Here is a 72,089-nt window from a genome sequence, read left to right as displayed (position 1 = left end):
AGGAGTATCATATTTTGTAATACTTAATTCAGCTAGCTGTTGTGCAGGGGAGGAATACACAGACTTAACATCGATTTTCTGCTCCAACTCTCCTCCCAACCCCTGCTCTCTCCTGTTCTGCTCCATTCTCCACTCTTTCAAGGTCTCATAAAGCAGCCTCCAGGGAGCAGTGAGCTCAACAGCCATTCTATCACCCTTAGAAATCACATCCCACAGCCTCTCCCCAACCTTTTTCCACACTCTCACATTGAAAGCCACACTTAAATCAGTTTCAAAATCTTGTGACTTCTCCCACAATAGCATACTATGGAGAGCATAGTCAGTAGTCTCAATATCTTTTCTCTTCAACAAAGCCTTCCAGGTAAACAAAACAGTCTGTTCTTCACTGGATAGGTCCTTCCTCATAATGTCCCCAGCGGCTCACCTGCATTCCAGGTGTCAAAATCAATCTTGTCCAGACTGGCAGCATCTCACTGCTGCTCTCAAGCTACACTGGGCCCTGTCTCTGGCTGCACCTCAGCCCACAGCCCACTTGCATTCACGGTCAGTGTCACCAGATGTTGCTGTCAAGACGGTCACAACAAACAGAAGAACACATTGTATTTGAGAAGGCTTCTCTATATTTATTTTACAGCATGCTGTCTTTTTATACTCTTTCCCAAAGTTTATAATTATTAATTGATCAGAATAAATCAACATGGTATTCATTGCAACAAGGCAGCCTCCACCACTGTTTTCCACCCAAAACCTAACTACAGGCCCCTTGTTTATCTCTCTCTCCTTTATTTCCATGCTGACAGCCTTGGTAAAGCTCCTTTCAGGAGTAAAGGTGACTCTTATCATCTCCCCTCTTTCACTAACTCTTTCTGACTCACAGACCATCTGTGAGCCCCTTCCACAGCTATGAACCTCTCCCAGGAGGCCCACCAAGGAGCCCCTAGCACAAATCTTGTTATGTGCAAAGAAAAGTCCAGTCATGTGAGCTAGGCTGAGAGGTCCTTGCATCTGGCAGGGAAAGTGTGAGAGACTGGAATGTTAATGGCTAATGACTCAAATGACCGTTTGCAAAAGCAGCAGGGTGCTTTGCTAATGATTTTCAAAGTAACTGCCCAGGCCCAGAGTGGGTACACATCCACCACTGGAGGCTACAAGCTGGGTGTTGAACAAGATAAGAGACCCAGGACTGGAAAGGATGCTAAGCAAGTTTGCAGAAGATACAAAATGGGGAAGACCTGTTGGCTCCCTCAAAGGAAGGGAGGCCCTGCAGAGACACCTCAACCAATTAGAGGGCTGGGCAATCACCAGCCATATGAAGTTCAACAAAGGCAAGTGCTGGATTCTGCACCTGGGACCGGGCAACCCTGGATGTACAGACACACTGGGGAGTGAGATGCTGGGAAGCAGCACCACGGAAAAAGACCTGGGGGTCCTGGTCAAAAGGAAGTTGAATATGAGTCAGCAGTGCCCTGGCAGCCAGGAGGACCAGCCGTGTTTTGGGGTGCATCAGGCAAAGCGTTGCCAGCCAGTCAAGGGAGGTGATTGTCCCATTCTACTCTGCCCTGGTGCTGCCAAACCTTAAATATTTTGTGTGGTTTTGGTCACTGCAATATAAGAAAGATATTAAGCTATTAGGAAGTGTCCAAAGGAGGGCAACGAAGATGGTGAAGGGCCTTGAGGGGAAACTGTATGAGGAGTGGCTGAGGTCACTTGATCTGTTCAGCCTGGAGAAGAGGAGACTGAGGGAAGGCCTCATCACAGTCTACAGCTTCCTTGTGAGGGGAAGAGAAGGGGCAGGCACTGATCTCTTCTCTGTGGTGACCAGTGACAGGACCTGAGGGAATGGCCTGAAGTTGTGTAAGTGGAGGTTAAGGTTGGATATTCAGAAATTATTCTTTATCCAGAGTGTGTTTGGGCACTGGAACAGGCTCCCCAGGGCAGCGGTCACAGTACCAAGCTTGACAGAGTTCAAGAAGCATTTGGACAATACTCTCAGGCACATGGGGTGACTCTTGGGGATGGTGCTGTCCAGGGCCAGGAATTGGACTCGATGATCCTTGTGGATCCCTTCCAACTCAGCAAATTCTGTGATTCTGTGAAATCCTGTGAGGTGGGATAATGTTTTTTTATCGTGCCAAAGTCCCTACACAAATGGCTCAGCTGTGAAAACCCACCTCTGGAGAAGTACCAGGACATTCTCACATAAGTCTGAAGGTGTTCATCCCTTCTGATGGGCCATAATTGACTCAACTGTGCTGAAGTAAGAGGCAGCTGTAATGTCTTAGAAGGTGTCAAAGACTCCCAATGTGTCCTACAATCCACAATATTACATCATCTTGTGTAAAACTCCTTGCCCCAGGTGAGGCCCCTGGGTGTTCCCACCTAGCTGAGCATATATTAACCCACTGGACTTGGAGTTGCATGGATAGTTTATAGGGACTTCAAGGGATAAAAGGATGTCTAAAGAGATGAAACACATAGTTCTCACATTTATACAGGGGACTCACATGTATCTAATAATTTTATTGTTTTGACCTTGTTTTTTATCAATCACGAGGCAAAATCAAGTTATTTGGAGGAAAAGCAGATTAAAGAATGCTGCAATGCTGCTGAATAGGTGTCAGAAGTGGGAAGGTAAAGTAAAACAGATATAAAAACATTTTTCCAAATTACTAAAATGCACATTTTATCTTCACCACAGTAATGTGTTAGAAATGCAAAGGTTTATTTTTTAGTATAAAGTGGTAGAGGTAGACTTACTGAGGTCAACCCTGTCTAACAGTATGGCCCCTCAGCCCACAGAGCAGGCTTTGCCCCCGAGCAAGGCAGCACTGACCAGATAGCTCAGTCCCTCCTGGGGACAGAGTGTCTGAATACCCAGGCCAGCTGGTAGCTGTGGCTACCTTAAGCAAGCTTAGTGGATATCAGCTCTTTAGTGATTATCAGCTCTTTTAGGATTCTAGCTCTTTGCTTGTTTGCTAAGGTGCCTGTGGGCTAAAGGGAGAAGCAGATGAGAGAGGAGAAGGAGAGGTCCTGGTCATTCCACAGTGATGACTTTATTGAGGGGTCTGTGAAGGGTTCCAGCGACGGCTCTTCTTCTGCCAAATGGGCTAAAACAGCCCCTTTTTATAGGGTACAGAGGGATCCAAACTTGTCCAATAGTAGGGGTTAGGGGAAAGTGACCTATGGGGTTACAGAGATAAGCTAGGGTCTGAGAGGCAGAAGACAGGAGCTTATTTTGCTATCTCATCATGACTCAGCAATTCCTACTGTTAAGTCTCAGCCCTCCACGGAGCCTTAGCCAATTCCATGGGGTCTGCTACATAACAGGATTAGTCTGAAGAGTTGAAAGCAGACGATACATCTTAACTTCAGTTTGGCGCACGTCTAGCAAATTTGGTGACATTTCAGTTGAACTAGGCTGAGAATGTAGTGTGTTTCTGGTTGTATGCATCAGGTTGCTTAGAATCACAGGATGCTCTGGGTTCTATCCACTTCCTGTTCTCCCTCATGTAGAGTGGTTTGTCCTTAGAAGATCATCCCAGACACTGACAGATTGCATTTGCTATTTTCATGTCTTAGCTTGGATACCACCAAGCTTCTCATAAAAGGAGCAATATATCTTAGGACTCTGTTACTACCTCTGACCTTGTTGTAGGCCTACTTCAGAATCTTGCCCTTCTTGGCTCATGCATGTCCCCCATGACAGGCTTCCTGGTTATCGTACTTAAGAAAGACAAGGCTCACTAAAGTGCTGTTAAAGGTATTTTGTCACATCAGCACTTTTACTTGAGGTGTGATGGCAGGAGAGGCAGTTAAACTGTGATTAAGAACTATGAAAGACACAGTGGAATTATGCCTTTTCGGCATCAGGATGCATAAGGAATCACTTTGGCCCAAAGACCCGAAATGTGCTTCTGCCTCTGTGAGCAGAGCATAAATATTGCCCTGGTTCATGACCCTGAATAGGTGTAAATGATTCCTCTTGAAGAATTTTTAGAAAGTCACACAAAGGTACGTGGGTGCCATCTTGTGTGAGTCATGATATATCCACATTGATTCCTTTGTACAGGGGTAGTAGGGTAGCAGGGAGAGCAGCTCTCATGGATTAGATCAATAAAGAGTTACTTCTTTCAATGAGTAAATCATCTCCAATCCTTCACCTCCTTTGCTAGTTCAAAGCACATTTTCACAGCAGAAAGTTAGTAATAGATCACGACCATAACAATACAACATTTAACAATAAAATAAGGATAGGAATGTTTTAGCTATCATGCAAAAATGTGATAAACTTTGAAGCAAAGATAATATAGTACCAGGAAAAAATGTATGCAAAGTGGTGTCGCGGGAAGAATGGAAGCTTCAGACAATGTTTATCAAGGAGATCCTCCTGTTGAGTCACGAGGTGCAGAAAGGACCCCCTTGATTTCTAAACTCCTTCTCAGAGAAGAGTCTGTGTGTGGCTGGATACAATCTTAGTCCAAGACTTAATCAGCAGTTTATGTCTAAGGGATTGTATAGGTGTAATTGAATATTTGTGGTTTAAGAATAGCAAACTAAATAGATTCAATGAATTAAATAAATTATTTATTTCAATTGATGATTATAATTATAATTATAATGATTAGACTAAAATACTTTAATCAGAATTATTTACTTCACAGTAATAGATCACAGAATCAGAGAATCAAAGAATAGTCAGGGTTGGAAGTGACCTCTGGAGAACATCTAGTCCAACCCCCCTGCTGTTAAGATCCGATTAGTGAGAGATGCCTCTGCCCAAATTAAGCTGCGAACAAGACCACATGCCAAAGTCAACAATATGGATTTTATTTAACAGTAAATATGAGGTACAGAGATAGAAAGACATAGAAAATATGGGGGGTGAGGTGTCAGACACTGGAAAAGGTGATTGTTTAGAGATATCTTGGGAGCTTGGAATGTGTGGTAGGGGGTGGGTCAGAGCTTGCTCTGATGAGGTGGTGCCCTGGTCCCATACCCTCCAGCTCCACAGTGTCTGTCAGTCATGGCACACTGGAGGCAGCCCCCCACTGTTGCCTAGCCATTCCCTGAGTGGCCGAGAGACCGGAAGTCCCACCTGGGAAGAAGGCCCAGGATGGGCCAAGGCTTTAAGAAGCCTGGCCACGAGGTAAGCAGGTTGTCATTTAACTCTACCTTCATCTTGGAGTTTTACATCGCTGGAACCCAAGAGTTGGTAGCTATGTCTGTTTATCTAAATCTTTCCTGTCTTTCTGTTCTTCTCCCTTTCTTCTTGTAACTCTTCTCTCATGGAATGCAACATCAAATGGGTTATAAGGTTTTCTATGTTCAATGGGCTAAGTCTATGCTGGAATAAGTGATGCTATGTTGTATTTACTCTTTTGCCAATGTTCCCTAATTTTCTATAGTTTGCCAGTAAACTTTCGTGTGTTTTTACCTCTTGAAAATATTTGGTTGGAAGAACAAAAGAACCTTGGTTTAGCCCTAGGTTTGAGTGACCAGTGTGTAATAGGGGGGAAGACAGAGGGAGAGAGAGAGAGAGAGAGAGAGAGAGAGAGAAAGAGATCAAGCAGAAGATAGTCACCACCCGTGGATCCAGAAGCGTCACTTTGGTCCTTCTTCACCCTGGACTTCTCAGTGGTAGGGGTTCCGGAGTCATTCTTCTGGGGGTACCAGCTTTATGAAGTCCGAGTTCCGGGTATCCACGGGGTGGTTGCAGATGATGTTCCCATAATTTGGGGTGATATGTGCATGAGCAGTTGCTTCCTTTCCCACAGTTTGCCACTGAGGGAATTTTTGTCCACATGCATTAACCAGGATGTGCTGACCAGATTTTGATTCTTCCAGGCCTGGAATTAGCACCTTCCTGTCGCAAATTCCTCCCTTATGCTTATCTCCAGTTCCCACTGCAGTGGCTTATCTTATGGCAAATTCCATCAGTGGCCCAGACAGGCAACTGTGCTCTTTAAGTCCTTACATTTGCCAAGGTAGGGACACCTAGAGCAGGTTACACAGGAATGGATCCAGGTGGGCTTTGAATGTCTCCAGAGAGGGAGACTCCACACCCTTCCTGGGCAGCCATTCCAGTTCTCTGCCATCCTCAATGGAAAGAAGTTCTTCCTCATGTTGAGGTGGAACACATTGTGTTTTAGCTTATGACCATTGCTCCTCAGCCTGTCTCTGGGCATCACTGAACAGTCTGGCACTGTCCTCTTGGCATCTGCCTTTGAGATACTTAGATGTATTGATGAGACTCTCTCTCAGTCTTCTCTAGACTAAACAGGCCAAGCTCCTGCAGTTTCTCTTCATAAGAGAGATTGTCCAGACCCCTCATCATGTTTGTGGCCTCCACTGGACCCCTCCAGGTGCTCCTTGTCTTGCACTGAGTAGCCTAGAACTGGACACAGTACTCCAGGTGTGACCTCACTATGGATGAGAAGAGGGAGACAATCACCTACCTGACCTCCTGGCCATACTCTTCCTGATTGTCTTGGGGTAATTTATGATGATAGTCTATTTTCTGAGCCTTTGCTTTATGCCCAAAAAGGGTTGCTGTATCCTTAAGGTGGGTCTGGGGGAGGAGGGAGCCTTGGTCTGGCTGGTGGGCTTTTTCAAAGCCTCACTTCCCAGGCACTTGGGAGTGCAGTGCAGCCTGGGTTTTGCTTGGCTAGCTTGGTTTTGTTAGCCCAGGAAAGAAGTTTTTTCCCTTCCCTGGCCTTGGAGAAGCTGCAGCAGCAATCCTTCAGCAACTTTTCTGGGTGAACTGGATGGCTTGTTTGGTCTGAGACCAGAGAAGACAGGACCTGCAAGAGAGGAGTCACTTGGGATTGGCAGGAGAGAAGGACCGCTCTGTCTCAGCCCCAAGCCTCAGTAAGGCTGACCCAGGGAGAGAGGGCCCTCTGTGAGGGTCTGGACCACCTGTTTCATCTGCTGTGGAAAGATCGATGCCAAAGAGTGGCCATGTTTTCATTCTTTTACCTGAGCTGCTGAGTGAATCTCCCGGGTTTTTTTTTCTGTGAGATAGAAGCTAGTGCCATCTTCCAACCAAGTGGTGTGAGCCGGTAGGTTTTTTTTTCCCATCATTTTGGGGTTTTGTTCCAGTGTGTGTGTGTGGGTAAGGTCTGACAGTTTAATATCTAGCATTTATTTACCTTTATCCCATGCCTTTTCGACATTCTGTTTGTCAATAAACTGTTGATTTTTTTTTCACTTTCATCCACTTTATTCATTTCCTATTGGTGAAAAGGGATTTTTGGAACTCTTTTTAGAGGAGACAACTCATTCCAGAATGTCTTCTCCTAAATTTGTCTCTAAACTGAGACACTGATGCACCCCAGGATCCCATTGGCCCTGTTGGCCACAAGGGCACAGTGCTGGCTCATGGTCAACTTTTCATCCACCAAGACTTCCAGGTCCTTCTCTGCAGAGCTGCTTTCTAGTACATCAGCCTCCAGCCTGTACTGGTACTTGGGGTTGCTCCTCCCCAAGCGCACAACCCTCCCTACCCCTGCCTTTGTTGAACCTCATTAGGTTTCTCTTTGCCCAACTCTCTAGCTTGTCCAGATCCTGCTGAATGGCAGCACAGCCTTCAGGTGCATCAGCCACTCCCCCCACTTTCATATAATCAGCAATCTACTAAGGGTGCATTTTATCCTTTCCTCCAGGTCGTTGATAAACAAGTTGAATAAGACTGGACCCAGTATTGATCCATGGGGAACACCACTGACTATAGGCCTCCAAGTAGATTCTACTCCACTGATCAGACCCTCTGAGCTCTGCCGTTCATCTGAGACATGAGGGTCAGAAATGAATTTAAGTTAGAAATGAATTTAGGGTTTAGGATAGCTGTTTTAGACGATATATGTTGCTTAACTTGCTTAACTTGCTGTGCTTGCAAAGACCTGCAAAGATGGACAAAAGGAATGCAAGGATTTCCTGATAAGGAGAGTTTCTTACCCCAAACAAGGTAGAAGGAATGTGCGAACCTGCAAGCTGTTGGAGATGAGAGGCTCCTCGGACTCTAAACCAGCTTAGACTAGTGCTATAGTTTGGGCTACAGTCAAGACACTAAAGACCATGCACTGGGAAGAAAAGGTGAAAAGTTCACATTGATGAAGACTCATTTTTCTTCCTCCTGCGACCACAGAATGACCACCAGAGAGCACTGCGCAAGTGCAGAAGGACTGACAAGCTAATTATAATAGGAAGCAGGCCTAGGCAGGGCTTGGAAATTAATATGCATGGATCTATTGCAAAACTTGATGCATATGTAACATTTTAGAGGATAAAAAGAGGATTAGGTTTCTCGGGAGGTACACATGTCTTTGGAGGAGTTATCCCCCACACGCCTTAGTGCTGAATAAATACATACCTACTTTACAACTTTACGAATTGTGGAGTCTTTCGGTGAATCACAGCCAGTTCTTGATCCACCTCACTGTTCATTCATCAAACCCACATTTGCTGAGCTTACCTATGAGGATGCTGTGGGAGACTGTTATGGGAGTCTTGCTGAAGTTGAGAGAGACTGAAAAGTAAAAGGTTAATGACTCAAACAATCAGCTATTTGCAAAAGCAGCAGGTACTTTGCTGAGGCCAGGTTTGTAACCCCCAACAGAAGGGGAGGAGAAGAGTTTTTGGGTGTGTGGTGGCGAAACCTCTGATCTGCCTAAGAACAGCCCAGGTGCAGAGTGGATGCACACCAACCATGGGAGGATGACCAGAGCAAATCAACCTTTGTTTACCAACAAGCTGGGGTTTGAGCCAGATGGGGAAGAAGACTAAAAAGAAGCAGACCCTGTGAGGTGGGATAATGCTTTTTATCATGCCAATGATCTCCCTTACACAACTGGCTCAGGTGTAAAACTCTCTCCTCAGGGGAGGTACCTGGGTGTTCCCACCTAAACCTGAACATATATTAACCCATTGAACTTTATATTGTGTGGGCTTCCCCCACCTCCAATGGATCAAGACAGCGGCCATCACTTCAACCAATGGATATTGAAATTGCAGCAATCAAGTCTTTTCACTGGATCCATGAGTGGTAATATCTTTCCTCTCCACTATCTTCTCTTAGCCTTCCTTCCTTCCTCCCTTCCTCCCTCCCTCCTTCCCTTCTCCTTCCCTTCCCTTCCCTTCCCTATTTGCTTTTCTTTTTTTCCCTTTTCTTTTTTTCCCTTTTCTTTTCTTCCCTTTTCCTTTTCCTTTCCCATATTTTCTTTTGTAATATTTTTCTATTTTATGTTGTTATATTTCTATAGATAATAACCAAAACTTACCTCTTTTACATCTTTTCCATAAGCCTGACATATATATATATATATAAACATTGGTCATTCAGTGCCATTTCACTCTAATCTGCCCCAAGGGATCTATTAACAAGAATCCTAGTTACCCTGCCTCAGGGACAGGTTGTAACAGAAGTCAAGGTAGACAACATTCACTGCTCTCCCCTCATTGACTCATCCTGCCATGCCATAGATATTTATAACTTCTAGTATAGTGCACTGTTTGTTAAATCAATAATTTCAAATCTAGCTTAATAATTATTAAGTAGATATTGATGTTACTCACCCATACCAATGACTGTGGGCAAATCTCTTTTGCTTGGCCTCAAGGAGTAACCTTGATGGGTATCCTCACTCAAGGGAGGAATCTCCACACACATTCCTAGAAGGGGTGTGTTAGAAGTCCCTGTCATTCAAAAGTGGGACTGGACTTTTATAGTATAAAAAAAATGATTGACTGTCAGTCAGATGTATCTAGGTGAGCTGTGTCAGCTCAGCAGCCTTTATCTCAGCAGATTTAGATAAGTTATCAGCGCTATCACTTGTTGGTTCCTTTATCAGTACCTTTGTTTGCCATAACCTCAGTGCTGCCAGCTTCTGTCAGGAAACACTGTTTTTCACATTCTCAGAATGTTTAACTTTGTGTTTTTTGAGTCAGACTGATCTCATCATTCTTCAACACCAAAATCAGTGACCCCCCTTCTCCATCCGTCGCTGATAACTCTTGCAAATAGGGTAAAGCTTGAGTGTTTTTTGCCCCCACTTAGGCAGAGCATCCTGCTAAAAGTGGCTTCTAGAAAAAAATACTTATATTAAAAGTTTGCAGATTGTGGTTGCAACAGACTGGTCAGAGAGAGAAAGCTAAATAAACTTCCCCAGGAATTGTTCTGGGGAGTTTTGAGAAGGCTGAGAGAAAGAATTAAAACAATCTTGCAGCTGGTGTTTTGAACAGTTGTTTTCTCATAAGATGTTCACCAAAAGGCATCTTCTTAATTAGCCAATGGTGATGGTGTGTTGATTAAATGACCAATCAGGTCCACCTGTATCGGAACAGTGTATAAAAAGGAATGGGTTTCTAATAAACTCAGATTAGCCTTCTGGAGACCTAGAGTCTATGTGTCACTCAGTCATCCATTCCTGACTCAACGATGAAAGCAAATGTCAAATCTTTGCTTTTATTACATTTCTTGAGCCAGGTGCAAGACAAGCAAGAGGCCCAGCTCATGCTTTTTTCAACCAGCTTCTGACAATTTACCACACTATTGCAGTGAAAACCAGTACATACATGAAACTTCTTTCATGAATTACAAAAATTGTTTCATTTCTTGTGATGGAAAAAAAAGAACTTACAACACAAAAAGTAGAGAAGTTGACAGTTCAAAGAGAAAGAGAGTAGGAATAAGAAATCTAGTGCTATGGAGATGACTGAGCTTCTCACAAGGAAGCTCCAAAAACACTGCAGTTTATAGAAGTTTTGAGGCAAGAAAACAGCATACTGCATGTTTCCTCATAAATCAGAATGCAAAAGAATAGGGTCTACAGCCTTATCAGAATCCATTTCAATCTACTGCACACACTGCATAGCTGGAGAACAAGCATTTACAGGTTGCACACATTTATAAATGAACTGCAGAAGTACTCTCTAGCAATATTATCTGAGCAAATACATAAAAGAATACTAGATAAGTGTTTTCCCAAATGGATGTCTTACCAAACGAGCTATATTTCTTTTTAAAGGAATTTATGCAGCAGTGGGAGAAGATATTGGAAAACTCTTTTAACTTTAGCACAATAGTGTTTGATCCCTAGTTTGAGGCTTAGTTATGTACAATACAATCTAAATATAATCATAGACTCATAGCACGGCATAGTGGTTTTGGCTCGCCAATTTAAGATTTCTCCAAATTTGAGATTTCCGACCAATGCACTGATGAGTGTGGCAGGTTCGGTGCTGGTTAATCACCAATGCGCTCACTTCCTGCTGTGAGACAGGATTAGGAGAAAGGCAAAGCAGGCTCAAACTGTTAAAAGGATATAAAGAAAATTTTATTAACTGTAACTAAAAGGAAAAAAGTAGTAATAATCAAAACAAACCCTTCAGAACACTTTTCCTCCTCCCACAACCTTTCTTTTCCACTGACAATGTAAAGAAACAAAACTTAAAATTTCCAGTCAGCTTACCACCTCTAAAATAGTCTTTCTTCAGTTCACTTAGGGAGAGAAGTCCCTCTTAATGTTATGGACACTTCTCCACAAGAGGAAAAAAAACAGTTCTCTTGTGGCTCTCAATTTCCATGACTAGTAGCTGCCCAGGGAACTCTGCTATTGTGGAGCCCCTCCCATTTTCCTCAAGCCTTCCTGTGAAAAATGTGCATTTTATGATTGGCTTTTCACAAATATTAAAATGAATATTATATGTGTTGTGTTAGAAAGTAATGCTGTATTAATTCTCTTAAGTAGTGTGTTAAATATGGTTTTAGGTTATACTTTTTTAAAGAAAGGACTCCCAGTGAGATAGCAGCCACAGGACACCTAAATCTTTCAGAAAAAGAGAATTTATTGCTCTCTTATCAGAAGAAATGGACTTCTTCCTGCCTGGCTAAGGATTGAAGGTGCCTTAGGATTAGGAGGAAGAGGTTGACGATGACCAGACCGAATCTTGTGTTTGAATGGAATTTATGCATCATGTATGAAGTGCATGAATATGCAACAGGCTATTGTTTTTAAGGGAGTGGATCCTCCTTCCCCTTGCCCGATGGTTGTGGGCAACTTCCAGGGGGTTAAAATCCTGGCACCAACCCAGGACTGCTCCTCGGGCCCAGTGGGCTCGGTTGGGCCCCGGGCTGGGGGGGGGGTTGTAGCAAGCAGCCAGATGTTAGCAAGGACGGCTCCATCCGGTCCCGCGGCACTCCACTCTCCCTGCCCGGCAGCCAATGTTGGGGGGCCAGCAGGCGGCCCGGGGGAAGGGGGCCCAACCCCGTGGGAGGGCTGGCAGGGGCCACTCAGCTGTGTTACCTGACTCCTGGCCGGAAGGGAAAGAGGAAGTTCCCAGGTTTCTTTAGTCTTTTAACATGTGTTTTTCACAAAGGTGTGTCCAGCTTTCCAGTGGCTGGAAGCTTTGCATCACTTCCCTAAATGTCTCTATGTCTCTCATGCAAAACCATGACACATTATTTGGGTTGGAAGGGACCGTAAAGGTCATCTAGTTCCAACCCCTCCTGCCTCTCAATCTCTCTGCCTCCCCCAGCCTACTCCCCTTTGGAGGCGGGGGGGGGGGGGGGGGGGTGGAGGAGGTGTGGAGTATTGGAGAGACAGCCTTGATGATACCAGGGATTGCCCTAACCCAGTGTCTTAGTTTAGGATAATTACATGGAGCGGAGACTTCAAAATTAGTTACCTCCCCTTTTAGTTTATAATCACTCCCCTTTCATGAATAAGAAGAGACAAATATCAGAGGATATAAGTGAAAAAACAACAGTTTACTAAAAAACAAAACAGCAACAATCAAGACAACAGTAATAACTACTAGATACAAAGGTTCTGTATCCTGTGGACTCCCCAGGAACAAATAAAACAAGATGGGAGAGAAGCCCATCCCCCAAGATGACAGCCTCCATAGAAGACCATGTAGACCAGAAGACAAAGACAATACGGCAGAGAAGCCCTTCTAGGCTCAACCTTACCTTACCCTGGAACAAAAAACCTGGAAGGTAGAAGTTTACGAAGCAGTTCTGGTAGCAGATGGGGAGTGTCTGGGGCAGCTCTGGACCTGTGGTGTCAGTTTCCCTGCTTCTTTTTGGCTGACTGGACCCAGTTGGTGTCAATGCTGCAGTTCCAAGTTGCTGCTATGTTGCAGGGGGAAGAAATGGTCCTGCTAAGCACCGAGGAATGGTGGCCCTGGCCCTTGCCTGTCTCAGCTTGGTGCTGTGACTGCAGACAGGTTTTTTGCAAAATTTTGTTCTGAAACAGTTTAGGATTGTGAAATGCAGTTTCTCCAAGACCTGTGCCAGGCAACCCCCCCCTCCAGAGCTCAGAGAGAAACAAAAGGAGGCTTCTGCTTTGTGCTGCCTTAGCTCAGAGAACCTACCCCAGTTAAGTCTCTTGGCAGCCCAGTGTGAAACAAAAGAGATCTCTGTGTGCTGGTTTCCTCTCTTTTAAAGGGACCCCCAGACCTCTCTACTTCTGCAAACCTAAGGTAAAACACTCTAGTTCAGCTTTTGGCTCCCAGCTCTTAAAAAAAATAGTAATAACCTTGGACAGATTGGTGTAGACAAGATATGGAATACAATACACATTTTTTGGGTTATGCAGGTCACCCAGGTGGAGCACCTTGCACTTAGCTTTGTTGAACCTCATGAGATTGCCATGGGCCCACTTCTCGAGGTTATCCATGTCCCTCTGGATCGTATCCCGTCCTTCAGGTGTGTCAACTGCATAATTCAGCTCGGTGTCATCTGCAAACTTGATAAAACTGTCTATGCCATTGATGAAGATATTAAGCAGTACTGGTCCCAATATGGATGCTTGAAGAATGCAATTCATCACTGATCTCCATCCAGACATGGAGCCATTGATCACTACTCTCTGGATGTGGCCATCTGGCCAATTCATTATCCACTGAAATGGTCATTCATCCAATCCATCTCTCTCCAATTTAGAGAGAAAGATGTTGTGCAGGACCTTAACAAAGGCTTTACACAAGTCCAGATTGATGACATGTGCAGCTCTTCCCTTATCCAGCTGAAATAAATAGGGCAGGAGATCTTTCTCCTTTTAATGCCTTTATTATAATCAGCTCGGGTGGGAAGAATCGATGGATCACACACACACTGCCACTGCTTCCAGGAGTGGCACGGAGGAGGAGGAAAAGTGCAGCTGTGTCTGCTGGTATGCAGGCACAGGTGGGGCTTCTGTCCTCTGGAGAGCACCAGGAAATTGCCGACTCTATAGTTTGACATTCGGGGTGCTCTTTCTAGCTGACGTCTTTTAGGTTAGGGTGAAAGGTAAAAAGGGTCTTAGCGGATACTGGATTCTGTTCCTTACATCTAGACATCACTTCGATCCCTTAATTCCGTGTTGGCTCGTTGTTTTTAGGGGTTTTTGCCAGGTTTGGTGAGGGGTTTCCTCATTTGCATGCCAACTTCGTTGTCCCCTCCTCTTCAGCGTCCCGGGTGCCAGCCTCCAGGAAGCAGCAGGGTGTCACTCAACAAAAAGGGGAATTCCCAACCATCAACAACAGGTAGTTAACGAAAAACTATTAACAACAGGTGATTACAACAACAAACATTTAGAACTCCACCCTGGCAGCAACTAGCCCAACCTGTGAACACTGCAACCTTTTAAAAAATGGGCAACTTTTCTACTCATAGCACACTGATGGAGTCACTCTGTCAGAGAAGGCCACTAGGATGGTTAGGCAGGACTTGCCCTTGCTGAAGCCATGCTGGCTGTCTTGAATCACCTCCTGTTACAAATGAGAGGGGAGAGTTTGAATGGCCCCTGCCAGGTTTCCGGCAGTAGGCAGCAGCCTTATTGAGGCAGCCAGCACCCCAAAACCACTCTCACTGGCAAGTTCTTAATAAAGACTGATCAGATTGTCCTGGTTTAGGGCAAATTTGGGAGAGAACCTCCGAAGGGATTCCTCTAGAAAGCAGATTCAAGCGGTCCCTCCCCCAACCAGTTCAGGAAAATATTTCCTTGGAGAAAAGTGGAGAAAACCTGTTTATTTAATAGGCAAAGCGTTCACCAGCACAAAAATGAACAATATTAAACAATAAAACCTCTTGCCACTCCAAAAGAGATGACAAACTCAGAAAGTCCACTTCGTGGACTGTAGCTCAGCTTACTCAGTCTCTTATCAGTCCCTCCTGTGCTGGAAATGCCATGGCCCAGGCCTGGCCTGGTGGGGCACAGATGCAAGCTGCTGGCGCTCTTCTGGGTGTTCAGTCTAGAGCAGGTTTAAACAGGTCCAAAGAAAAAGAAAAACCACAGTCCAGGGAACTTCTCTGCCTCAGCTAGCTAAACACTAACTAAAAGCAAAGAAGAGCTCTGTCCCACCATCTGTCCCTCCACAGACAACACAGTCCAGGAGCAGGAATGTGGAAGAGTGAGTGCAATTTCAGAAAACAAACTCTGCGCTTCTTCTTCCCTCCCCCCCCCCCTTCACTCTCAGAACCCACCTTAAAGGTGTAAAACTTATTTCTGGGTTAAACAGATGAATGGGGATATGAGCATCATAAAGTCACCCCAGGACACAGATCTATTACAACATTAATTATTTATTGAATAGACACAAGGAAAAACAGACATAAGACTTTAACAGGCTTACTTACTACACAGAATATGTCCTCCCATAGTCCTCTTTCCCCTCCTGCTTGTAATAGCCTTGGTAGTCAAGGCATTTGGGGAGGGTCAACTTGTAACTAGGAGGTGCGGCATAAAAACACCTGACCTCCAATCAAGATGTAAGAAAGCAATCTTCAGCAATGGATGGCAGAGAAGGAGCTGATTGACAAAACTTTAGGAGGAGTTAAGGGTATAGAAGGCAAAGCATCCATTTTGTAGATGAGCACGTGGCGGTTTAGTCTTGTGCTCCCAGCACTGCTTTTTCTCCTTATACAGTCTTTTGCTGTATTTTTGTTAAGGTTTAATAAATCTCTCAAATTTTAAAAACGAGTGTCATTTCTCATACAGTGGTGGTTTCCACCATTGAAAGCACATAGTGCTTGCCTTGACAGGTTTGAGGCAGTGTGATGAAATCAATCTGCCAGGCCTCCCCATAGTTATATTTGGACCAACGCCCACCATACCATAGAGGCTTTACCCGCTTGCCCTGCTTAATCGCAGCACACGTCTCACAGTCATGGATAACCTGAGAAATACTATTCATGGTTAAATCCACCCCTTGGTCTCAGGCCCACTTATAGGTGGCATCTTTACCCTGATGGCCTGAGGCATCATGGGCCCATCGAGCTAGGAATAACTGTCCCTTGTGTTGCCAAAACAATTCTAACTGTGACACCTCTATTTTCACAGCCTCATCTACCTGCTTGTTGTTTCAGTGTTCCTCATTAGACTGACTCTTGGGGACATAGGCATCTATGCTGCCGAGCGTCTTTCGGCAGAAGCAGTGCTCCGGAGCACACCGCTGCTGCCACGGTGATCTGTGTGGCAAGCAGCCGCTTCTTCGCATCCAGGAGACGGAGAGTGCAGCAGCTTCCGAGAGGCGAAGAATGAAGCCGGCAAAACACCGCCGGCTTGTTTGCGCATCTTTTAGACTGCTAAAGGATGGTGTCTTGTTACTCGCCTGCCTCTTCACTTGACATTAGCATTCGTATGGAAGGAGTTCCTAAACAACTTTGCTGTGCTTCTACCTAGTCATCCTGCACTCCTCCGTGGAAATTCTTCCTCATCCTTTTAGGCTTTGAGATGAAGAGAAGTCGATGGCAGCTGCAGAAAAGAAAGGCACCGGTGAGTTTTTCAAGAAGCAAAAGCATACGCAGCTGACTGTGCTTGTGATTGAGCAGCTGCTGGATTTTTGCAGTTCCCTTCAGTGCGCACAAAAGCCCGGTGCTCTGCCACTTCATTCTTCGCCTTCTGTGATCTGCACAGGAGTGAAGCTGAGTGAGGGTATTCAGCTTTGCCGCTTTTCAGCATCTGTGCTGCACGTACGCACTGTGACATTTCTCGGGATCTTTTGGCTTATTTCATACATCAATAAATTCATCGGTTGCCTCCAGTAGTTCTGACGCGGCTTCATGTAATGCTCCTCATAGCTCTTCCCTGTCTCTCAGGAGCTGGTGTCGACAGGGCGACAGATGAGGGAATTGTGCCCACAACAGCCTTTTGTTCACTCTGATTTTTTCTTGCTTTCCATTTTTCTGTCTTCTGAGGAACTTGTGCATGAGGGCAGAGGGGAAGTTGATGCTGATCTGGCTGGGAGAGTCACTGCTACTCCTTTCACTATGGTGAGGAGGATAAATTTGTATGTACTGGCAATGGGAAGGCCTGTAGTATTTTACTGGGGGCAATGGAGACTTTTCTTGGGAAAACTCTATGGTCAAGGGGAGCAATTGCCTTTTTGGTAGATCCCTGCAATTCCTTGCTTGGCAAAGGTAGGATCATGTTTCCCTCAGCAGGTAGAGGATTCTGTTAGTGCTGAAATAAAAACGCAGAGAAAGCAGCTGCCCCTGTGGGATGGAGGACAACCCCTTCCTCCCTAATCTACTGTGTCTGGCGCAGGACCACAATGGTCAGACCTTAATTACTGTCTGATGGGGTCTTCTCCTTGTTTCCAGTATATTCATTCCTGTCTTACACGCTTCCACTCCCCACATCCCATGTTCCTTCATAATTTTGAAATCTTCACACACTGCTGGAGCAAGGTTTGCTATCTGGAAAGGCTGCCAGGGCTGTGTGTCCATGGGAGCATCTGGAGTAAGAGGCTGCGTGGTGGCCCAGGACCCCCTGTCCCAACGACCTTCACCTCAGAGAGGGGGACGTTGCTCCCAGCAGCTCTGGACAGGGGTAGCTGAGAGCCCTTGGCTTGGAGAGCTGAAAGTGGGGCCAGGATGGAGGCAGCAGGTGAGTTCACAGCTGAGTACTGTTCGTTTGGTTTTGCTTTCAGTACTAAAACATCGGGTAACCTCGGGAAGGAGAGTTAAACACAACATAGCAAGTGCTCTGTGCTTATCATCCCACTGGACTGCTGCAGAACAAGGCACCAATGTCAGAACTACCCCACAGTTTTCCTTCAGTTGCTGGTGGCATAACCAGGGAGCATCACAGAAAGGCTGAGGTGCTGCTCCCACTCGGCTTGTGCCAGACCATCAATCTCAGTTGAAATTCTAGTGCAAGAAATCACAGCTTTTCAAAGCATTTCCCCCCTCCTACCCTTTTCGTGCACTTTTGCTTCCCAGAGGTGCATCCTGCATGGTTCCCCTGTGCTGGGAAATGAGAGTATCCAGCTGCAAAGATTCATTAGCACAAACACCTTCTACCATTACAAATGTGCTGTTGAGTGAGACAGGGCTCTGTATCCTGGGGAGAGCACTGCCACGCAGTCAGGCATGTGGTTTTACAAAAACTGGAGCTACAATTTGTATCAGTTTAGGTTTTTACCACTCAACTGCAATGTCCCCTTTACAGCATTTGTCCTTTGGAGCTGAATAGAAATTGACTCTCCCCCTGGTCTGCAGGCATTCTTTTGTGTTGGCAGCGGCTCTAATTATGTACTAATTAACCTTAATTAAACCAATTCTTGTGTAACTGCACATGCAGGCAATGCAGCTGAACAAATGACCTGACAAATGTTGTCACTTGAAAGGCATAAACCCACATCAAATCCTTAATTGGAAAGTCAGATTGTAAATTGCTGCAGATTTTTAGCCCTTTGTTCTTCAAATGATTGAACAGGAGTAGTGGCCAAATACCGAATGCTCCCAAAACCTTGGTTGAATTAATTTTCTTAGCTGCTGAGGCCAAAAGATGTTATTTGTTTAGGAAAAAGGAATGATGGAGCATCCTTAACTATAACATTTGTCAGGCTGCTCTAGAGGGTATAGGAATGGTGGGCCCAGGTAGAGACAAGTGCCCCTTCTGGAGGATGGGTGATTTTGTGCAAATTGTTGGATTAATTGACGATTTCTGCTGCCATCTGCCTTGCTGTTTGTCCAGAAAATGCTCCCTAAAGCTGGGACTGTCCACTGTGTTATGCCATGGGCTGCAGCTTGCACCCTGTAAGCAGTAATACAGCCAACAGATGATGCTCGCACACACGGCTGCTCCAGGTTTCTTCCCAAAATGCCACACAAGCTTTCTGCAATTCGGGATCCAATTTTCATTATTCCTATTTTTAAGGAGCTGCTGAAAACAGCAAAGGTTTTACCTTAATTTCTCTGAGCCCACTGGGAATAGTTCTCTGGGATTGCTGGTGTGTGGGCAGAATTCTTGCCAAAGGGATTTAATATCTCCACTTTGGCCCTTTTACAAAGTTTGACATAGAGGAAGTAAGTTGGACTATGAAAAATTCCAGGCTCTGCATCACTAATTTGTCCTCCAGTGAAAAAAAAAAAAAAAAAAAAAAAGACCTTGAGACAGTGCAGCAAGGGGAAAAAATTAAGAACTAGCACTGAATTCAGAATTTCCTGCTGTTTGTAAAATGTGTTTATTTTGGGGTTGCAGGGAGACAGCATTTCAAATTCTTTAATATGTATTGACTTTCTGGTGGTTCAGCTTTGTGCTGCTGAATGCTTCCCTTTCTGTAGATAATCAAAGAGGCTCTAGGCATAGAGCTTTGTGGGAAAATATTCTGCCTTGTGAATACAGCAAATAAAAGCAGAGCTAATTAAGCATGTCAATCATGCCCACATCAATTAGTTATAACACGTTCCCTTGGCCGCTGACACTGGCTGTGGTTGCCAGGGAGATTTGTGGGATCCCTGTGCCTGGGGATTTACGGGAGCCCCGTGCCCATGAAAGGTGTCTGCTGTAAGAAACTCTGTGGGAGACAACACGAATAAGGTGGTGGGATGATGCTGGCATGGTGGTTGGGAGCTGAGGGTGGGATGCAGGGTGGCAGATGCTGAAGCAGCTCAAGCCAGGGATGGGGACAAAGATTACCCAGACACCATATGGCTCCATTTACAAAGGGATGTGACCCCATCCATCACTTCCTGAAGCAGATGGAAATGCTTCTCTGGAATATAATGGTTTGGGATTTGGCCCAGAGTAAATCCAGTAAAAGGATGTAGCTCTGGATTAAAACACACTTCCAGGAGAAGGGACAGGAACTGCCCCACTTGCTCCTTGCAGTCCAGGATCAGCCCTGCAGCCCCCTGAGATGCCCAGCAGATATGGGGGGACTCAAGAGTGCTTGATGAGACTTTGTAGGAATGTTGAACATTTCACAGCAGGCATGGAAGCAAGCTGCACAGTGGGGAAAACAACCAGGGCTTGGCCTGTCTGGGGGCGGAACTCAGGATAAGTGGCCTGGTGTGACAAAGAGGGAAAGAGGAATGAAAAACCTTTTGCAAATGAGGTAACAAAAAAAGTGTTTTGGCAGCTGGACAGGTCTGTGAAATCCCAGGCAAAATATAGATGGGCTAAAAATTGCTGCCATCCTCAGGGACAGTGTTAATCCAAGATGTGCATGCAGAACTAAGATTTTTTCCCCAGGAGCATATTTTTTTTCTTCCAAGCCACCCATCAGCCTGCACTAGGTGGCATCCCTGCACATCCCTGTCATGTGCAGGAGGGCCCAGGGGAGGTCCTGTGAGCTACCCTGGCTCTCCATCTCCCTCACATTCCCAGAAACCCTGCACAGACACAGCAAGACCTTGAAAAGCATCCAAAGGCATCCAACTCGATTTTCATTAAGGAGAACAGAATGAACACCTGGATGGATCCCAGGGGGCACAGGGGTGGCAGCAGAAGGAAGAGCAGGCTCTGGGCTCCAGAGCCAGATGAAGGTGCTTCTGGAGAGCAAAGGTTGGGTGGGAAGCCACAGACAGCAGGCTACAAAATGACAAATGCTGAGCTATTCCAGATGTTTTTATTTTTAAATTAAATAGAAAATAAAAATTGTCCTCACCTCTTGCAAGATCTGGGGCCATGAGGTTAAAGAGCACATTTTATCACTCCCACCTGTTTGAAAGCAAGAGCCTGCAGGCATCTTCTGAGAGCAGGGCTCACTGTTCTGAACGCACTAAGCTGACCTTTTCTGCACCAGGCCCAGGAATAGCCTGCTTACCAGGACTTGGGTCCAGACTTCACCAGGACTTGGGTCTTCTGCAGCCAATGCTGTGCTCTCTTCTGCTTGGAAAGCACCTTCTTTGGCTCCGGCAGCAACTCATCCTCCTTCTTGGAGCTGGGACAGTGGGCAGCCACAAAGAGAAGTGGCCCCAGCACAAAGGAGGAGGAGGCCTGTGATGAAATTGTTGGACCATTCCCCTGTCTAGCTTCAGTCTGTGCTGCCTGGACACTTCATTTGTTCTTTCACACCTTGCTGGGAGGCCAGGAGAGCTGACGGTTTCTGCTAGAACATGGTGTGAGCACTGGGGACAAGCTGCACTACAGCTATGAGTCTAAAATTAATTTTTTCCCCTTGTCTGCCATCAGTGAAGGATTTTTCTATGACAAACTCTTGGGTACTAATAGACCGTCTGGTAGCAGTGGAAGGAGTAGCAGAGCAATTCCCAGTAGCTCTGGGCAAATTCAGTTCTATTAAAATTAAATAACCACAGGAGCTTGTTCACCAATTTTTGTCAACTGAAGCTAGGAAGACACAAGGAAGAGACTCCCCAGAAACTTCTTTCAACCACAGATCCCAAGAGAAGAGGATCCAGCTCTTCAGTGACAAGATCCATGCATCTGCATAGAATTCAAATGGAGTCAAGTTCATTGCAAATCAAGTTGTCAGGCAGGTCCCCCAGTATTTCCTTCCCTCCCACAGCAGAGTCTCCACACTGTCATTAATGCAGGCAGCTCTACCCTTCCTACCTCCTGCTGAAGTCATTAAAGAAGTGCCAAACATGGATGTGTCACCCTCACCCTGCGCCTCCTGTTGCCCTCCAAAAAATTCCTGGTGCCTTCAGCAGAATTCTATGAATGAGCAGAGAAGAGGAGCCTGGGCAAGGTACTGACAAGATCTTTGGCGTTGAGTCCCTGACCAGGGATCTGCAGCCCACAACTACCAGCTGAAGGAAACACCTGAGGAGCAAATGTGTCCCTCAGTCTCTCCCCCCCCCCCCGCCAGAGGTACCTGCTCTTCACAGGCAGATGGCAGCAATGCTCCTCTGGCTATGCAGAGACCTGAAATTCTCCTGTTGTGGAACAGATCTTTTGGGTCACCTTGAGGAAGGTATTTAATCTCCCCGTGTTTCCATTCCTCAAGTGAAAGACAGAAATAGCAGCACTGCCTTCCTCCCAGCAGAGTAAGTGTATTAAAGATTGTGAGGTCATGGTAGTCCTGGAAGGGCCTCGATGGAAGGGATTCATTTCAATGCATTTGTTGTGCATTACTCACTCAGCCTGGTGTTTTAATCTTCTTTTCTCCATCACTGTAACCTAAATTTCTTTGAGCTGTCTAAATAGAACTCAGTCCCAGTTGAATCTCTGCCTTGTTTGAGCATTTTCTCCAATTTCTCCTTTAGCAGATAATGAGGTTTATGCTAGCCCTCATCCCACCTCTCAGTCTATCCCAGGAAAGCTGCAAAAGCTCCCTCCACAGGGAGCACCAGTGGTTTATCTGGGAGCTTGTGCAACTTCTCGGGATAATCCCTCTTCTGTTTTTCCAGTCTAGTGATGTGTGGTTTACAGCCTTTTCCAGACCTGCTGCACTGCCTCATGCTGGGGGGGTTGGAGGGAACCTTTCCACCAAAGCATCAGCAGCCTGCGACTCCTCTTGGCTCCTTTGGGATGTTTTGGTCTGGGCAGAGGTGCCTGGGCACCCCTTGTTCATGCAGGTGTTAGCCCTGTGTTTTATAGAGGTGCAGCTGACAAGCTGGGCGAGCAGCATCATAGAATCAGAGAAGGGGTTGGATTGGGTTGGGAGGGACCTAAAAAATCATCCAGTTTCAACCCTCATGGACAAGGACACCTTCCCCTACACCAGGTCGCTCAGAGCCTCATCCAGCCTGGCCTCAAACAAGTCCAGGGGTGGAACATCCATCATTTCAGTGCTACATTTGGATTCTTCTTGATTTGTTAACTTCCAGCTTTTTTGACTGTTTTTTTCCAGCAGGATTATTTGATGCTCTATTATCAAACAAATCATGGCTCACATAGGCAGAAATGTGCGGGAAGCATATGATTCCAAATTTATTAGCTTGGTTGACATGATGGTATCGAGAATTGATTGCAATGCTTAGTGGCATTAACAGTGCCACTTCCCATCTCCCTCAGGACCTGAGCACTGCTCTAGAAAAGCTGTGAAGGGGAAAGTGTCAGCAAAGGTGCTTCAACCTGGATTCTTCTTCATTTCTCTTTCACCTTTATCTTTTGTAATGTCCATAACTAGCCGCCTTGCCCTCTTTCTTGCAATTGGCCATCCCATGAAAGACCCTAAAAAATTCAAACCAAATATTCATTGAATCATTGAATCATGGAATGGTTTGGGTTGGAAGGGACCTTAAAAATCATCTCCACTAGACCATGTTGCTCAGAGCCCCGTTCAGCCTGGTCTTGAACACTTCCAGGGATGGGGCAGCCACAGCTTCTCTGGGCAACACCTGTGCCAGTGTTGTTTCTGTAACCAGTGTGCGCTAATAATTTGCTTCCACCTTTCCCAAATACTAAGGGATCTGGGCTTGGGCCACATTATTTTGGGAGTGGGAAATGCCCAAATTTCTCTATGTTCCAGCCTAGCACTTGAAAAATGAATTATTTCCCTGTACTCGGGAATTCAAGTGTTCTTTGCTTTTTTGCTTTTTTTTTTTTTTTTTTTTTTTTTTTTTTGGGAGATGGATGGAAATCATATCCTGCTGTTCACCCAACTCTGAAGCTCATGGAAATATTTTACAGCTTCAAGAAAATGAATGGTTACAATTTTTAAAACTACCATTTCTCCAAATTCCCAACTGGTTCCTTGGTTCCTTTCTCTGGTGCATTCCTCCAGCAAGAGGAGGGGGAGAGACCAACCATAACCAAACGAAGCCCTTTTCCCAGTAGCTCAGATGCCAACTCTCCCTCTCTTTGGCACCCAGAGCAGGCTGTCTGCTCTGGACTGAAAGCTGTCTCATCAGACTTGCATTTCAGCCTTACCGCCTGACATGTTATGACAAGCTTTTAACTTTGGAGCAGCAGTGCATGGAAACATGTCACTGCTTTGGGAGCAGCATGGCACAGGCAGCCAGATCCAGCTCCTGCTGCAGGTGTGTCAGCACCTCTGAGCCCCACACCCATCCCAACCATGGCTCCTGGGGAGGGAATGACCTGGGATGATTCAAATGGCCTAAGCAGACCTGAGGCAAATGTGTGACCTCCAACAAGTAAGAGACTGGGAGCTAAGAAGTGAAGCTGGGTGGCATTTTTCAAGAAGTAGGTGCTTATAGTTTGCAGGACCTTGGTTTGTAAAACCAAGGCTGTCTAAGAACCCAAAAAGAGGATGTTGGAACTGGAAACTTCCCATTGGGATCAGGTGGTTAACAAGGGCATGGGCTCTGCTGGTTTATCTGTGACTATTGCTACTGGTGGTGGAGGGGAAATACAAGATAATTCTGGAAAAATTCCCAGAGATGAGTCTACACTTCAGAGTAGCTGAGGACAGCTACACTTCAGCTGGCAAGAGCTGAGGAGCAGGAGCTGCTGCAGACTTCATGGTCTCAATGGCTTGTTCTGTATTTACCCCCTCACTGCTCTCTATCCATTTAGGCACACCTGAATGATACCAAAAAAGGCTTTTGAAAACAAGCTGTCTCTGCTTTCCCAGCTGCCCTGTGCATTGCTGTGGGGTTTTTGTGGATGTATTGTGCTCTGAGGAAATGGTCACTGCTGCCAAAGCTGGCTCCTGGGGCTGCCAAGCACCCACCCATGCTGAGCTCATCCCGCTCCCTGCCATTGCTTCATCACAAAAAAGGGACTGAGCAGGTGAAAGCAGCCTTTGAACCAGCTCTGTGACTCCAGGGTGTACTTGGGAGATGACCCACCACGGTCCCTTCCAACCTTCCCCATTCTGTGGTTCTCTGCATTCATGAGCACTCAATACTTCTGAAAACCTGCATTAATGAGCCTGTTTGACATTTTGAACAACATTTGCCTTGACCTGAGAGTACAATTCCAGTAATTACAGCAGGCCAGTACTGAGGGAAAGCAGTGTGACCCAGCCAGTGTCCTACAGCTGAGACCTCTTCATCCCTCCACCAGAACGGTCTCACCCATGTCTGACCACAATCTGAGAGCGAGTTGTCACAGGCCAAATCCAGGCCAGGGAGTGAGTGCACTTGGCACAACACCTGGGTCACTGGGTGACCCCCAGACAGGGCTCAGCCCCTGGGCATGTTCAGCACAAACGTGTTTCTGAAGATCACGATGGGCTGTGGAGAGCTGTGTGCTGCCAACTCCTCTATCCGTGTGCAGCGTGAGAAGGGCGGGTTGGTCATGGCCAAGTTTCAATGACTACCCACAGAAAAAAATCTCATGGCCTTGTTGCTCTCTGAATTTTCAGGAAGGAAAAAAACTCTAAACCCTGCCTGTAGGTAAGGTTTGGCTTTGGAGCTCCTCTTGGGGCAACTCAGAGAATCACTTAGATAGAGTCAGATCCAGAGCAAGCAGGGTTGATGCCAGCTTGCCTGTTGCTGGACCATTTCATGGGCAGAGTAGGCAGATAAGATGTCCAAAAAGGTAACAATTGGCTCAGCTGCCACCATCAGCACTGAGAGCTTTGGCTGTCCTGCTCTCCCTGGCCTACTCATGCTGTGTGGGCTCCTTGCTGCTCCTTCCCTCAGGCCCTTGGGAGGGAGGGACAGCTGATGTTGCTGGATGGCTCACATGTCCTTGCATCAGGACAATGGCTGGTGTTACCCAGGAGAAGTCATGCTGACAAAAAGGGGAAAAATTAATTCCTGCTCTCTCAGTGCTCCCAAATCCATCCTGCAGCAATGGCAGCATCATTGCAACACTGCTGGCTTCCTCACAGCCACTGAGTTATCTTCAGGTTTAATTGTATTGTGGGCTTTTCTGTGATCCATTTGTTTTAATGGAATATTTCTTGGGTCTGTGTGGAATTTTCAGGGTCCCCAGGATGAAGGAGGAATTGAGAATCTGACTCCATGTTCTTAGAAGGCTAATTTATTATTTTATGGTATTATTTTATATTAAAGAATGCTATACTAAACTATACTAAAGAATAGAGAAAGGATACTTACAGGAGGCTTAACAAGATACTAATTAAAAACGCGTGACTGATGCCAGAGTCCCGACACAGCTGGACCATGATTGGTCATTAAATCAAAACAATTCACATGTTGGATAAACAATCTCCAACCACATTCCAAAGCAGCCAAACACAGGAGAAGCGAATCAGATAATTCTCTGAGGCTTCTCAGCTTCCCAGGAGAAAAAATCCTGGCAAAGGGATTTTTCAGAAAATATGACAGTGACAGGTTAGCTTCAATTTTCCACCAACCTCAGTCCCAAGACAGGCCTTCAGTCTTCTAATGAGGTCAAGAAGCTACTGTGAAATTCAGAGAAAATGGGAAAAAAAACCTCTGGTGACAGGTCACTCACAATTTTAAAGAGCAAGAGCCATCCCTCCCTGGCAGGCTGCCTTTTCTCCCTGTAATCTGTCTCACAGAGAGGATGGGAGATAACTCAGTGGCAGATCCCTCCCCTGGACTGATAAAAGGGGCTTTAATTTGACAGTGTGGTCTTGGCACTGCAAAACAACATTAGAATGATGACACCCCTCATGCTCAGTGCACTTCCAAACCTTATTTATAAACTTTAAAAAAAGGACCTGAGGATTCATTATCCTTTGGATGAAAAAGAAGACAAACAGCACGTCTTGAAGTTTCCCTTATTTAATACCCATAGATAGTTTGTCTGATGCACTATCTTCCATCAAAACAAAAAAAAAGTGTAATTTTCTTGAGGTTAGTCTCCTGTTTTCAGAGGAAAAGAAAAAAGAAATTATCACCTTTGTAGATGGGAAAGCAGAGGCAGAAAGAAGGCAAGCGAACTGTTCTGTAGAGTTGGAGAAGGATCACATCACTGATTATCACAGCCGTAATTTTATCACAAGTCCTGTTACTTTGAGGGTGGACTAGCTAATGATTCAATTAGCAAGGAAAATATCCATATTGCTGCTTGAAATATGCTGGACAAATCTGTCACTCATTTTGTTATATATTTGCGTACCTACACCAGGAGTCAAGTTTAGAAAATCCTTTTTGTCTACCCATATTCTTTGCATTAAAAGAAACAAAACAAAACACCTTCACTGGCTCTTTGCCTAAGCCCCAGCATTCAGTGCAGTGAAGGATGGACTTTGACATCATTAGCACAGAAAAAAAAACCCAACATTTTTTAGTCTTATTCCATGAAAGAATACAATTGGCTCTTTATTTAAGGTTGTTCTGCCTTTCTTTTTTATCAGATTCTCCTTAAAAACTTTGGCATCCTTTGCCCAGCATTAACCACGCTTGCTGGAAGCATTGAGCTCTAAGCAGTAATTACATCCATGAGTGTTGTGTCATTTAGTTTTAAACAGGAAAGGCAGGAGACAGTGTCTACCAGAAGGAGCAAGTCTTGGGAAAAGCCTTTGGAAAGGCATACATAAAAAAATCTCAAAGACCTGAAATGCCCATCACAGGATCAATGCGTGGTTGGTGCCCTGGCAATTGTCTGAGAAGGGCTCATCAGCAATTCCTGGAAATGGTCTACTGGTGGGACATAACGACTTCTCCAACCATACCAATTTTAAGAACTCATTGATGTTAGAAATTATTCAAACAGGAGAAAAGACAAACAAAAGTCAACATTTGGTGTGATTTTGATAACTCCAATTTCAGAAATAGAAAGGAAGGGATTTTGTTAGTGTACAAATCTTCTGCAAAACTTCTTGAGGTCAGAGGGTTCCTTCTCTCTGTCTCCTGCAGGACAACTTACTGGAGAGAAGCAAGGAGAGATTTTTATTTGTGATGGTTTTCATTTAACCATAATGGGAAGTGGCACAAAGTGAGACCTGAAGGGTGGTGGCTCTTTGGCAGTGACTGAAGCTCTCTGACAGCGGTTAACCGCCCATCACTAGGGTTGTGAATTGGGCCAGGGAAACAAATGTCTGTGTGCTAATCCTGTTAGAGAGAGAGAGGCTTACCCTGGGTATCTGTCAGCAGGAACCTGTACCCCCAGGCCTTGGTAGCGCTGACTTCTTGACCAAAGCTTCCTGCTGTGTACCAAGTATCCCATCACAGAATCACAGAATATGATGCGTTGGAAGGGACTCACAGGGATCATCAAATGGCCCACACAGGATCAAGCCCACAAACCTGGTATCCTTAGCACCATGTTCCAACCAGCTGAGACAGTCTCAGGGTCATCACTGAGCCCACGAGCAGAGCAAGATATTCCCATGGTGCTGCCCAGACCAACTCAAGCCGGTGATGGCACAGGCAGCATCAGCTGGCTGAGGTCACCGTGTCATTGCTGCCAGCCCAGGTGTCAGAACAAGGAGGAGAGAGCTCACCCTGTCCTCACCACAGCCCTGCCTTGGCACTGACCGCCAAAACGGAGCCACACCCTGCATGCCATCGTCTGCATGGCAAAGAGAGGACATGAAAAGCCACTGAGGAAACTGCCATCTCCCTGAAGTCTTCCCTGCAAGCTGGGTCATCGGCAGTCACTTTGGGAAGACTGCATTTGCTGCCCATCAGCTGCACTGTGTCTTACAGGAATTTAAATACCCCAGGTTTGGGTTGATCCTGAGCAGAGGGAAGTAAGGAGAAAGGGAGAAGGCTGTGCTGCAGGGCAGGTGGATCCAGGCAAAGCCGATTTGGGGAGCAAGCTTGTCTAACAGCATTTCATCTTCCACTACTGGAACTGCATGTCAACAGAATTCAAATACCTTCCTAAGTTCCAGTAGCCTGCTTGAAAGTGCTATGTCTTTATCAGACCATTGATAGTCCTTCTGAAATGTGAGTCTCACTGGCTGCATCCAAACTTTGTGCTTGAAGAACAATCCTAATTAAAGCAGATGGGGCCTTTGGGAAAGAAGGGGCTGCAAAGCATTTCCTAAAGTATTTTCTACTCCAATTTCATTGTGAGAAAATACACCTGAAGGATGATGCAGGGATTAGGATTGAGACAAACATGAGTTTGGTGGGTCAATTTTACTTTGAGAGCTTGAGAAACACAGAAAGCCCAAGTGATGATCCCAGAGAGTTTAACACAGAGGTTTCACCCTCCCAGAAATACAAGGGCCTTAAAACCATTGTTAATTTGCTGACATCTTTCATCTTACTCCTTTCAATCCCACCTCTTTTTATTTTCTACGTAATTGTCTTTACAGATATTAATTACCATTGATTTAAGTTTTTCTTCCTGGGTCTTCTTTGGTTTTGTAATTATTTGCAGTGACATAATTTTCTACCCTTTTGTAGTCATTTCTGCATCAGTAGGCATGGCTATGACCTGCATCCCCTTGATCACCTTCTGAAAGAGTTGCACTCAGCAAGGTCTCATGCATGGTAAAAAGATGAGAGTTGCTATAGCACAGAAGAGGAGAAATACTATTCGTTTAACCCATAGATTGCCAAGTATCCATGACAACGTGTCCCATTCCCATCCTTTCCACTTTTGGACTGGTACACGAGCTAGCTTGATTTCCTTTGTTATTTGTTTGACCACTTTTCTGTGGCCATGTCTTCGCAAACAGCAGTTTGAATAATTTAATTTTCCACAAACTCCTCCTCCTTCTGCTAATAGATAATCTTATACCATCCAATGCTGAAATATTGCATTCCTCATTTGAGTGGATTGGTTGCCAAGAAGGTCAAGAGTCGTAGCTGTCTGGTTGGTTATTATTTCAAAGACAGCTTGTAACCTAAATATCCCATTCAAATGATAAATGGGTTCTCTGGTGTGGCAGTGGGGTTTTGGAGTTTTATTTGTTGAAGAAAATGCTTAAAATGTTGTAATGGTTTGTTCCTATTCACCCCTGTTCAGTTTTCCTAATAGTCTCTCCTTAAAGTTGTTTACCATCTGTTTTCCCACCTTTCCCCATGTCAGTTCTGGTATTTCCAGATCCTTCCCTGTCCATCCTCCAAACCCCACCCCTGCAGCTTGTATGTCATTATTTACTATACCCATTTATCTAGAAGCTTTGTTGTCAGTTATGATATTTCCCTTCACTCATTGGTATGCACTCTTCCCTTCCCGTTCCCTATTGGTTTTATGTTTATGTATATCCCCCCATACTCCTCCTATCTAGCCCTTGATTTGTTGTTAGGCTGTCTCCTCCCAGGGGACAGCGCCTCTTTCAAAATCTCCGTTTTTCTCTGTTTTGTGCCTCTTTTGCCTCTGCCTCCCCTTTGAGCTGCTGCACCTGCACCGCTCCCTTCATGGGGAGGAATAAAGACAGTTCGGAGACGCAAGAAAGGGGTCCTTCCTTCTTTCCTTTGCCTCAATCCATTGACGTGGGTCCACATTTATCGGCCACTTCTGTCGGTACAGGACCTCAGCTTGTGGCCAAACGGCTACCCTCTGCCTGCCGGTGGCTGAGGCGAGGAGCAGCCACTCGTGTCGCCCGCCGAGGGGAAAGGGGACTGGAGCTCGCTGGTGATCAGCATCACCCCCTCCTCCCGCGACCAGGGCACGGCGTCACTCTGGCACCTCATATTAATAAGGATTCCAAGTGGCTGGTCCATAGTGAGATATCATTTTTTCTGGTGGCCATTAATATTTTTCCCATTTTGGGGTGCTGCCTCAAGCCAGGGCTGCATCAACTGATTGCTTTCGCTAATTAAATCATCATAGATTTTGATTCCTAAGTGATTTCCCTGAACTTGTAGTAGGTCTAATATGCCCCAAATAACATCCTTGAGCAGTTTGGGGGTAAGCTGTGATACTCATGTTGGCCGCAATGCCAATGGTGTCTTTTCAAGGCCCATGTTCTGTTAGCAAAGGGGGCCTTCCTACGCTCTGTCATCAATTGGTGGGTAAAAAGATGGCCCATTTCCTGGCCTTAGCAGTCCTCCAACAGTAGTTACCTCACCCTAAGAGTTACAATGTTTTTATTTCCAAGCTCCCCTGCAGGATTCCCAGCTACATTTACGTCTGCAATCTGTTTGCTTGGATTTGGAGAAGAACTCACTAAAAAGGGCTCAAGTTCCATTCTGGTGTTGACATTTGCACTGATAATCACAAACAACATGTGTTCTACTTGTGTAACTTTCTCGGAGGCAGCTTAAAAATAGGTGGTCCAAAAACCCTTTGTCCCTCCCCACTGCTCTACAGCCTTCAAAGTAATTTTGGTAATGATGGTAGGAACACTTCAGCCAGCTACCATTAGTGAGCTTCACAGGCATTTGATTGCGTTTGCTTGATGTTTGGAACACCTGCAAGGAGGGCAATTGGGAGTCCAGACCCAGTTGTTTAAACCCAAAGTCAAATCACAAACACTTTTCCTATGTAGACATCCCCTGTCCTATTTAGGCAATAAGTGCCTGATTCAGAAGAATGAAGTCACCATGGACTTCCTTCTTTGTCCCCAAATCCTGTCCCATTATGGACCTCACTTAGGGTATTGACCCACCATTTAGATTCCACTGAACTAGTCATCCATAGCCACTCTTCAGATCCTTCTGGCCCTCCGCAGACCCAACAATAGCTAAGGTTAAAAACGTTGGCTGCTTCTTCTCCTAAGGCTGGAAATGGATTCTTCCATTCCTGGCCTAAACTTAGCTGACAATATAAAAGTAGAATTAGTAAGGAAAATATTCTAATAGTGTATTCTAATGACCTAGTCTAATTTTCACCTTGCCTTCCACACCACCTGTGGCCACTGAATGCACAGAAACCACCTAAGATAAAGAAAACGATGACAGCAAGTAGTAGCCCCTCAGTGAGTGGAGATTCTAAAGGAGAGATGCCCATACAGACTATTTCAGCAGACAGTCTGTGGCTATATACATGCGGCTTGCCCAGATGTCAATGCACTGGCTGCTGCTCCAGACCACTCCTGCGCAGTGTCAGTCAGAGCCTGCTGTCCTTCTTTTCCAGCTGAGATGTCCAAATCTCTGGGGCCTTAGAGACCTTTACCAGAGTGTGATGGGTCCACCTGTGTTCAGCTGTCTTGATGGCTGTTTCTGTGGTCAGTAACACTTGGAAAGTTCCACGCCAGTGGTGTGTCTTTCCACTCCTTAAGCAGGACTAAATCCTCTGTTTGGATGTTATGAACAGCCAAAGTCCAAAGGCAGGGGCTGTACCAGCTGAGCTTCCTGTTGAAGGGATTTCCCAAGAGACAGTATCCTGGCCACATATTCTTTTAAATATACATCACTTACCTCTACGCCCCACTAGGTTGAGAATTACCTGGGTGAGGAATTCCAAACAATAATTCAAAGGAAGAGAACTGATTCTCTTTTCTGGGTCTGGCCTTCATTCTTGCCAAAGCCAAAGGCAATAGCCCTACCCATGGCATCTTGGTGGCTATTACCAGCTTCAAAAGGTGTTTCTTTATTTCTCTCTTAATTTTTTTTTACCTGACACAAGCTCTGGTGGTGTCAGGGGGTATGGAGAATCCATTGTTTTCCTAAAGTAGCCATAACCCCTTGAAGGATCTTTCCTGTAAAATGGGTTCCCCTGAGTCTGTTGCTTCTACAGTCCTCTATCTTGGAATAATTTGTTGCAAAAAATATCTTAATACGTAATGCTGTAGCTGCTGAAGCAGTTGGGAATGCTTCTGGCCACCTTGTTAACTGATATACTATTACCAGAAGATATTTAAGCCTTCCCACTTGGGACATCTCAGTAAAATCCACTTGGCATCTTTGGAAAGGACATACAGACCAAGGCCTCCCTCCCCTGGCAGCTTTCTTTTGTAACCCTGTTATTGGCTTAAGCACAAATCAAGCAAACTTCAACAGCTACTTTTGCCAGACTAAAAAGACCCACTGCAAAATACATCTTGAGGAAGGCTTCTGCCAATCCTCCAGAATTCCAATGACTCCCTTCATGGAGTTGTTCTAATACTTGTATGGCCAAAGCTTCTGGTCTCCATTGTTTGCCATTCCTTGTAAACCAATTATTCCCTTTTTTTCTCTGCCCCACTCTTTTTAATTATCTCCAGCTCCTCTGGTGGAAAAGACAGTTTCTCTGGCAGTGATTGAGTCACTGGAAGCAAAGGGAGGGTCTTCGAGAGTTCTGGCAAAAGTATTCCTTTTTGAGTTTCTTCATCTGCCAGTCAATTGCTTATTGCCTCTTCCGAGTACCTTGCCTGATGTCCCCTAATGTACATCATTGCCCCCCTTTTTGGTAAATTCACTACCTGCAAGAGAGGAGTAATTAAGCTCTCATGCACTAATGTTTTTTCCCCTGCAGGTTAATAAACTTCTTTCCTCCTACAGATTTCTAAACGTGTGTACCACTCCACATGCATACTTAGAATCAGTACAAATGTTAATTCACGGGCTCTTACAAGCACATACAGCTCCACAGTCTGAGCTGACCATGTGGGCAGCAACATCCTCCCTTCTTCTAATTCCCATCCCTTAATAATAGCGTCTCCTGTAACTCGCTTCCCTTCTACTACCTGTGAAGGCTCATTTATGAACACATTTTCTCCCTTAGGCCAGGGGGTGCCTCCTGAATTTTCCCTAGCCCAGGTCTGGAGATCTATCACTTGAATGCAGTCATGGGTTTCTTCCCGGTCCCCCTCTCCAGGACTGTTCAAAGTCCTTGTTTAACAGGAGGCTGGGTTAAACCCTTCCCCACTTCTCAATCCTAAATCTTTCTGTTCCATTCAGTAAGTTTTAGACGGTATTAACCAAGCCCTGGACATCCACTTAGAGGTTTTTTCACTTCACAAAACTTAAATTTGATGTGAGACTTTCATAAGTCTCATAAAAGATTCTCCTGTCATCAGTTTTCAGGCTTCGGTTGCTATTAAAGCCATAGCAGCACAATTCTGCAGACAATGAAGCCAGCCTCCTGGCTTAGAAAAGTAGGCAACAGGCTGCCGTGTAATCCACTGTTCCCATAGTAAAATTATTTTAGTATGGTCCTGTTTAACATCCACATAGAATTCAAATTCTTTTTTCCTGTCCAGAAGGGCTAGGGCACGAGCTTCAGTTAATCTGCTTTTTTTTCCCTAACACTTTAAAATTCTGCGTTCCTTCTGGTGTCCATTCATGCAGTTTCTTAACTGGCAGGACAGGAGTATTCTAGGGAGACATGCATGGCTCCAAAAGACCCACCTTTAACAGGGATTCAGTAATAGCCTGCAACTCCTTCTTTCCCTGCCTTGGAAAGAGGGTATTGCTTTTTAGACACCACTTGTCCTGGTTCCTTCAAAGTAGTTTGGAGAGGCTCCATAGATAATTTTCCAGATTTCCTTGGGACTGCCCACTCTTGTGGGTTTACTGCAGCATAGGCTCTCTCAGACATTTGACATGAACTTCTAATAGGGTTAGTGTCTATCACTTTTTACAATGTTATTTTGCATTCCCCATGTAACCAGTAAATCCATTCCCAGTAATTTATATTATAAGTAGGAACAAACAGAAATTCATGCATTTCAAACCTAACCCCCACATGTACTAACCGCGGTTGAAAGAAACACATCCCCACCTCTTTTCCACTTACCCCCTGAAGAATTAAAGATCTTGACAATTTTTCCCTTGAAGGAATAAAATTCAAAGTGGATTGAGAGGCGCCTGTGTCTACCAGGAAAACACCTCCTCCCATTCCGGACCCACCCTAAATGTTATCAAGGGCTCCAGTGTGGTGGGTCTCTGGTATAACGGGAACCCCTGACACCCCTAAAAATCCATTTCCATTCATCACTGGACTTGATCCTCCCAAAGATCCAGTTGTTTCTGTGGGCAATCTTGCTTTCATTGTTCTTGCAGATAGTACACTGATTCCTTCCAAGATGCTCTTTGTGTGGGCTCTCCCCTGCTGAGGAGGCAATGCCTCTTCCCTGTCCTTGTGCCCAAACTTGTCCTTTCTGTCCCGGGGGCCCCTTTGGGCCCTGTGGTTTATCCCTCCACAACAGTAAGAACACTGCCATCACCTTTGCCTTCACCTTTTTCTCATCCCTTCTTACATACACTTGCTGTGTCTTACTAACCAGTTCATCCAGGAGCTTTATTCTGCCCTTTCTTTAGCCCCCAGCCCCGCTACTGCCTGTGGGTGCTCATTCTCACACAGCTCAAAATAATTTGTTTCTCCAGTGACCCAAATAAAATCCTTAAAAGAAAATCCTAATCCTACCACATACAATTTGCATTTCCCAGATATTCTTTGCTCCTCCTTTTTGTGCTCACCCTCTTTGCCATACACCATATACTAGAGCCAGTCCCCATCCTGCCACAGTGTTCAAACACAGCCCAGCCCCTGCCAGCACACCCAGCGGGCACAGCCGGCAGCACCACAGGCAGCTGAGGTGCCTGGCAGCCTCATGGGGGCCAGAACATCTAGCAGCCTCATGGGGCTCAGGGGGCACTGCTATCCCTGCATGGGGGGGGAGGGAGGTGGTTGGGTCAGGTACTGCCTGGAGCTGAGCCCTGGCTGCCCCTCAGCCCCAGCCCAGGCCCGCACCTCCCCACAAGCCCCAAGCCTATGCTCGCAGTCCCGCACTTCCGTGCCTGGTCCTGACACTTCCCACCATAAAGAAACACCTCTTCATCCTGACTTCCTTGTTTTCCCTGTCCTGGAAGCTGGGGATACAAAGAACATGCAGCTGAATCAGCTGGCAAATTTTGATCATAAATGCCTTCTGCTACTACTTGCCTTAACCATATTCCTGCACATTCCACTTCAACCAATCCTTTCCCAACATGCCAACACCATCTGTCCCCTGTTGCGGAGACCCCTTCTCAACTGCCCTTATTGCTCCTTGGGCATGGATTGTCCTTAATTGCCTCTGGGAGAAGGTGCAAACTACCTCAACATTCTCTCAAGGGATTCTTCAGAGATCTTTCTGAATCATCATCCCTTTTGCCAGGACCCGGTTGCTGGCTTTACCTATGCAACGCTCTATGGGTGCTCTCTCAGGTTTACTCCCCAAAAATCCCATAGATTGGTGACATTTTCAGTGGTCCTTCCCTGTGGACTGTTCATGGACCCTCTTGACCACTACTCGTCTGTCTCGAGTGGACACTATTGGGTACTCAACCAATTGCCCAGTGCCGGCTGCCACCAAAGGGAACTAATCACCAAAGCTGGCTGAGGGGCACCTTGAGCTCCCACTCACTGCCATGGGATAGTGGAAGGACCCCGGATGAGTGCTCATTTTCTTAGGAAAATTAATCCCTGATGCCAGAGGGTTTTGTCCTAAAAAGAGACAGACAAGTCCCGTAACTTTATTGGAATAAATGGAGAGGCCATGGGCCATTTCCCATGGGGTCTTTCAAGTGGTTGGGGGATGAAGCTCCCTTTTTATCCTAAGTATCCCTCTGCATCACCCTCTTCTTTGCCCCATTGGCTGAGGTAATCAGACAGTACAGACTTCTTGAATCACCTACTCTATGCCCCACTCTAATATGCACTGTCCCTTTTGCTATATAAAAGAAAGAAAAAGAAACTCTTCCTAATTCTGTGAAGTCTGTTCTCTTGCTCTGGCTTTAGGAATTTAACACAGCTTTGGTTGAGCAACAGTCTGTGTTGATTAGTAACAGTTTCAAAAATAGGAATCTCTTCTATTACTTCACTAGCCACAAGTGGAAAAAAATGGACATAATGAATCCTCGTCATAATGAACTTCGGAAGCTCAAGAAAAAGGAGAGAGAGAATAAGATTAGGGTCATTGAATGCAGAAAATGAGTATTTATTCCTGGAACGTGGGGAGTTAGACCTGAGCAGTGGGAACAAACAAAGCAAAGGTGGGAGGATGTCTTGGTTTGGAAAGACAGGACTCTGCTAAGGAAGGCAGAAGCCTCCCCAACCCTCCGAATTGCTATAAATTTTAAATTAAGGGACTATCAGGCAAAAATATGGGAGCAGGAAATAACAGATCTTTAATAAGGGAAAAAAAATAAAAGGATAAAATAAACAATGCAGTACACTAGAACAACACTGACAGAGTCAGAACCTAACCTGACACCCTGTGGGTCAGGGTGTTGGTAGCAGCCCAATTGGAAATGTGGCTGCCGTCCTCCTGAAGTGTCAGGTGTGGTTCTGTTGGAGCAAGGGGGTCCTGTAGAGAAGGATGTATTCTTCCTCTGAAGATCCAGTGGAAGAAGAGACAGCTGCTGTTCCTCTGGGGTATCCAGTGGAGAAAGCCGTGCTGGTGTCTCAAAACCTCTGGATTATATCTGGGTAGCAATGCTTGGCTCCTCCCTCTGGGCAGAGCATCTCACAATGGGATGTTATAGTTCTTATCAGTCATGCAGTGACATTCAATAGCCTGTTATCAACAGATGTCCCCTCCCAAGGGAGGAGTGATTGTGGTCACTCAAAGAGAGATAAGGCAAACTGCCCACTTGACAAAGGTAATCTGCCATACAGATGGTAATGGAAAACAACTTGCATTGCAATCTGGAACAGAGGAGAAGAACCAAAGGAGACAGAATAGGAGAAGAGCACAAAGAGCAAGAGGCACATTCAGTTTGGATTTTTTCCCTAACCTCATAGGGAAAGGGTTCTTTGCCGATGTTAAGGATGAAGAATAGTCTTAAATTAGTTGTGCGGGTTTTTGGAGGTTTCTCTCTGTTCCTTGTGATATGTGGCAACATCTGTAGTGCAGATGGCATCAACAGAATATGTGGCTTACTTGGGCCAATGCTACTGGGGTGGATTTCTTTTTTTTATCCTTAACCATGCCAGGAGATCCTTTCCACACGTTTAATTGGTATCCCAATAAGTAACTTTACTGGTTTTGCAAAATGGGTAGGAGTTGGAGGAAAACCATAGGTGGAAGCAAATAAACCAAGCGCAAAGGATCGCTGGTGTAACATAGCCAGCAGTGGTACAAAATTGGACATATGCAAAAGGTTGGGGATTAAGGCAAACGGCAAGGGCTTCCAAGCAGGTATAATAACACAATCACAGAATGGAAGTGGACTAGAGCCCCAAGAATTAGATTTGTTAGGATCAGTACCTGGAAATTATTGCCTGGTTTTTAACCACTTTTTAAACCCAGAATCAACTTTTATGAGCAATGTCCCATGATCCCAAAATAATCGTGTCATTCTTAATCCCAATTCTCCATAGTATCAGAAAGTGACCAAATATTGCCACAATTGGACTTATCCTGGAAGTGCTGGTGCAAATGCAACTGTAAGAAAGCTTCCACCAGGTGTCTTTTTAATCTATGGGGATAGGGCATGGCCCGCAATTCCAAGTAATTCATTTGGTGGTCCTTGTTTCTTAGGAAAACTAACCATGTTTGCTGCTAGCATGCACAAAATGCTGAATCAGACTATCTGGAGAGCAGGACATAGCAAGAGAATTGAAAGAGCAATCACAAGCTTAAGACCTGATTGTGACAATCATGTAGAGTTTTGGGGCGCTCCAGCAAGAATAATAGCATCATTCCTTATACCAGGTGTTGCTGCTGCTCAAGCTTTGGCTATGCTTAATAAGTTGGGATGCTGGACGGTCAAACAACTAAAGGTAACTTCAGCTATTTGAAATCAGATGCTCACTGATGTAGATAGTATTAGACATGGAACACTGCAAAATAGAGCTGCTATAGATTTATTGTTGTTAGCACATGGGCATGGGTGTGAGGAGTTTGAAGGAATGTGTTGTATTAACCTCTCTGACCATTCTGCATCCATTCACAGGAAACTCAAAGAACTACAAGATAACATGAAGACATTGACTGTGAATGACTGGGATTTGGATGAATGGTTTGAGGGATGGGAAAGAACTGGATGGTTGAAAGATATCATAAAGGGAGATTTGTTATCACTAGTAGTCATTATTATATAGCTTTGTGTTATTCCATGCATCATTAAATGAGTGACCCATGTGGTAGAAAATACAGTGGAAAGGGTCTGGCTGGTGCAAGAAGAAGAAGGGCGAATTGTAGCAATGTATCTGAACCACTTAGACCACAGGGTGCACCAGCCATCCAGCTTGGAACTGTTCTCATCAGAATTTTCTCAGGGCCCTCTGGAATTCATCAAGGTTACTAAGATGTAAGCCGTGCCAAAATAAGAAAGAAGAAGCTGAGAAACCAAATTCCAAGAGCACAAGAACTCGATAACAGGGGGTGGCAGAGCACCTGGACTGTAACCAAACACATCTTCTGAGAGGTGCATGCAGAATGCATGGACAAGACAAAGGCACCAATAAGAAATGCGGGACTAGTGTGTGCAGAGAGTTAGAATGTCTAAGTGCATCATGTAAACAATAAATGGCTTCTGCTTAATCCTCGTGGTCTGTTGTCCAGGAGTCCTGAATTTCCCACAAGCGATACTTACCAAAAGAACTCCGATTTTAATGATAAAGTTACTGTCTAGACGATGATTAATGGGAATAGTTCTTTCAAATCCTTCCCTTGCTGACATCAGTAAGTTTCATCTTTTCCTGATTGTACTGGTGGCTATACATTAGTTATGAATAGAAGGGAATGAGTTTTAGGGAAATGTTGCAAGTAAGCAGATTGGTAGCTCTGGTTCCATTTCCATTGTCTAAGAAGAACTCTGATTCTTTTTGGACCTTTCATAGACCTCTGACTAGATTAGCATTTGTTTTTGATTGACCCTGAAAATTTTAGGCTACTAGGCTTGACCAATGAATGGAAAGGGGAAAGTCACAGAGCTTAGGTGGTTGCTGTGTCAGCAACTTCTCAGTAGTAGGGAGACTTCTGTCCTCAAGTTTGTTACCTCAGCTACCAGATTATGCTCACTCCAAAAGAAGGTGAGAAGGTTGCTTCCCTAAATGGTCAAATAATTCTTCCAGCTATTTGTGACTCTTTTGTATTACTGGATTTTGTATTACTGGAGTTTGTTACAGAAAGTTGGATTAAATTGCATGCATCCACTCTTGGGGGAAACAGAGTATTCATTAGCCAATAGCATGTAGACTTTTATCAAACTGAGATTGTCTTAACGGACCAGACACTTAAAACACAGTAATTCCTGCTAGTTCCAATTCCATTTTTAGGCTCAACAAACCGAATGGTAAACCTGCACCAGTAGGGAGTGAAATTTAATTGGACTTTCTCCTTTTTAGAGAGAAGCTAATGAAATAGTTTCACCAGAATCAGAGCAGGCTGTAAAACAAGAAGAGCATCATGAAAAGCGGCCAATCCTATCCTCTTAGTATTGCTAGTTGTGATTGGACTTGAATGAAATGAGTCAAATCTGTGTTCCTGGGTATCACATCAGTAACAGGTACTTCAGCTGCTGTACTTTTCTCCTAAAGCTAAGAATAGAATCCAAATAATCATGACTCCATGGTCACAATTCACCCTGTGATGCTGACAGGTGAAAAAGGAGTGGAAGGTACACCTGTAAATTAATTTGAATGGCCTATCTAAATCAGTGGTCACTGATTTCCTGCAGGCTTAAACAGATCAGTTGCCCATGTTTTTCTTGGGATTCTTTTAATTTTTGGTCATGTTTTTCTTGGGATTCTTTTAATCTTTCCCCATTAGTTCGGCCTCTGCTCTCAATCCTTTGCTGACATTTCAAGTATCTTGATAGCCTGGAAACGTGTTGTCTTTATTTATCACGTCATTATTCCCTTCAAAGGGTTGTTTGCCTCAAGTCTCATTTTTGCTGATTTTCTGCTAGTTCACTGTCAGATGGCAGCAGGTGTTTTGTAAGAGCAAATACACAATCCTATAGCTTGCTTTTCTTTTTATTTGGCCTGTCTAGAAAATGGAATCACTGAACATCTCTGACAGGATTTTCTCTCCCCATTATGTTTCACTGGAAGGGCAGATGCAAATCGACTACCTAAACTCTTGGTACTGAAGAAACTAGTGGTTTGCTGTTGCATATAGGTAGAACCTTACAAAAGGAAGGCCTTGTAAAACCACAGCTGAGGCCCGTTACTTTGGCTAAGTATAAAACGACTATGGGAAAGTGAGGCAGCTGAATTAGAGCTAGATCAGCAAGTTCTAGAACCATCGTGTATTCACAGCATGGTGTATGGTGGTTGGTTGAATGATGTTTGATATGGCTTAAAGCTATATAACTGATAAAGGCCTGAGTGCTTCAAAAGCCTGGTTTTTGCAATAAAGCGGCTCTCCTTTGCACCTGCCTGGGGACTCTGCATCACTATGGACCCTCACTCCCAGTTTGCCAAGGACATGATCAGTAGGAATGTTGCAGAGCTGCTGTGTGCATATTAATGGAATGGCAGAGAGTGAAGCGGTGGACATTTCTGGGGTTTAGTACAATGCTGCTGCATTGGTGCCAGTTTAGTCAGTTTTCCATCAGTGGCATTTCTGTCTAGAAGTACACTGCCCAGAGTCTTTCTAGAATTTGATGCCATTTCCTTCCTGTTGTTTTAGTACCTTCCATCAGTTTAAAGGATGATACAATCTTTACATTTTGAAGATCCCTGTTAGGAAACACTATGCCAGAGGAGTCATTGCTCCCTTTTCTTTTGCCTCCTTTGTAATTTTCAGAGCCTCATTTCAAATTTCTGCTAATGTCAATAAGAATACTGAGACTACTTAGCAGGGTTGACGCTCTCAGCTGCTTTCCTCTTTCATACTGCTTCATACTATATGTGACTTAATGGCCTCGTTTTGTCATCTGCATTTTGCTGTGGTTTGCTAAAAATGGGCATGCACTGCCAACTCACAACTTGTGTGTTGGCATTTCAAGGGCTTTGATGGGTTCCTTTCTGAGATTGCCATGCACTGGACTTTCACATTCACAAAGACTTCATCTTCCATGGGTCGTATTTCAGTATTTAATACTCTTTCCTGGAATGTAGGCAATATAGCAGCAAGTACTAAATTCCCTGCAAGCCCTGTCTTCCCAAAGGACCATTTTAAAAGATTGCTTTTCTCCTCTAATCTGCCAGTATTTAGATGGAGAATTTGGTACCTTAAATGAATCTCTTAGAAGGGATCTCATCACAGGCAAAATCTCAGGCTTTCTTGAAATACTGGCTCCTTTGGATCCTAATTCCATTTGGAGTGCATTTCAGATTTTTTTTCACTGAAGCCATTAAACAGTGCCTCTTCTCTTATAAAATGTAATGTGTGTGACAAAGATGGATCCCCATGAGAGGTTATACACATATCAAAGTTCATCGTAAGAATGGTGGCTCCCTCCTGCAGTTCCATTTGTAACTGAGTTGATATTTCAAAGCTAAATATTCTAGGCCTGTGAACACAAAAGGAAATCTTCGTCTTTTGCAAGAATTACCCCTAGGAGGATCTGTGTTAATTTTAATTTCTATGGTGTTAGCCTTGTTGCAGATAAAAGTAGATTGTACTCTCTTCTTGTGCTCTCATTCCCCCCTCTCTGCTTTGCATGCCCTAGTTAATCTACTGGCGTGACTCATTTGGCATCATCTCATAGTGCAAATTCTGCATAGTTTCATGTACTTACAAATGCCAGTTGCCAAGGAGCCTATAGAACCATTCAAGGGGCAAAGAATTGTAGGGCTGGGCAACTTCACGTGCTGAAACTCTAAGTGGTGAAGTCATGCCATATTAAAGTGACAGAGCAAATCAGTTGATATAGGACTTTCAGCTGGACACCTCTGAGAATAGCAGCTTGTCAGCAATGACACAGCCATCTTCCTAGCTGTATTCCAGAAAGAGAAAAGGGACACCTTCAATGGTTAAGATGTTTGGCATGAGAAAACAGCAAGAAATGTACCACAAAATACTTGAGCCAGATAAACTGTGTTTTTCTATTGAGAATTTTGCAGTTGTTCTTTCTTGTCTGTGCCTTTGCTTTTCACAGAAAAAAGGGGGGTTTTAATTATTATTTATCTTTTTTTTATTTTGTTGGCTTCCTTCTTTCCACCTGCAATTAACAATTTTGCCTTTCTTTTCTGGCTTCTCTTTCTTTACTTACAGAAGGTTGCATGAGGTCATCCAATCTTGTCATAAGCATTCTCATACCATGGATATAAGTAGAAGGTGCATCTAAAAGGATAAAACAAACCCACAAAATTAGAGGGTTTTTACAGTCTTCCATGAGAACATTAGGACACAAGATATCTTTGAACTGTGTTATGCTGTATTGATTTAACTTTTAGTCCCCTCATTACTATTATTACAAGTGTTTGGCCTTTAGTACATATCCTTTGAAATCATCCAACCCAATATTTTGTCTAATTTTGTTTTATTTCTAGCGTGGACTTTGTTTCTTAAGGAATATTCCAGAGCAAGAGTGTCCATGGTAGAGTTATGCTGTCATAATCAAAAGTGTCGTAAATTCTGGTACAGTTTGTGCTGGAAATACATCTAGAAACGAAAGGTTTTAGATCTTTTTTTGCTTTCAAATGTAACCATTATTTGAAATAGTTAAGAGTTGGGGGTTTCCCCCCCCCCACAAAATACTTTTTTCTGAAATGTTACTCAGGGATTACACATAAAAGCCCACCCTGTAAAATATGTTGCGGATACTCTGCAGTAAGTGCAGCTTAGCAGCTAGAGATGATAACGTGTGTTAAATGACGTTCCTTCTGCAGTGATGGAAACTCTCTCTACTCAGACATACTCAACAAAGGTTATGTGTCACAGACACATTTTCTGAAAAATCCTTTCCTTAGGATTTTTTCTCCTGAGAAGCTGAGAAGCCTCAGGAACAAAATGTAAACAATAATTATCTGCTGCCGTGGAATGCAACAGGTGGATCTGTGATTGGTCTCATGTTGTTGTTTCTAATTAATGGCCAATCACAGTCAGCTGGCTCGGACTCTCTGTCAGAGACACAAGCCTTTGCTATTCATTCCTTCTTTTTCTATTCTTAGCTAGCCTTCTGATGAAATCCTTTCTTCTATTCTTTTAGTATAGTTTTAATATAATATATATCATATAATAATAAATCAAGCCTTCTGAAACATGGAGTCAGATCCTCATCTCTTCCCTCATCCTAAGACCCCTGTGAACACCATCACAGTTATGATGGCTTAGCTCCTGCCCTAAAGATATTGTGCATTTTAAAACTTCCCAAGAAGGTGAATTCAAGCTCCTTCATTGCTCTGTGCTGGAGTCCAAAGAGAATTTCAGTGTGCTTTTTGTCATTTACAGCTGTCATTGCTTAGCTCTTGAACATAAGACTCCCTTGTGATTGATGAACGTTGTCTAGTTAAGAGGGTGTCAAATACATGGTCCTGCTCTAGGAGATGAGAAGGCTTCTGCAGTCTTTGTCATCTCTACTGCTTGTGATTTCTATACAAAACCAGTGGGAAGTTTTCTGAAGGCTGTCCAGAGGCTGGCAATACGGACAGCATACAACCGAACACTTGCTGCAGTGCTACCATGGTGATACCAGAAAGGACTTAAAAATTTAAAAGGGCAAACAAAGCAGTTGGAAGGAAAAGAACATTAACCATTATTCCATTCTTCTAATATATCCTTCTTTAAATCATCATTTTCATGCAGTTTCACAGCTTGAGTTGGTATCCCTGAAAAGGAATCTGAGACAGAGTAAACTTTTTAATGGAGTAGACATGACTAAACACAGGCCAAGTTGCCTTTTTTGACATCAAATATGAGTTATGCTTGAGCTACTCTTTGCTTAAGGTACTTAGCTCACACTAAGAATTTTAATCATGATTGAGTAAATTTTACTGTCATGATTGGCATTGAAACTTTTCAAGGAAAGCTCTGAATAGCAATGTTTGTGTAAAAATAGTATTTTATCTCCTGTATTTGTGTGAACCAGGTAAGCCTTGTGCTGTCACCAGTTGTTGTGTTCTGTCTGTATAAGTTGGACTGTTCTGTTCCCCCTATCATGCAATGGTTCTGCCCTGGTTCTCCCTTCCCTTCTTTATGCTGCCAGCTATCCCAACTCCTCCCCAGTTGCCTTGGAGATTAATGTACCCTTTCTCAAATCCCTCCCCAGTGCCCTGTCCGTCACTCGGTGCTCCCACCCTTCTCTCTGGAACTCTCTAGAAACTTCCAGCTAGAGCATCGAGCAATTGGCTCAGGGGCTGGGGCCCCACCCTCAAGTTATCCCCACTGGGGTTTTCCCTAAGTCAATCTTTTGTATCCCACTCCCCTCTGAAACCTTATTCATCCAAGGACTGACTCCTCCCCTGTGTCCTTCCCTCCTTATAAGCTGTTGCAACCCCTCCCTCGCTCTCTTTGGTTGTCGGTTTTCCCTGGGACCCAATAAACCTGGATTCACCACAGCTGGAGAGCACTCTCTTCTTATTTCTGCTGACTGTAGCCAAGCCACATCCTACCACAAGGTAGCGCTGCTGCCATAGCACAGAGTGTTTGCCTTAGGTGCTGTCCCGAACCACGAAGATTGGGATAGTGCCCCACTACTGCTAGCAGTGCTGGATAGCTAGCCGGGATGTCCGAGAAGGACAATTTTTCTCCAGCTGGACCGCTTCAACCAGTGTTGCTTAACCTTTCATGTCATATCCCTCTTCATACCCATACTGTGCTTAAGGGTTATTAATCTACTTTAGAATTGGCACGTGGAATAAGACTACTTTTTCTTTTTGAAAGCTAATGTCATTTGACCTACTTACAGCAAATAATTCATTAATTGCAAGTCCCCAGCTAGCATCTTTTGTGCATATTCTAACCTTCTAAACAAGTAACAAAAGCACTCTCCAATGTAGCAGGCACAGGGCCTGCCAGGGCCTCGTGGCAAGCAGAAGCCTAAGGATAGGAAACGCCAAGTCATGGTGAATGGGCTAGAAAGACCCTTTTCTGCCTTTGGACCCCTGCTTATCTCTCTGTAAGACTATAGGTCACTTTCCTTTAACTTCTGCTATTGGACAATTTCTGATCCCCCTGTATCCTATATAATGGGCTGTTTTAGCCTGGTTCTGGTAGAAGAGCTGTCACTGGAACCCTTCTGAGACGACCCAATAAAGACATCGCTGTGGAACTCTAAACAGCCTTCTCCTTTCTCACCCTGCGTCTGCCTGCCTGTGGCACCTAGCAAGCTAAGAGCTGAAATCACAATGAGCTGATAATCACTAAAAAGCTGATATCACTTAAGCTTGCTAAGGTTGCCAGTGGCTGAGAACTGCTTGGGTACTCGGGCAGCCTGTCGTGTAGAGGACTGAGCTATCCAGACCCGTGCGGCCTGCTGGAGACACCCTGAACCCAGCAGGAGGCCGTATTACTCCAATACTTTACATTTTTAAGCACACAATATGCTTCCCTCCTTTGCAGTTGGCAACTCTAAAATGAACGACATGTCTGCAGTATTTTATAGTGAGTCATATTTATCCAAGTAATTAAAAAAAATAAAAACTAGTCCCTTCAATTTGGAAATATTTTTAAATTGTTTTTGAATATACAAAACGTACCCTAACCCTACATATTGCATGCAGATTTAATCGTTGTGAAAGCAAACCATATGTTTCTGTTTGGATAGCATGGTTTTCCACAGTTTTCCACAATTGTTCTTGGCACAGTTTTCTACTTGCGTGACTGTTAGGACACTCAAATGTACTTCTAAGGTACTGTAGTAAGCAGAAAAGGAGGAGAGGTTGTGCCTTATTTTTGGCTTCCTTTGGTTTTCTTCTTGCTCTTTTTCATGTCACCTTTCTAGATACTGTGATTTAGATTTGCAGTTTACTAAACTATGGGTTTTGTCTGGAATTCTTGTAAATTTTGAAAGGAACCCAACCTGTAAATATGGATCTTTTTATGATTTGCTAGCTACATAGAAAATCTTCCTGCTGCTCTGAAATGCTTTTATCACCATTCAAATTAAAAGAGAACAGTTCCTCTATTCACTGCTTTTGTACTGGATTCAGTTCAATGTGCGCTAACGGTGCAAAAAAGTCCTGCTGGAAGAAAGGATCTGCATACAAATTGACCAAGACACGTGCTACAAGGGTCTTGTAAAGCTTCAAAGTTTCTCTACCTTTCTGGCAGTCTGTCTTCACAGCAAGACTTGATGAGGTATTTTGCTAGCATTTCTTTGACAGAAAGCAATAGCAAAGCAAGCAAAATGGAGCAGCAAAAGAAGATAGCAGCAAAAGGTACATTATCCACTCTGTTATTTATCATTGTCGAAACAAATTTTTTCTTGCCATGTTACATAAAATACCTTAGTAGAACTAAAGACTAGAAAAATTCAACTCTGTTCTGGATTCATTAAAAGCAAAGCCATCTGTGGACAGAAGTGCCCAGCGTGATGCTGAGAACTCCTAGCTGGTTTCAGTAAGCTGTCTGGAGAACTGCATTTTCAGTGGGCTTTACTTGCGTGTCTGTAAGGTGGGGAGTTTATGTGCAGCCTTGAGCCCTGAGAGTGCCATGGGCACAGAGACCCATCGTGTAGCTCTCTGACCAGCCACAGCACACTGAGGCATGATGGAGTACTCCCAGAGTTCACGTGGTAGAAAGGTTTTCTGCCCCCGTGAAGGATGACATGTCCATTATCTTGCATAGAGCCATTCTGTATGTTACAATGTTACCTTGAATTAATCAAGTGCTATTTGCACAATGGCCAGTGAGCTTGGATTCTTAAGCTTCTCGTGTTTGATCTGTTTCCTGTTTCAGTAAATAGCAAAACTTCCAAGGACTGCAACAACAAGAAGATGAAGCTGCTACCGTATTTCAAATGTTTGCATCATAAAAGGGTGATTCTTGCACATATTCGCAATGGTAATTTCAGGTGCTGAAACACCAGCTCTGTTCCTTTCACTCTCGCAGATCCCCAAAAGCTTAAACCATCCAGCAGCTTCTTCCTTGCAACAAGTGCCACAGCCAAAATCCAGGCCTGGCCATCACCTTCTCCTCGCAGCCTACAAACTCTGCCAAACGTACCGGTGATTCTCACTTTCCTTCTCAGTTACATGAACAAGCACATCCTCTCCGTGTCGCCGAGTCCTTAGTGAAACCAAACAGCGGTTCACCTTCAAACAGCTCAGTGTGCCAGGACAGAAAGCTTTCACTGACTGGTCCCCTTGCCTTTTCCTTGCAGCCTTTTATTTTCAGAGCATGCACTGAGGCATTGCGTTTGCTTCTCAGCTGAATGCATTGTCATATTGCTGGAGTCCCACGCGTCCATCTCCTCACACTAACTGCTTCTGTTGAAACATGCTCATGTGATGTGCTTTCCTGCTGAGCTATTCGCACCGTCACATTCTGTATCCTGCTTGCAGTCTGAATCTAAACTGAGAAGTTTCTGGCTATGTCTCACACACACACAGATGTCTCAGGATGAAAAGGTTGCTTGGACCTTGCCACTTACGTTCGAAAACATCCATTCACTCCACAATCAAGAGACAGCTTTCTTTGCTTTACATCCTGCAAACTTCACACACACAGACACCAGACACACAGACACATGAGAGAGCTATGCACTTTCTTTCTTTCTCAGCTGCACTCACCTATTTCCCACCTTGACCTCTCTACCACTTTTCTCTTGGCCTTGCTGTGCATGGACATTTCCTGTTAAGATACCCATTGTGTTGCCTATCCCTCCTCTACATTGCCTTGCCTTTCCTACCCAACCTTGCATTTCCTTGTCATTCCTGACCATTCCTTTCTTTTCCTTTGCCTTCCTGACCCATGCATGTCCTTCCCTTTCCCTTCATACCAATCCAGTGCCTTGCATTGACTTGCTCACCTATCCTTTTCCTTCCCATTTGTCCAGCTCCAATCTTTCATTTCCTTCTCCTTCTAAGCCTCTTATTGCCTTGCCTCCCTCTCCTTTGTGTTGCCTTGACAAGCCACCACTTGTCTTGCCTTGCCCTTGAACCCCTTCCTTGCCTTGCATTACCTTGCTCACCAGTCCCCCACCTGGAATTCAACACCTCTCTTTTTGTGGAATTTCTTCAACTTGCATTGCCCTGCCTGCTTCTCCTAGGATTCTCCAGGCTTCCACTGCCTTTTTTTTCTCAAGGCCCCAGTGTTTCAGGACCCTGTGAGAGGAAGCCTGGAGGAGGTCTCGTGCAAGCACACCTATCTGTCCTGACAGCTTTCTTCTGACATCTATCCTTACATGTCTTGAATTTTGGACACAGAATTCATGTTTCACCCTTGGGCTTCAGGACCATAAGGATAGTTCTTTTGCATACAAAGGAAAGCAGGCAACCCAAGTGTCTTAGGTGCAGATTAGAGATAGCCCATGCAAGATCAAGGCTGGACAGAGCGGTCTGTCCTGGCCGCTTTTGTGTACCAGCAATCTTTAAATGGACCTGCCACTTGCCTTGCTTTGGCAACCCAACAGTTTCCTTGCCTTACCCTGCTGATCCTCCATTGCTTTGCATTCCCTTGCTTGCCCATGCCCCACATTTGACCTGCCTGCAGTTTTCCTTCAGGGCTTTGCCTTGCCTAGCCCTTCCTGTTACCATTACTTCCTATGCCCAGCCTTGCCTCTAACTTCTGGGACTTCTCTAACCTACCACTCCATTTGCTTTCCCCTCTCAGCTTCAGCCTTGCCAACAATTGCCTACACTTGCTTTGCATTGCCTTACCTGCATGGAAGGCAAGGCAAAGAGTGGTAGGCAAGGCAAAGCAAAGCCAGGAAGTTATTTGTAGGGCTAGGCAAGGCAGACATAGGCAAGCAAGCAAAACTAAGGTAGGCTAGGCTAGGAAAACTAGGCATGGTACTGGAGGCAAGGCAAAGCCAAGTGACTTGGAGTGCCTTTCCTTTCTTGGGAAGTAAAAGATATGGTGGCAATGTTGGTAGGGCAGCTGATAAGGTATTGTGGGGAGGTATAGTCCACCAAGAGATTTCTGTCCTGGCCCCTTCTATGTAGGAGCCATTATTGGACAGACTCAGTACCAGAGGTGGTAATGCAACTTTTTCTTGGTAACTTCCTGAAGGAGAACAGCAATGCTTTCTCATGGGAAGGAAATAACTTAGCCCCAGTGTTGGAGGTGTAGATAAGCTGTGTCGCACAGCTTAAGGACGGCAGCAACTTTCTATCCTGGCATATTTGGTTTGGAAGCACTGACTCAATTTGTACAATCATGGAGTCAGCATCCATTTTGGAAGGCAGTATCCCTCCTGAAAAAAGCCATTTGGCATGTGTTTTCCACTTCCTCGAGGCAGCCTTCTTGAAATTCTGCCAGCACACTTCTTTTGGACAAGGTAAAGAGCTGTGCTGGGTCTTGGTCTGCAGTGTATCTAGTGCCCCACGCAGGTAATGCCCAATAGCAGTGTTCTGACACCTTTGTATAGGATCAGGCCCTGGATGTTTTGGATTTTGGAGGAGGGGATGCCATTTCTTTTGAGATGAGCTTCTAGTTCCTCCTCCCTTTGGCAAAGTTTGGATGAGCACTTTGGGTGGCCTCAGTGAATTGAAAGGCTTTTCCCAATAGGCAGTTCTTTGGGTTAGAGTTGGTGAACTGTCAGTGGGAATGCAGAGGCCAGTACTCTGCAGGACAGGTTTTTGTCCCTTGTAGCTTTAGTGTGTGAGCAGTCCCTGCTGCCATCCCATTTGGATCCTGACTCTGTGAGATTGAAGGCTTACGGTGGTACCTAGAGCTGAGAAGGAAAGTGGCAATAGCAGGGTGTGTATTTGCAGTTTGATGGGTGCAATTGAAATTGCAGGCAGCAAAGAGCTTTCTCCACCGACAGTTTTGCGAGCTCTGTTTTCGGCCGATGTTTTCAAGTTTGTTACCAGACTCTATGAGAGTGAAAAAGTTTGTTAGGGCAGAAGAGCTGGTGTTGGCCTTTGAGTGTGGTACAAAGAAGAGTATCCACTTGGAAGGGGAAGATCGGTGAAATCTTTTTGTCCTGACACAGTTGATTGGAGAGCAGGGACGTTTCTGACTTGGCTTGTGTCCTGGGGGTGGTTTTGAGTTGGGCTCGGTGTGTGTCCTTGTTTTGTGAGTTGACAATGCTGTGGTGTGGCTATTTAGATGAGGGCTGATAGTGCCCAGGAAAAATACAAGCGCTTTTCTTGCCCAGACCCATTCGTGTGGGAGCAAGAGCTCTGCTGTGGATCCTGGCTTTTGGGCACTGACAGAATGGGATCCCGCATGTAGCGGAGAAGGAGGAGGAATAATTTCATTGCTGGCTGCGCAGCTGATAAGCTTCAAAATAAAAGGCAATTGCAGAATGGCCTCTTCCTTTTAGAATGTTTTCTGTGCCATCAGCTGCTCAACATGTAACTCGCATCCACTGAACTGCATCCAGCTCCCTGGAGATGTGCACTTTCCATCAAGATCTATGTACCATCTTGCGCTCTAACTCCTGAAGATCCCAAACCGCTTCAAAATGTCCAGCAGCTGCTCTCAAAGGAAAAGTCCTACAACAAAAAGGCAGTGCTGGCCATAACAGTCCCTTTGCAGTCTGTCAACTAAATGAAACACACTAGTGATTTGCACGTTCTTTCTCAACTATATATATATATAATCAGCACATTCTCTCAAAGTGGTAGAGACTATCATTACAGCAAAGCGTTTTCAGCTGCACTTCTGACTGACAGATGCGCCAGGACAGAAGGCACTTGCCAACCTTCCCTCTTTCCTGTGCAAACTGGCATTTGCAGCGCAAATATTTTCACATTCTTGCATTGTGGCCATGTCCAAGCAGCTTGAGGTCACACAGGTGGAAGTGTCAAGACAGATGTTCCCAAAGTACCTCCTTTTCTTGACAGCTTTTAAACTGCGCACCATGCTCTGTATCTTCTTTTCCAGATAAACCTGACGTAACTTTTTCATTCTCACATTTTTGTTGCAAACGTCCAGCAGCTGTTTGCATAGAAACAGGCTCTAGAAATAAAAGCAAGCCTTGGGCTGCACCTTCCACCTGCCCCACGTAAGCCACATCAAACTCACGAGTGCACTCTGTCCTTCCCTTCTCCGCTGCATCTACCATTGTGTTCTCTAGATCTCGGAACCTAAAGGTAGGCACAGTTGTTTCTACAGAAGGGTTGGAAGAGGCATAGGTAGCAGCACAAATAGCTCTCACTGAACTTCATTCCTTACCACTACCACTGTGAGTTTGGTTGGTAGGCCAGTAAGTCATGCTCCTTTTACAGCCAGTACGCTGCGGCCACCAGCCCAGTGCTCTTTGACTCTCGTAACCAGTCTTGTTTTTACTCTCCCGGAGGGGAATAGGCATCTATTTCTCACACAGATCATTGTGGCAGCAGCCAAGGGCTCTAGCGCACTGCTTCTGCCAAAAGACACTCAGGCCAGGCACTTACATTCTCAGCACTACATAGCCCCATATTCTGTGTCTCTCATCATCTGAATCATACCGGAAAGCATTTCACAGAGAGAAAATGTGCCAGGACAACAAGCTTGGCTGGAGTGTGCCCCTGAAACTGGTGGAAATTTGTATTTGCATCACATTCAAGGGGCAGTCTTTTTTCCTATACAACCTGCAAACTGCTGTCAGTTCACAGTGCTCTCTGCCTGCTCCTTCTTACCTTGAAGTACCCATGCACACATTACAGCCTCACAAGGACAAAAGATCTGGAGGGATGCCACAGTGCATTCATGCAGCACAGATGCTGAAAAGTAGCAAAGCTGAAGGCCTTCACTGAGCTTCAGTTCTGTGTAGATCACAGAATGAAGTAGCAGAGTACCAGGATGTTGTGCGTAGCATACCTCATTGCAGAAGTCAAGAAAGAGCTCATACACAGTCAGGTGAGAATATGCTTGTAGCCATGGAACTTGCTAATCCAATGGACAGTCACCAGAGAGTATGTTTTGCTTTTCTAACCTGTCACCTTTACTTCTTTCTACTGCAACGTGGATACTTTTGCCCAATAAGGTCTGATTACTGTTGTTCTTCTATTATTTCTCTAGAGTCTTATAATGCTATTATCAGACTTCTAAAGTCCATACCTCTTTGGCATATTCTCATGGCTGTAGATCTTCACTAACTCCTTCTTCTGCATGTCATTCTCTCCCAGGTCAGGGCTCCTCTAAAGCTCTCCCTGACTGGCTATCCTGCCCCCTTTTATCCCAGTCATCTTCATTGGTTACAGCTGCAGCCCAATTAAGGACATCGCAGCTGCAGCCCATCAAGGGCAACTGGGACCTCTGGGGCAAAGCCTCTATACAGATATTTAAATACATTTCCTCTACTATAGATTACGTGTACACGTATATGTCTCTGTTATAGCTTAACTCTCAGCTTGTTCTATTACAATCACATGACTACATTACTATACTATAAAACCCTTCCTTATCTAATACAGCTTCTTACTTACTTAAGGTCTATTCTTACTTATAACTATAGAAACATAAGTTGATGATTTCTCTGTTTATTGTCTGTGTACCTTGCTTTCACATCAGTCTAGGCTTCTTCTAAGGCTGTAAATCAAACCCTCTTGAGTCTGTGAAGATTTCTATCTTTCTGATTCCCACACCTCTTCCAATTCTCTCAGGAAATTCCAACTGGAGTGTTTTTCAGTGTCTTCATAAGTGGGCTTTCTCTGGCTAGATCATGCAAACACTGCCTGTCTAAGGAAAAATTGAATGTCCCAGCTATGGAACATGTAGACAGAGGTTTGTGTGTCATCAATGAGGTGTGTGTGCTCACACACACATGCAGTGAGAGCAGAGCGGTATTATGGTGAGGGCTGTGGCTTGCACACAGAGATGATACACACTCCAAAGGTCCTTGTGACAAACATCCAGTTTTATTGTTCACAGCTTACTTTTATAGGGAGGTCAAAACTCCTGGGTCTAGACAGCTCCTTTGGTCTGATCCTCACACAGCCCAACTCCTGACTCATGAGATACCTGCAGCTCAGGCTGGAAGGTGATAGGTCCCTGCAGGTCCCTGGCTATCAAGCCAGGGACTCCAATGGCATGGAGCGGAGTCTGAAACCCCAGATGCAGAGCAATGTAACAGCAACCCCCAACCAAAACCAAGAAGAAAAAGTGTCCCTCAGTCAAATGTTTGGACAGTAAGGCAGAGACACATAAAGAAAGGAAAATCTCCTGCACAACAGTTGTAATTATGCAGTGTGGCCTCTTATTAGAATATTAGCCTACATTGGGGCAATTCATTCCCTTTTTGGAATAACTTTGCCTTTCCCACAAATTTATAGCTCCTTGGAGAGAAGGAAAAGGTATTGACAGGGCACATTTCAATAACACAGCAATTTTTTGCTTTATGTATGAATCTTTCCACGAATGAAACAAGTGTAGAATGGTTGAAGAGGGAAGACTTTGCATGGGTAGGGTGTTGTCTAGAAGCTGATACTGCAATGGGTTTGTTACTGGCATGAGAAGCATCTATGTAATCAGAGACCTAATAGCAAACTAGTTGTCAATGATGGGTAGCTTCAGCTGGATTAAAACCACAGGAGTGTTGTCACCCTGGTTTTTAAGATTTTCTAAGCCTTCTGATGTTGACATTCTTGTAGTGAACTTTCTTACACACTTTCTGTAAATAACTCATTGTTTTGCATTCCTTTATGGAGAAGGAGAAAGTTGATGGACTGTTGGTTTGTCCAGTGTCATTGGAGAGGTGGCACTGTCACCCTCCAATCCGCTGTCACTCTTGGAAAACTATAAATGTTGGAGTCAGAAAATAAACTTCCCTTTTTCTTCATCTTGAGAACAGCGTTGTGAGCTTGTGTTCTTTTGTGTCCTATAGCGACATCTGGTGACCGCCAAAGTGACTGCAGCCTAGGCTGAGACGCAGAGTCCGGATTCTCCGTGAGGTCGTGTTGTCCCCCCCTCTTTGGTGCTTTGCCTACTGGGCATGCGCAGTCGGTGGAAGCAGCCAGGGGCGGGGTGTCGGTCGGTGTTCTGTCCGGCCCCGCTCCGCTCAGCGGGGGTGGTGCCCGCTGTGGAGTCTTGCGGCTCAGGTCAGACGCTCATAGGGGGTGTGCCGGGCTCCCTTGTGCCGCCCCGCAGTGACGCGGCTCCGCGGGAGCGCCTCTCTCGGTGCCCCGCCCCTCCCCCGTGTCGGGGGATGGGGGCCCCGCGCCGGTCTCGTCCCAGTCCGCACCGGATTTGCGGGCCGTGCCGGCATCTGTGCCCGCCGAGGCGCCCACTGCCGGGGCTGCGGCGCGACAGGGCGCTGAGGTATTTACCTTTAGCGCGACTGCTGACACGGCCGGCGGGAGGCCGGTGGGTTCCCGGGGCCGTGGCGCCTCCTCGTCGAATTTGTGGATGCTTCCCTCGTGCCAGGTGACCGTGCGTCCGAGGGACCCCGTGCGTTTCTGGCGAGAAGCCAAAACTAAGTCCGACGAGATGAATGAGCCTGCCTCCTCGCGGCATCCGCAGGGTCGTGGAGTGGGCTCCTCTGGCTCTGCCGGTGCTGCAGCGGGCGCAGGGGCGAGTGGTGTTGAGCTGGCTCCCAGTCAATCATCTCCTCTTGTCCCTGTGGGGCCAAAGGACCAGGACAGAGCAGGTGCTGTGGCTTCGCCAGGGGGTTCCCAGGCTTTCCCTGTGCTCAGGGGTGTTACTCATAACACCCATGAACTCCTTTCATATAAGCTGGAGAGGGAAGTCCGTGATGCGGTTGCTCAGCATGGTTTGGGGGCTGCTGAGGTTATGCAGACTCTCCAGAGGGTTGCTTCAGACGTGCTGACGCCTCATGACCTCCATCGTGTGGCACATTCTCTTTTTGACCCTGTGCAATATGATGTTTTTGAGACCAAGTGGGCTTGTTTGGCAGCTGAAGCGGTGGTGCAGAATGCTGCGCTGGCGCTGCAGGACCCCAGGCGTGGGGTTGTCGCTGACATGCTGTTGGGAACAGGGCTTTATGAAAATGTTCAGGGGCAGATTGGATTCGATCCCCATGTGCTTGACCAGTGCCACACGCTGGGCATGGCAGCGATTGTTCAGACCCTGGAAATGGCTGCTCCGAAGCAGCCGTTTGCGATCATTGTCCAGGGGGTTGATGAGCCTTTCATGGCATTTGCGGCAAGGCTGACTGCGTCTGTGGAGAGTCAGGTGCCTGATCCTGTGGCAAGGAGGGTTACGATTGCAAACATTGTCAGGTGTAATTGCAATGCTGCTTGTAGGAGGGCCATAGTGGCTCTGCCTGGTTTTCCTAATGTCTCCCAGATGGTGGAGGACTGTGCGGACATCGTCCCCTCGGGTCAGAAGTTGGCTGCCGTGGCTGCTGCTGTGTAGCCAGTTTGGGTGGCACTGCAGGGCAGGTGGCCACAGTAGGGGACTGCGCAGGCTGGCAAGAAGAGGGGGAAGAAAGCACAGAAGGTCAGATTTCCCATGTTCTTGTGTGGTCAGTGTGGTAGGCCGAATCACATGTCCAGTGTCTGCAAGGCGACTGTTCATGTTAATGGCCAGGTTTTACTGGGCTCAGGAAACGTGAAGCGGGGCGTGCAGGAGGGACGCGCCCAGACACAAGCTTCTCTCCAGACCCAGGAGCCGATGGAGGTCTCCTTTGCCGGCTTGCAACCAGCACCCACAGATCAGCAGGTGTGGATGTCTGCACCGCAGCAACAGTTATCTTAGAATCTTGTAAAATACACAAGGTTCTCCTGGATGCCTTTGGTTCCTTGGGCGGGGGCATGAGTGCTCTCCTTATGGGGAGATCTAGTGCCACCCTTCAGGGCATCACTGTGCACCTGGGACTCATTGATGCAGATTTCACAGGGCAGATTTGTGCCATGGTCTCCACACCCACCCCCCCCCGTCACGATCCCGAAAGGGACGCGACTTGCTCAACTTGTGCCTTTTAAGTCCTCTGTTTGCAGGACAGCTGACCGGTCGCATGGAGCTGGTGGCTTTGGATCCACTGGGCTGCCTCAAGTTCACTGGACTGCTGTCCTGACCAAGGACCATCCTGAGATGCTGTGTACCCTGTCTGTTCCTGGTGTGACGCCGTCAGAGATCCACCTCCACAGGCTTCTTGACAGTGGTGCTGATGTCACGGTTGTCTCCCTTGCCACCTGGCCCCCGGAGTGGCCCCTGGATCGGGTGGAGATGTCTGTCGCGGGCCTGGGAGGGACGGCGCAATGCTACGTGAGCCAGCGGCCCATGCTGTCCAGAGGGACAGATGGCCTGGGTTAAGCCTCATGTTACTTCTACTCCTGCCAACCTCTGGGGGAGGGATGTTCTGTCTGTCTGGGGGGTGCGCATCGGGACGGGTTTTTGATGGGGGCCACTGTGATGAAGGGCACAGAGTGTCCTGTCCTACGTCTCCTATACAATGGCTGGTGGACAAACCTGTCTGGGAGAAGCAGTGGCCCCTCCCTCAAGATAAATTGGTCGCCCTTCGGAATCTGGTGCAGGAGCAGTTGGACCAGGGTCATCTGGAGCCTTCTACCAGTCCCTGGAACACTCCTGTCTTCTGCATCAAAAAGAAATCTGGGAAATGGAGGTTGTTGCAAGACCTCCGAAAGGTTAACGCCGTGATGGAAAGCATGGGAACATTGCAGGCGGGCATGCCATCGCCTACCATGCTTCCCACAGACTGGCCGGTCCTCATTGTGGATCTGAAGGATTGTTTCTTTACGATTCCTTTGCATCCCGATGACAGACCGAAGTTTGCCTTCTCAGTGCCAGCAATTAACGAGGCTGAGCCTGCACAGAGATATCAATGGAAGATGTTGCCCCAGAGCATGCGCAATTCTCCGGCCATATGCCAGTGGTATGTGACCTGTGCCTTGTCTGGAGTTCGCAAGCAGTTTCTTGATGCACGTCTGTATCATTATATGGATGACATTTTGGTGGCCACGTCCACCCAGGATGAGCTGCTGAGGATTCAGCCTCGGTTGCTCGATGCTTTGCATGCTCATGGACTGCAGATGGCTCCAGAAAAGGTTCAACAGCAACCACCTTGGAAGTATTTGGGGGTCAAAATTCTGGAACGGACGATCCGTCACCAGGAGGTGCAATTTGTGCATTCTGTGAAGACACTGAATGATGCTCAGAAATTGGTAGGTGTCATCACTTGGTTACATCCGTACTTGGGACTAACCGACGCACAGCTGTCTCCTCTGTATGATTTGTTGAAAGGAGACTGATCTAAAGTCGCCTCGCACACTGACCCCTGAGGCACGTAAGGTGTTGGAGGTGGTTCAGCAAGCTGTTTCGGCTTGCCAAGTTTATCGCATTGATCCCTCCATTGATGTCACTGTGTTCATCACCACTCCAGATTAGCATCCCACGGGCATCATTGGCCAATGGAGTGACAAATGGTCTGATTCCTTGCACGTGTTGGAATGGGTTTTCCTGCCCCATCAGCCGCAGAGGATGGCAACTGCATTGTTTGTGCTGATTGCTCGCTTGATAATCAAATGCCGGCAATGGTGTTTGCAATTGATGGGTGCGGATCCCGCAAAGATCATACTCCTGGTGCAACGGGAGGATTTTGACTGGAGCTTTGCAAACAGTGTGTCCCTGCAGAGTGCTCTGGAAAATTTTTCAGGGCAGATCATTTATCATCTGCCCAGTCATAGGCTACTGCATATGGCAAAATTCTCACAAATCTCTTTGCGGCCCAAAAATAGCCAGGAACCCGTGCAAGGACCCACCGTCTTCACTGACGGTTTGGGGAAAACAGGAAAGGCCATTGTTATTTGGAGGGACAGATCTGAGTGGCAGGTTCTGGAAGGTCATGAGGATGGGTCAGCCCAATTGGTTGAATTGAGGGCTGCTGTCATGGCATTTGAAAGATTCTCCCAGGAGCCTTTCAACTTGGTCACAGATTCCGCCTATGTGGCCGATATCGCACAGTGGTTGGGTCATTCGGTTTTGAAGGAGGTCAGTAATCCTGCCTTGTTTCATTTACTGAAGACCTTGTGGTGTGCCATTCAGGCCCGGGTTCATCCATTCTATGTTCTGCATGTGAAGAGTCACACCAATTTGCCAGGCTTTATAGTGGAAGGTAACGTGAGGGCTGACAAGTTGGCTAACCCAGCGTGGGTAGCGCCTCAGCCTGATACACTTGCACAGGCCGAGGCATCGCATGGGTTTTTCCACCAAAACGCACATACCCTGCAGAAGCAGTTTCAGCTGACGTCAACTGAGGCTCGTGACATTGTTGAATCATGTGATGACTGCCATGCACTTGCTCCGCCTTTGCCGGCAGGGGTAAACCCCAGAGGCCTTAGGGCCTCGGAGCTTTGGCAGACCGATGTCACCCAGATTGCCGAGTTTGGCTGGCTCAAGTATGTGCATGTCACGGTGGACACGTTCTCCTCTGCGATGTGGGCTTTGGCTCACACTGGGGAGAAGGCCCGCGATGTCCTTGCCCACTGGAGGTAGGCCTTTGCCGTTCTGGGCATACCTTCTGCTGTGAAAACCGACAATGGTCCTGCTTACGCATTGCAAAAGGTGCGGCAGTTCCTGCAGTTGTGGGGCGTCTCGCACAAGTTTGGTATCCCTCATTCTCCAACTGGTAAAGCTATTGCAGAACGCGCTCATGGTACTCTAAAGCGGGTTCTTCAAAAACAAAAACAGGGAATGCAGGGTGAAACCCCACACAGTCAGTTGGCAAAAGCTTCGTGCATAATCAATCATCTTACTGTGCCGCAGAACTCAAATAATCCTGTCATTTTGAATTACCATCTCTCATTGCAGGCTGCGGACGAGGCACATCAGCTTCGAGCGAAGGTTCGGGTGCAGAATTTAGTCACCAAACAGTGGGAAGTTCCCTATGACCTTATCGCTTCGGGGCGCAGGTATGCTTGTGTATCCACAGATACTGGGGTATGCTGGGTACCTTCGAAGTGTGTTCGCCCTGACCTGCGACCGGAGAGACAGAATCCAGCTGACGAGCAAGATGGAAACCATGACCAACCTGAAAGGCATGAAGCAGGTGAATCATTGAGTGATGACTCGGATGCAGATGATGAGAGTGATCACTCTGATGATTCCTCTGCAAATGGACACTGAACATTGTTCATGTTATCTTTTTCACATTGTTAATTTTCTTTTATCTTTTTCTTTTCTTAAACGGAAAAGGGTGAGATGCCATCCTGGTTTTTAAGATTTTCTAAGCCTTCTGATGTTGACATTCTTGTAGTGATCTTTCTCACACACTTTCTGTAAATAACTCATTGTTTTGCATTCCTTTATGGAGAAGGAGAAAGTTGATGGACTGTTGGTTTGTCCAGTGTCATTGGAGAGGTGGCACTGTCACCCTTCAATCCACTGTCACTCTTGGAAAACTATAAATGTTGGAGTCAGAAAATAAACTTCCCTCTTTCTTCATCTTGAGAACAGCGTTGTGAGCTTGTGTTCTTTTGTGTCCTATAGCGACAGTGTAGATGTCTGAGTGAGGAAAGCAACCATTATTTTTATAGTTAAGGTTCTTATTAGACAAAGGGTAAACATATAAATGAAAAGTAGATATTTGCCACACTTCACTGTGTATCTTCATACAAGTCAGTCCTATAGAAGAGAGAAATTCACTTCTGGGAACATTGCAGGATTTGAATGCAGAGTCACACTCATCTTTTTTTTCTTTGTTGTATGCTTGGCATGGAACACGCCGCTTTGAAGAGGGAAGTGCCTAACAGACATTGCACTTTACAAACACATATGCTTCTCTCTTCTTCTGAGACCTCAGCACAGAGCCCTTATTGGCATGGTTGTTTCCTTCCATTAGAAGGGAAACTCATCTAGCCAGGCTTCATCACCCCCTGCATCTTTTGGGGTAGTTCTTGGAAAAAAATAGATAGCAACCTTTTCCACTCCACATGATTAATTTTTCATTCTCTTCGTAATGTACTTCAGGGAACAAGCTATCAATTCCCTACTCTTTCTATGAAAAGGCATGAAGCTGTTAACTGAATTCCCATAGATATAATAAAGAATCAAAATCTTTTATGCCTACAAACATGCCCTTATGTTATGAAAAGTATGGATTGTCAAGAGTGGAAGAAGATCTGTATGAAAAGGGAGAAAACCCAGAAGCATGCAGGGATTTTCAGGTATGAAGGGGAAAACAACCTTAAATTGTCAACGGAAAGAAATTGAAAGAGGGAGGAGGAGGAGGCACATGCTGCCTTTGAGGCAACTGACACAAGGACGGTCAGCCTCATGAGCAAACGAGAAAACCAAAAGAAACTTCACAACAATCTCATCAAAAACCTAGTGGACAAATGTGTACACTCATTTTTTCATTTATTATGTGTATTATATATATATATGTGTGTGTGTGTGTGTGTGTTCTTCATTCTGACAGAATTTTTAGGTAGCAAGCTAGTGTATGGCACCTGGAACCAATGGTGTATTGGAAATGGCCAACATGCAGAACATGCTCCATCCTGAACGCTACCACAGCAGAATCACAGGATCATAGAATGGCCGGGGTTGAAAAAGACCTTGAAGGCCATCTAGTTCCAACCCTCTGACATGGGCGGGGACACCTTTTACTTGCCCAGGGTACTCAGAGCCCCATCCAGCCTGGCCTTGAACACCAGGTTGGGGTGTCCATAACTTCTCTGGGCAAGCTGTGCCAGTGCCTCACCACCTTCACAGGGAAGAATTTCTTCCTAGTATCTAATTTCAACCTGCCCTCTTTCACTTTGAAGCCATTGCCCATTGTCCTGTCTCCATAGTTCCTAATGAAGAGTCCTTCTCCTGCTTCCCTTCAGATACAGGAAGGTGTTGTGAGGTCTCCATGCAACCTTCTCTTCACCAGGCTAAACAGCCCTAATTCTCTCAGCCTGTGGGATGTGCTCTAGTCCTGAATACTGAACTGCAGTGTTGAATGACGATTTTTTTAATCCTTTGAAGGTATTTTGTTTTTCAGCCTTAAATTAGGCTAAATAGCATTGATTTGTGGGTATTGCAAGTGAGCAACAGAAAACACTGCCCTGCCTTGCCTTTTCTACAGCTCCTTTCTGTGGGAGACTTGGTGCAAACATCACAGCTGGTGAGACAGTGGGCACACCATCGTTCTGAAAGAGCTTTGCACAGTTAACATAGAGGAGGATTAAATATTGAAATGCAGATGATAGAAGCTCCCCAATGGACTGTGCTGGTGGAAATCAAATACTAGTCTAGTATTTTGAATCCAAATAATTCCTCCTGATGAGGCCAGAGAGGACTGTTTGCCTTTCAGTCTGAGCAGGTGAACAGTAGTGTATGGTCCACAGGTTGAAAACAGTGTAGATACTTCTCCTTTTTTCATTAATGGCTCAGAGACTGAAAAGGCAGCTACAAAATGGTAAATACATCCCTACAGATTCAAAAATGGTTGTTATTAATTTGCATCTCCACCATAAGAACAGATCGTTCGAACTAAAATACAGATGGGAGTTTTATAGCTTCTCAGAAATGAAGCAGGAATTGGCCAATGGGCCTTAGCAGTAGCTACAAGTTTTTCAGCATAAGGCATCTCAAAAGTATTTTAACCTTACAGTACTTTTCTGGGTTATGCTTTAATCTCAAGGAAGCATACAAAAAAAAAAAAAGAAAAAAAAAAGAAAAAGAAAAAGAAAAAGAAAAAGAAAAAGAAAAAGAAAAAGAAAAAAGAAAAAAAAAGACCACCAAATATTACATGACTTAGATAATAAGCACAATCAGTAACATATATAGAAACATGGTTTTTAGCTTTCAACCTTGTCTTCTCAACGCACTCTCTAAAATGGAATTGTTTCCCTATCTGCCTTGAAACATTTTGGAGCAAAAAGCACGCTAAGGTCCTGATAGGTGTTTTGTTCAAAAATCACTTTTGGTTTTCTGTCCATAAGCACAGTAACATGTCTGCACTGGTAGCTGGCCAAAGGAGGTAGGAAGAGTAATCATCATCCACAACACTGGGGCTAAAGAAATTTCCACAGAAAATTACCTGCCCTATTACTTTTTCTTGTGTTGGGTTGAAAGTTCAGAATCTGTTTCCATTTTTCCCATCCCTTGAATGTTATATTTCACAGAATTTGAGCCCCTCAAACATCAGTCCTGCCAGAAAAGCCTGCCATGTGCTGTCATAGGGGATCTGCTGATGTCCATTGACTCCTACCAGTATAGCGCTTGCCACTGTTGCAGATCAAGAACTTCTGAATAGTTTTGATTAATGCTCTTTGAGTGGTTGAAAACAAGAAAAGAAGGACTAGACATTTGTATGATCAAATCCCCTGATGGAATAAAAATAGGAGTGTAATAAATGTATTCATTGTCATAAGAAGGGAGATAAAGGGTCTAAAAATTATTTGCATGCTTACTGTTTTAAATCCCTTGTTATCTGGCAAATTGAAAAAGATTCCAGGCTTTCACCACAATGCAAATCAGATTAAAATGTGAAGCCTTACACTTTACTGGATATAAAACTTCATCATCCATTTTTAAATCTTAGAGATTGTGATGTATTTCCTATTAATACCCTGAGGTTTGGAGCTGTAATTCAGAGAGAAAAGAATGCTTTTTTGAATTAATTCTATTAAATAATCTTGTCTGCACTCTCTCCTCTTGGTTTTCAGTTCTTCAACTCTGTATGAAAGGCATAGAGTTCTGGATGAATTCTTTTCAACAGTTTCCCCTGTAATTCTTCTTTTAAGGCAAACCTATAAAAATCCACACTTTCTTACCCCACCACTTCTAAAATTCTATTGAGAAGCAAAAAAAAACCCCATCAAACAACTAAATCTACGCTCCAATTAGTTTAAAAAAAGCAGTCCATTAACTGATTTCTTAACATATTCTTTATCTTGTATTAATATGGCAACCTTTTCTTGCTTTTATAGGTTAGAACCAAATTCTTAAAGCTATAAGGAAACACAGGTTTACTGTAGCTGATTCTGAGATACAGAAGTCCAGCAAGGAATTCAGATGTCAAAAGAAGCATCTGTACAACAAGATTCCACACAATGTTGAGGCATATTAGCTATTTTTCAAGAAAAGCAGCCAAACTGAAACTTTTTAGACTTCTATAGTATCATGGGTGCCTGCTTCCAGAACCTGACCTAAGTTGCTGGAAACTAGCTGCAATATTACTGTAAACAATGCTGTGAATGTAGGACATTGTAATTCCTCTCTACAATTGAAAACCACAAGTGGAGTCGTGCCACTTGTCTTCAGAATTCGGTATTTCCTTGCAAACTGGCAAAATAATGATAAATAAAGTGTTCTGTTCATACAGTTTAAATGTAATCATGTTCAAAATGAAAAAAAAATCCATTCAGATATGGTCTGCAATAATACAGCAGAGAGAAGATGAACCAGTCTGGTCTACAAAATAAAGTGAAGCAGAATTTGGGAATTTGGAACACCTTACGATGTAATATTTAAAGAAAAAAAAAGAAATAAAATATAACCTACCCAAACTCAATCAGTGATGCACAGAGAAAAAGAACTAATTACTACTATTATTTCTTTCATTCTCAGACAAGAACTTAAATTATCCCCTTGAATGCATGGAAGATTGTTGGAAAAGACAGCAGCCTTCTTCTTTACAACATATTCCTCAGAGCTCCAGGAGACAAATCATTAGAGCTATGAGGATCTTTCTCTCTGTAAAACTCCCAGAGCATAGCCAATATATTCCTTTAGAGATCCTCACCGCCCTGGGGGAGTGGTGGATAGTCTACAGCCCCAGTACATCAGCCGGACATTTTGCCTTATTTAGCATGGCTACTGCAGCAAGGACATAATCTATACTGACTTTCTATCCAAAATATATGCAAGGCACAACAAAGAATATGCCCAAAACACTGAGCACAACTTATGGCCTTCAAAACAAAAATCTCAGGATGGAAATACTGGATCTTCTGATCCAAACCAACAGGAAACATTTCTTTAGAGGTGAAAAAAGCTTCTGTGTATTGTACAAAAAATAGTTATGTAAACCAGAGTTGCATGACCCAATATTTCTATTGAACTGGAACTATTTTTATCAATATTATTGATCCATTTATTTTCAGTGCATTTGGTAAAAAATGTAAAGTATCGTTTCAAAGAAATTATTGGATGTGTACTAAGTACTACGGATTAGTTAAGGTGTTGGTTTTGCATGGCTTGGTTTTTGGTGGGGAGGGAAGAAGCCAGCCACAGAAGTGAATATTTTGTGAAAAGCTCCTAGAAGCTTCCTCCATGCCTGGCAAAGTGAATCCCTGCTTGGCACTAAGAACAGACATACTACTAAGCCAATTAGAGAAGCTGGTAGCGCCTCTGTGATATATTTAAGACGGAAATCAAAACTGCAGCCTGCTAACTTTTAAGTTTCCAAATTTTTAGGTTAGTACCTGTTCTGGTTTGAAAGCAAAACCAGTGAGAGACTCCAAGACAGAAATACAATTTATTAGGAAAAGGGAAAAAAAAATACATGCAATAATAGAAAAGAAAAACCACTGACAGAGTCAGAATACAACCTGACACCCTGCTAGTTAGGGTGGTGGTAGCAGTCCAGATGAAATGGTCTTGTTGAAGTGGTGATCCTGTAGAAATGATCTGGTAGCTCTTGTCCTCTGGAAACCAGTGGGTAAGGGCAGCCGTTCCTCTGGGAATCCAGTGGAAAGACTGTTGTGTCCCAAACCCCAGATTATATCCAAGTGGGAATACTGTTTCAGTTAGCCAATCTAACTTCTGGGTAGGGTGCTCTTTCTCAGTGGCCACTGTTAAAAACCCTGAGGGGTTGGCAGTTCTAATTTGGCCCCCCATTGGGACATGCTGTCTCTCCCCTCTCCCCCATAAGGTAAACTTGGTGTTCAACACGAATGGGCATATATTTGACAATTGCCCATCGGGCTCCATAATTTGTATGATGCTCTTTGATTGTTTTGCAAATTGTGTGCCCCCTACACCTAAAACCTTGCAGTCCACGTCCTGCAGTTCCCATTGTGATGGCCATTTGTGCAGTGGAATGACTGTCACCTCTACCCTGGTGTCTATCATCCCTTGGACGTCATGCCCCTTAATTTTTAAGGCCACACCATATAAGGGGCTTCTCCTCTCCCACTATTTCAGTATAATAAACTGAAAGGTCCAGGTCATCCCATAAACATTGTGGCACTGGAATGGCCTAGGCGATGACCGGGCCCTTTGGTAGGAAGAGGGGGGGATGGACACAGCATGCCATTAGAACGAGACGCTCCATGATAGGTGGTAAACTTTCCAGTGTAATCTTGATCTCACAGGGTGTATGCTTTGTGTCCCCTACAGCAAGGTACTCACATCCCTGCCCGTAGCGAGACTGGACCCATTTGCAGAATGTGATTTCCAGCTCTGGGTCCACGTAAAGTTCTTTCCAGTTCAAGTCGGTAAACAGCACAGATTGGGTAAGGTGTAGCCTAAAAGGCTCGGTCACATCCTGTGTGGAAAACAAGCCAAAGGGGCTATTAATATGATATTGTTCACAATCATCATCATCATCTCTGCGCCCTGCCTCATTTATTTTATTGTGCTGAGCAGTATCGTGCTCACCCGCTAGTTTTTTTGTTGACTATTTTCGCCATGCTCCTTTCCATCCCCCCTTCTTGGTGGAACTGGGGAGGTTCTCCCCAGATAGGGGCAGTCCCTTATAAAATGTCCTTTCTGCCTGCAGTGAAAGCAGGGATATAGTCTTGACACTCGTGGTGAGATGGGAGGTAGTTGAGTGTCCACCACTGCTGTCGCCCATTCTTGGATGGTGACTTTTTACTTTTTTCAGTGCTTCTGCTTGAGGAAGTCTTGCCTTCCTGGTGCATTCTTCCATGATTAAGTCTAGTGATGGTGGTGGCGATGAAGGAATGCTGAGGATGCCTCTTTTGCAGTCTTCATTGGCACCTTTGGTTACGACGTCTATGATGACATCATCTTGGGTGTCTGATCTAGGGATTCTCCTTCCTACAACTTCTTGGACCCTGTCTACAAAATCTAGAAGCGCCTTATTGGATTTCTGTTTTAAGGAGACAAGACTGGGCAAAGGATCTTTAGTGGGTAGGAGGTTAAAACCTTTTTCTGCCTCTAATTAATTCTAAGACTGCTTTAGGAATTTTTTCAGCCTGAGCTGTGGGTTGCTCCCATTCACCCTCCCCTACGAGATGTCCTATACAAAGGGGTTTATCATCTTCGTCATTTGCCATTTCTTCATTGTCCCATAAAGTCGGAAGGAGGTTAGAAAGCCGATCCCACCAGGCTTTCATCCATTCTGATGGACCACATAGGCTGGAAAATATTTCTTTCAGGTCCCCGGGAACTAGGACATTCGTCGAAAGGGTGGTCCTTAGAAAGCCTTTAAAATATTCACTTGACCGACTGTAGGAAAGGCATTTTGTGCTGTTCTTGTGAGCCAGCAAAGGCTTCCTGAAGATAAGGAAAGCCCTGTATCTCTCTTGAGGAAGACACCAAGGCTATCACCATGACAACGTGATGAAAGAGAGAAAGTGAAAAGATACGGTCTTTAGTTGGCTCACAGAATGACGTGGCTCCTTGTTCACCTATTGAGAACTTTGTTTCTTTCTTATGACCAATGGGCAGTGAATGTGTCTGTTAAGTAAATGTAAATATCTTGAAAAAGTATAAAGGCAACATGTTGCTATAATAAATCTCTCTTATACACCTTTCTGATGGGGTCTTGATCCTTTGCGCTGTGTCGTGCTCTATAGCAACAACCGACCAACTTCCTTCTGAGTTTTAAATAATTCTTTAATGTTGTAGGGAAAAGGTGCCCACTTGGGACACTTTCCCCTAGCACTGTAACAAATGGGCCCTGAAAAGACTACTGGGTTGCCATCATCTGACATCCGGTCTTCCACTTCGTCCTTCCTTTTTCCCACAGTACTGTGGGAACTGGAAGGAGAAGTGTGGGAAACTGGAGGTGGGAGGGACGGCCCTGAAGGGTGAGGGGCAGAGCTAAGGCAGGGAGCAGAAGCACCAAGAGAGGCAGTGTTTTGATCAGGGGGCAGAGCAGAGGGAGATACAGGAGGCAGAGCTAGGGTATTATAAGGATGGGAACCAGAGGAGAAGCTAGAGCACAACTGAGGGTTTTGGGACAGGGGAAGGGGACAAGGGAGGAAGGGATTATGGGAAGTAGAAGGAGAACCACAAGATGGGGACCAAGCCATGTGGTGTCCACCATCTTGTGACTCTAGGTAGGGGGGAAGGGAGCAAGGGAGAAAGAGATTATGGAAAGAAGAACCACAAAATGGAGGCAAAGCCATGTGGCATCCTCCATTCTGTGACTCTGGGTGAGGTGAGGAATCTGGGGGACGACCTACAGGTTTTTCTACAGGAAAAAGGGGTGAGGTATTGGGGTCTAGGGAAGGAGCTCTGGCAGGGTAGCTAGTCCTGCCACAGCCAGAGGGGTACCAGGGAAGATGTGGGGAGCTAGGGAGACTCACAATGTGGGGGCAGCTGTGCACCTGCTGCAGGTGGTTTGCTCCCCTCAGCTCACCCAGTTCGGGATGCTAGGGTATAGGAACAAGGGCGATTGGAGCAGGGGTTTCAGGAGGAACTGGGTAAGATTTATTCAGATTTTTTTTCACTTTATTTTGATTTCTAACGTGATAGCTTTCAATTTTATAAAGAGAGGATAAAAATCACCTTTTGTTTCTCCATCTATCATTGCATCTTCTCCAAGTTTAATTCTGATCTTATCCCAAAATCTTAGTATTTTTACTTCTCCAAGTGTAGTAGTTGGAAAATTAAAGAAAATTTACTTTTATATTGGAGCGGAGTGGGAAACCGAGATGAGGCGGTATGGCTAGCCAGAATGGCAACTTATAACCTGGGCATAAGCCAATGGCAAAAGGGGAAAATTCATAACTGGCAGGGAATTTTCCAGACAGAGAGGCAGGACTTTTGGGGACAAACAAGGAAAAATCTGGAATTATTCTAACTGCCACGGTGAGACATGGAACAAACAACCCCAGACTCAGACCAAACATCTCAAAACTGCCACAGGTAGGGAGAGATCTCCAAATCCCCACTAGCACAGTACAATAATTCAAGTATCTGGTACAAAAATTCTGTTTGATATCTACCTCATATTTAAAACACAGCTTTTCATTTAATTATATTTGCAGAATATTTTCATTTCATTTGTTTCTTTAAAATTACTTCTCACATGCTGTATGTCTAGGAATATTTTCTTCTAAAAATAGAAAAAACTAGATTATATCTTTTCAGAAGAAAACATTGGTTTATACAATTTTAAACCATCATGATATGGAAGAATTTATTTGTCCCCCACTAAGGTGGAAGAAGTATTTTCATCACAGATCATTTACAATGAAATACTTTACATTTTTAAGATGCTTTCAATCAATTTTGATCCTCATTGCTTATTCATTATAAACAGTAATTTTTCAGTGAAGGGAAAGTGTGTGTGGTATATCTACATTAGTTCAAACACCAATTCCTACTAATGGCCAGGCTGAACTACAGTAAATAATGTCCTGAATGATATTTTGCCACCTTCTTTGGCACTTCATGAAATCCTAACATGATGAAGTGTTGAAATACAGAGATTTTCTCTTAGATAGTGTCCTATGTTGAAACCCATCCCATGTATTTTATGTTGTAATTCTTATCTCTTTTAAAATTTGATATCTTCTGCATAGTTTTCATTAACCTTTCTGTTACAGTAGTGAAAAATCACAGATAAATGCAATTTTGTACAACTTTGAATTTACCCCAAGAGCTGAGAGAAAACTTGCTCCTATACTTCAATTGGAGTTTCTTCTATATTCAAACTTTGTTTCTCTACCATCAAGAGTCCCCTTTGTTAGTGCTCAAAGCCCCATCCAACCTGACCTTGAATACTTTCAGGGATGGGACATCCACAACTTCTCTGGGCAACTTGTTCCAGTGTTCCAGCACCCCACAGTAAAAAAATGTCTTCCTTTTATCTAATATATGTCAGAAATAATAAATCTAGGCATATAAACTTTGAGGAAAGATTTGAAATTCTTTTGATTTGAAACACATTTTATATGAATACTAACTTACAGATGAATAAAATATGTTGATGGGCATTTAAGCTTGACACTTGTTGAAAAAGTGCATGGAATTTAAAATTAAAACCAGTAAAATTGCATATGTCAAATATCTGTGCTTCATACAAACCTCTCAGACACTCTCAGAAAAAAGCTTTTATTTCAGACTAAGTTGCGGTTTCCGTAGAACACTAGTACTAGTGAAGGTTTTTCCGGGCATACGGGGAACACCTTCTCATTGGATTTGTGTGCACAATACATTTTATCCAAACTGGAAAATTCATCCCAGCTGTGTTTTATTCATCATTCTTACTGCATCAGGCCTCAAGATTCTGTGAAAAGTAGCCTGTGGACCTTGAACATAGCTCATGTGAAACAGATGAGAGGTGATGGAGAAGTTGAGGGAGAGAATAACTAGCATATGGCCCAGTACAGACACCAGAAAGTACTTCTTAATGTGATCCACAGACTGAACAATTGTTTAGCACCCTTTAAAGGCTGTGTTTGACAAAGAGGGCTGAAGCAGGTCTTCAAAATATCCGGTAGATCAAAATCCATTGAAGCAAATTCCTCTGGCCTTTCTCCAGCCCCTTGCTGCTGATAATTCACCCTCCATGCCAGATGATCAGGCCTAACAATACTGCTGCAAAAGTATTGTGAAAAAGGTAGGCACATTTTCACAGATGCAGGGGAAAATCCCCTTGGATGATGATTCCAAGGGATAACTTGATGTAGCGAGTTATGTATCCTTATCTACTGTGCAATATCTAAGTTGGTGAGTTCACCATCTGTCAGCAACACTTTCGAAAATTAATGTTTGATCCACAAAAAAGTATTTCATATGTCCTGTCTACCTGCTTCATTTCAACCAATGAATAGGCTACGTTCCATCAGCAAAGGGTTTATGATCATATGTTTCTTTAAACTGTGATAATTCTTTATTTTTTTCTAAATCAGACACTGTCTATTCATAAGACTCAGATGTCCATGGTAGGTGTGTAATTAAGTTCACATGTTAAAAAAATATCCTTCTTGTTATCTTTTTATTAAATTACTGACATGTAACATCAGTCTGAGAGCTGAAAAAAACCCTTCATTTGCTGTTTGCCAAGTATCATCTATGTGATACAAATTCTACTTGATAAATCACACCCACACATTGCCATATAACACTACTAGTAATGCCTTCACAACCTTTTCTTCATCATTAGGTATTTTGGTGAAGTGAATGATTAGAACATAAGCAAGTGCATTTGTTCAAGATGCTCCAGAAAGAGCTGCGGTCTGTTCTCTTCTTTGCTGTCTATGTTAGCACTGAGCTGCAAAAAAAGAAAGGTTACTAGGAAGAGTGTGACACTAAAGAGTCTAAATTTGTAAATGATGTTTGGAATACCCTGTTAAATGACAAGGTGCTCTTTTAAAATATGGCATCTTAAGGGAAAAAGTCAGCTTTAAAGAGGTTTTGAGACAGTTGCTTCTAAAAGAAAAATAAAATTGGAGGCATCTAAGGTCTTTAGCCATACCATTTTGAAGATTGATTCAAAACACAGTTCCTTCATATAGGAAGAACAGAAGACCATAAATGCAACCCATTTCAAAATGGAGTTCTATATGTTTCTGGTTGGGATTACAGGACATCATTTCTTGTAAAGTTGAGGGACTGCAGTTAGCTCTCCAATAATTTCCTTCCCTGAAATTCATTTGCATTTGCTCCTTTGTCCAGAGTCCCCATTTATTAGTGATGGTATACTCCATCTATGCATTTGAATATTCAACTAGAGTGTGTGTCTCATACTTGCTAGTTAAAATTGGCTGGAATGGAATGGATAGTTACAGTTACTTGTATACAATAGTCTTATTTTGACAAGTTTTCTTTAGACAATGTTGAAGCAGCACTAGCAAATAGGAAGTACAGCTTACAGCAGGGAAAGACACTCTTCTGCTTTCTCAAGTTTCCTGTAGTTAAATAGACACCAAAAGGCTTTTTGTAGTACTACTACTGTCTTGTAGGAATACTTGATCTAATCCTACCTTTGATAAAATTACTAATGGACTACTTTTCCACAAGGCAGAACATTTTTCTTTTAATAATATGTATTTTGTAAGTTGGAAACATGAACTTGTGCACCAGTCACATGGAATGTACTCCTACTTCTTAATAAGTTTCACAACCTTATTTAGAAAATATTGACTCTGTGTAACTTCAAAGTAAGAATTCTGAGCATCTTCATTCTATTGATGTAATTATTGTTCTATCATGCTGTTATTGTTTTCTATTAAACTAATTTTTACCAATAGAAATATTTTTCCCTGACACCTATG

This window comes from Molothrus ater, chromosome W (genome assembly GCF_012460135.2).
Source record: "Molothrus ater isolate BHLD 08-10-18 breed brown headed cowbird chromosome W, BPBGC_Mater_1.1, whole genome shotgun sequence".
Classification (NCBI taxonomy): domain Eukaryota; kingdom Metazoa; phylum Chordata; class Aves; order Passeriformes; family Icteridae; genus Molothrus; species Molothrus ater.
Note: the sequence above shows the minus strand (reverse complement) of the source record.